The 72,089-nt window shown below is 30.3% G+C and overlaps 3 protein-coding genes across 6 annotated transcripts in view; 2 read left to right on the top strand and 1 right to left on the bottom strand.

Moving 5' to 3' along the window:
* The window catches only part of Opa1 (Opa1 mitochondrial dynamin like GTPase), a 12,276-nt gene extending 8,111 nt beyond the window's left edge, over positions 1-4,165 (top strand). For both annotated transcript variants that reach the window (XM_088187973.1, XM_088187972.1), the window contains 10 exons: positions 279-440; positions 588-775; positions 848-911; positions 970-1,101; positions 1,161-1,349; positions 1,748-1,975; positions 2,045-2,126; positions 2,679-2,772; positions 2,835-2,945; positions 3,018-4,165. In XM_088187973.1, coding sequence (XP_088044099.1) covers positions 279-440; positions 588-775; positions 848-911; positions 970-1,101; positions 1,161-1,349; positions 1,748-1,975; positions 2,045-2,126; positions 2,679-2,772; positions 2,835-2,945; positions 3,018-3,082 — 1,315 coding nt within the window. In that variant the 3' untranslated portion in view covers positions 3,083-4,165. The remainder of the gene's footprint in view (positions 1-278; positions 441-587; positions 776-847; positions 912-969; positions 1,102-1,160; positions 1,350-1,747; positions 1,976-2,044; positions 2,127-2,678; positions 2,773-2,834; positions 2,946-3,017) is intronic.
* Positions 4,166-13,880: 9,715 nt separating this feature from the next.
* On the top strand, positions 13,881-32,681 carry sgl (UDP-glucose 6-dehydrogenase sgl). Of its 3 annotated transcripts, XM_088187737.1 has the most exons (9): positions 13,881-14,043; positions 20,313-20,474; positions 20,823-20,960; positions 21,024-21,174; positions 21,382-21,741; positions 29,494-29,633; positions 29,708-29,866; positions 30,423-30,554; positions 30,619-32,681. In XM_088187737.1, the coding sequence occupies exons 1-9, from the start codon at positions 13,963-13,965 to the stop codon at positions 30,784-30,786; spliced, it is 1,491 nt and encodes a 496-aa protein (XP_088043863.1). In that variant the 5' UTR covers positions 13,881-13,962; the 3' UTR covers positions 30,787-32,681. The 3 variants fall into 3 exon arrangements, 2 of the variants coding, with proteins under 2 accessions (XP_088043863.1, XP_088043864.1); XR_015809969.1 differs by lacking the exons at positions 29,494-29,633; positions 29,708-29,866; positions 30,423-30,554; positions 30,619-32,681 and adding an exon at positions 23,869-25,189 and having other exon boundaries at positions 13,935-14,043; positions 21,382-23,787; XM_088187738.1 differs by lacking the exons at positions 29,494-29,633; positions 29,708-29,866; positions 30,423-30,554; positions 30,619-32,681 and adding an exon at positions 24,263-25,189 and having other exon boundaries at positions 13,935-14,043.
* Positions 32,682-33,595: 914 nt separating this feature from the next.
* Positions 33,596-41,439, bottom strand: TrpA1 (Transient receptor potential cation channel A1). The gene is made up of 19 exons (XM_088187736.1): positions 41,275-41,439; positions 41,024-41,183; positions 40,867-40,957; positions 40,102-40,297; positions 39,710-40,006; positions 39,403-39,642; positions 38,576-38,683; positions 38,343-38,494; positions 37,838-38,117; positions 36,494-36,660; positions 36,266-36,410; positions 36,094-36,201; positions 35,220-35,502; positions 34,949-35,154; positions 34,691-34,879; positions 34,355-34,627; positions 34,130-34,289; positions 33,941-34,062; positions 33,596-33,877 (listed from the first exon to the last, which is right to left on the bottom strand). Exons 1-19 carry the CDS (start codon positions 41,359-41,361, stop codon positions 33,785-33,787), a joined length of 3,357 nt encoding a protein of 1,118 aa, XP_088043862.1. The 5' UTR covers positions 41,362-41,439; the 3' UTR covers positions 33,596-33,784.
* Between the last annotated feature and the right edge of the window lie 30,650 nt (positions 41,440-72,089).

Raw genomic sequence — 72,089 nt, 5'->3', positions numbered from 1 at the left:
ATATACATGATAAATTATTCAAGTAAACTATTTTTTTTCAATATGTTAAGCGAAGAACATATTAGAAAAAGAAAAGAAAACTTACAAATTAACTTAAAAGAATTCAATTAAAAAGTTGTTATACAAAAGGTCAACTCTCGATTTGTGTTATTTATATATTAGACTGTAAATTTGCTAGCGATTAATGTTTTTTTTTTTGCTGTATTTTCACTGCTTGCGGTGGTGTTCAAGTATTTCAAAACAGATTTATAAACAAATGTGTTTTTTTTTCATTTTAGAGATGGACACATTATGTCAAGTCAGCTGACGACAAGGAACTTGTCTCTGGCCGTAGCTGACTGCTTTTGGAAGATGGTTTTATCTTCTGTCGAACAGCAAGCAGATGCCTTCAAAGCTATGCGGTTCAATTTAGAAACAGAATGGAAGAACAATTATCCTAGGTATGATATAATATAGACATGAGGCCTGCTTAAATGACATAAATGTATTTTTATTATTATTTTACCTACCGGTAAATTTAATTTATGAAAGAGAAGTATCAGATTTAAAAAGTTACTTATTAATCTTAACAAATTAACCACTTTCAGAACAAGAGAGCTTGACAGGGACGAGCTGTTCGAAAAAGCTCGCACGGACATCTTGGACGAAAGCATCAATCTATCTCTTGTACCGCCCCAAGAATGGGAGAAGAAACTCTTGGACAAACTGTGGGCGGAGAGCAAAGCGCACGTCTTTGAAAAGATTTACCTTCCAGCTGCCATGACTCCGAACAGCAGTAATTATTCGTTCAAGTTCTATTCTATCACCATTATGCGATAGTTTTTCTTAAAGAATAATATAATTTCAGACACGTTCAATACTTCCGTTGACATTGAATTGAAAGAATGGGCCGAAGAAGGACTACCGATCATGTATGACTCTATTTTATATATCAGTTAAACGAATATTGTATTTGCTTTATATTTATAGGTCAATTGAATGCGGCTGGAAGACACTTCAATCGGAATTGGAAGAATTTTTGAAAAAGGCGCAAAGCTCGCCTAATCACGATAAGCTATTTGACAAGCTTAAGATAGCGGTGGTAGACGAAGCAATGAGAAAGTATGTTTGCTTGAGTTGCTTTATGGTTCGATGGCGTTATCGTGGTGTTTGTGTTTCAGGCATAAATGGGAAGAGAAGGCATCCGAGATGGTGCGAGTCCTTCAGTTAAATGCTCTTCAAGACAGAGCGTTGAGCAACAAGTCGCATTGGGACGAGGCAGTCAAATTCTTGGAAACTTCCATAATCGAATCTTTGAAAACCACTGAGGGGATGTTGCACGAAATGACGGGACCGTCTTTCAAAGAAAGGTATTATTTATTTTTCATAAACATCGGAAATACTAGGAACTAAATTACATTATTTATTATATAAAGCAAGAGAAATACCTGATAATTTAAAGATTACTACTACTATATCTATACATAAAATAAATAATAGTGAAAAGGTTGCAGACATGAGACCAATTAACATACCTTGTGTAGAAAAGGTGATGGAAGAAATAGTAATCAAACGATTAAAGGATTTCATTATTTCTCAAAACATTCAATGTGAACAACAATCGGGATTCAGAAAATAAATTATAGCTTATTCTTTTTTATATCATATTTTGATTAAAATTTTTTTGTTGTAAAAACAATTAGCTAAATAAATTAATAATAAATGTATAAACTACTTGAGTCTTAGTACCGTATATTTTTCATTTTAGATGGTTCTATTGGAAGTATTCGACCGATGAAAACGATCGCCGTAAAGCAGTTCAATATCAATTAGAAGACATCCTCAGGAATGACATGTCGAGATACGACAGTCAGCATAGACATCCACCGAACCTATCTTATGAAGAAGTGGCGGCTGTTCGTAAAACGCTACAGAACAAATCTGTCGACGTGGATCCAGATTACATTCGTGAAACGTGGCAGCAAGTTTATAAGAGGTTATTATTACTAATACATTGTTAATCATTATATTATTGATTTTGTTACATCTACGATTTTGCTTATAGACATTTCTTAAATCAAGCGTTATCGAGAGCGTACGATTGCAGAAAGGGATACTACTTGCACGTTCAACAAAACTCTGAACACGTGAGTATCATAAAATATGTGTTGATAACTAATACAAATGGACTGTCGTATTGTCAACATTAAACTTTTAGAAATTTTAAAAGGCCAGTTTGTTTTAATTATGTATATCAATATACAGATGTAGATTGGGTGATAGTGTCTAGGTTAATTAAAAATTGTAGCAGACCAACAAGTCTTTGAAGAGCTGATGTTGCTGCCTCTCGGATACGTTCACTCTTAAACGTTCTCATCGAGAAGCTTGGGCGAATGAAAAAAATGCTTATATATACCAATTAGATCATATAATTAAACTACGCCTCCAATGAAGCATGAGCATTTTCCCATAAACATCTATTGTGGTGGCTTTACGGTCACCGCAGTAGATAATGTATAAGTAGAACTATTTTTCGAGCGAAATATTGTTTTGAGAAGTACAATACATTATTTAGTGGTGACAAACAGTTATAGAAATTTTTGGTTTTCATTGTTTATATATGTTTTTAATATGTAACCCTATATCTAGAAGCATTATTATTGATATACTTGAGTTATTATTATAATATACATTTACAGATGGACTGCAACGATGTAATTCTCTTCTGGAGGATCAGGCAGATGATGATGGTTACTGCGAACGCTTTGAGGCAACAAATTATCAATAGAGAAGGTAAATACATATGAATGCATACAAAGATATCGTTTAATTAAATAAATATTTTATATCCTCAGCTCGGAGATTAGATAAAGAATTGAAGCAAGTATTAGATGAATATTCTCAGGACAGCGATCATAAGAGACAACTGCTGACTGGCCGTAGAGTAACATTAGCTGAAGATCTCAGTGAGTAACAAAGAAATGTGTGATTTATAAGAAATGATCTATATCTACTATATATATATTGATTTATTTCAGAACGTGTACGAAGGATACAAGAAAAATTAGAAGAATTCATATTAGCGATCAACAAAGAGAAGTAATTCCGATCGGATATTGAACGGATTTGATGCATTTTTAGGTTACTTTATATTTTTCATTCGAAATTTGCACACTAGCATTAAAAAGGATGTTTATATTAAAAACTAATACTATATTTTGATGGTTCTTTAATATTTCTTCAGAACTAAATTTGTATATATCCTTTGGTTTGGTATTTAAATTAATGTTGAACTGTTAAAAATCATAGCAAAGTTGTATTACAGTTTGAATTAGCATTACAGTTTATATGTTAGGATTTCTTAGTTGAACTTTAACAATTTTTTACTCATATAAAAACTTTTCTGATTTATTAATCGATATTTACGAGTTATTGGAGATTATGGCAAATTTATGGTGATGAAATTTTAGTATAGTGTCCGTTTGTCGCTTGAAAACATGTTAAAAATAATCGGTGCTGTGATCTTGTATCTATTAATGAATATGTTCTACGTCATAATTTTTAAACGAAATGTTCAGTACTTTAGTTGCTAAACTTAATCTTTAAATAATTTATTTATGTGAGATGCCTTGTTAAAGCATGATTATTTTTTGTTTGCTTGTATTTTTAAGTAATGTCTGTTATATATGTGTTAGCTTAAGAATTATGCTCATTTAATGTATTATATATAATTTTTTGCTAAATTGAAACCTTGTCAGAAACAATTTATTACTTAAAAGAAAATTCGATACCCAATTAAGTAATCATAGATCACTGTAAGTTTTGAATACATGTTTGATTGAACCAAGTGTAATAAATCAACGTCCATTGTAATTCTAACTCTCACTTACATTGAGAAAGAGTCAATCAAACTTTATCAATAATGATGGAATAGATAAATCTTCATCATACTTGCTTCTATTAATATTTTTTTATACTGAAATATTTTTCAATGACATCTTCTATGTTTTTTTTTTATAATACAATTTTCTCTACATGTATCTAAACAAAAAAGTTTCAGTATATTGTAAATAATACGTTGCGTTTAACCTATTTTTTTTATTATACAAATATTGTAACATATTTAATGTTATGTTGATATTATATTAAGTAGTCTTTAATTAATAAAATATTGATTTTATTAAAATGTGTCATTATTATTTAAACAAACCTTTTTCAAGTCATATATTTCTGTCAGAGCATGGACTAGAATATTTACAGATAATATTAAAATTTATAATTTAAATAAAATACATCTTAGACTTAAGCTATTAAAAAATCTTTGGCTCGTGTTATAAATTATCGGCCATTTTTTGATGAATATGACTGCTGATAAAGATATCGTAAAATAAACATATAAGTTAACGACAAAATGCAATAGAAATACATTTGCTAATATAACACAATTTAAGTATTATTTTATTACACTATAAAAATATAAGATTAAAGGGAATATTATAAAAAAAAAGTATTTAACACTTTTCTTCAGGTTTCAGTGTATTCAATTTTTACTATATTAAACTTTATGTTGTAACTACCTAAATGCCTCATAAATTGGAAATATTTTCAAAACATTCAAATTCAGAGTTCCTACTTTGCGGAGAACTATTATAAAGAATGAATGTTTATCGTTGGTAAAATACATCAAGATTGGACTTTGAAGCATTTTAAGAAAGCGTCTAGCGGAACCCACTTTGAAGTTTATAGAAACAGGTCAAATTATGTTTGGTGCAATGAACTGAACATGTTTTTGGAGTGCTCTATTTGATGTACAGTAATAAGTATAGGTTAGTTTTTGCATTGCTGGTGTTTTAATTATTTAATATTTATAGTTCCATTTTTATACTACTATATAAAATAATCAAATTTTAAGACTCAGGTTCATGGCATTCCCAATGCATACTGGCGATTTTCTTAATAGCATCTACAGATGTTAATAATAAAGGGTTAATAAGACATGATCTATCACAATTGCAAGTTCAGCAAAGTTGAATAAATTAGAATGACCAGACCAATTGAAAATTTGTAAAGAAAATATTATACAATTAAGTGGCATTAGTGTGAAAAGTTTTTAAAATGCCTTGTGCCATTTTTGAACTGTTTGTCTTTACTAATTTGCACAACCCTGAAGAGCATGAGTCGAATATTAAAACAGTTGTGAAGTGAGTAATTTATGTACTGGCTCCACAGCTCTGATTGGAATTATATTAACAATACAGTTACTCCGTTATGTTCAAATGCAAGTCAGATGCTTTTAGATTTAAACCGTCTTGACTCATGGCTAGGTTAGGTTAGATTTTATTCAACATTAATATGAACAATTCGTCATCCTATTATTGTTGCACATTTAAAACAATAAATGTATGTCAACTTATTATTAGTTATGCTTCAAATGTATTATTTACACTTTTATAAAAAATGAACTCAAACTTCTTTAGTAAAATAACATAAAAAAAATATAATAATATTTCTCGCAGAGCGGTAATTTATTTATTACAAATCAAATGCAAATGCTCCCCCCCCCCCTAATCACTCATGAAGAGAACGAAAAGACGCATCTGAAAACAAGATAATTAAACACTGCAATAACAGCTTCATTTGCGATAGATGCCAATGAAACAAAAAAAATCATCTTAGCAAATTTAAAAATATAAAAAACAGAACAAAGCAAAATATCAAACTAAGAGGGGAAGGTGTCGACAATCCATTAATGCTCAGCGATTTTCAGCTTTAGAGTGTTATAGGGTAGTGGTCGCTAACCAGTGGTTACCACAGATTTTAATACACTAATTTATTTTGTGCTCATTAAAATATTTCATGATATTATTATGGAACTTTTTTAAATTTTCGCCTTATTAAACAGCATGTTTATTGAAGGCATAGAGCAATATCCGGTGTTAGCGATGTAATTATTAGCTCAAGTTATTCTTTCAGCTGCAAACTTATTCAAGTTTCCAAGATCTTTTGTCCCAAGATGCTTATATATGTCACAGTGACCACCTGTAAGTGTAAGACTTTTATTTGAATTAGCGCAGAGACCATAAGAACAAAACCTCTTACGCATTAAGAGCGCTATGAATCCATTTATCATTTATAGTGCAGACCGTGCGTGACAATAGACGGAGTATTATATAAGCATTAGAGCATATATTCGAGACTTTCTGCAAGAGTTATTAAAATATATTAAATAAGAACATGTTGGGATCTAAAACAATTAGTTGCGAAATTGCTAGATCTCTCACTTTTTCAATATTTAACGGCTGTTCCAAACCTGTTCAGTTACTATATTTGCAATCTGTTTAAATTCCAATGAAGTCTAATCTAATAATAAGTGGTTGTAGCAGCAAAAAGTAAATGAGCAATACACTTCCCGCAGGCTGGAAATCAATATATATAAAATCGGATACACGGTTTTCAAATTATCAACTATCTCTTTGAGACTTGCTTCCGACAATACACAAATAACTTATATTTATGCTCCCCAATTTTAAACACACGAGGGTTTGTACGAACTTAAACCAAGTAGCCGCTTCCCTCTTCACGTCAACCCTGGTCCTGCTCGAATCAATAGTTCAGTTAGCTTTGCAGGTGAGGTGAATGTTAAGAGGACTGCATATTCGCTAATATCATTATACAACTATATGTAAACGTGACTATTTTTTTGCACAAATATCAATTAAAAAAACAAGTAATTTTAGAGAAAAAATATTAGTGACATATTAGATTGAAATCGTTTGAGTTTAGTGTTCCGTGTCAATTAACGAGTTTGCCGGATGTTATCGGCGATAGCTACGAGGAGTTGGAATATTTTTTTTGGTATCTCTTTTAGGCACAGCCGGCCCTAGCTAATTTGCCACCCAATGCCTCCCACACATTACATTTAAAACATGAGCTGATGTACTACAAATAGGATACACCAATACTAATTTACTATCAATTATCTTTCGCAAATAATTAAAAAAATTATAGTAATTCAAATTAATTTCAAGCATTTTAAAATTTATAGTTAATAAAATAGTAATTGTTTACTGTATTATACTTATTTTATAAATTTACTTATTTAAGATCTAAACACAATGTAGTTCAACGATGAAAAACAGCGGCGAAAACAACTGCATGGTAACCACAGAACAAAGAATATAATAGTAGCTAACAAAAGTGTGCATGGAAGAAAATATATGATTACCATGAGTCGCTTTACTATAACTGGATAACCATGCATTAAAAATATTGAATTAAATTTCAAATATCATGTATAGCATAAGTAACTGTATGTATAAATACATTTACAAACAAACGTCCAATATCACAATGCATTTAGTGAGCATAAGAATGTGTTTATTGATTCAAACATCATAAAAGTCTCTCTCATGTTCCTTTGCAGCAGTAAATCAAATCGCGCATTCGTTGACACTCGAACATTAAAGTTTTTGTTTTTTTTTTCACTTTTCTTCGATTGTTTGAAAGAGATAATGTGTCAATGGATGACCTTCTTTCTGCTTTATATTCACGACTCAAAGAAACTGGCGATAAATTTCAAACAGTCGTTTCTCCTTTCGACTTATGAAAAGGTCATTTTAAACAGACACCGCTAGCACAAGGTTGTTGCGACTGAGGCTTGATAAACTCTGTGACGTTGCCATTAGCCTAAAATCTTCATTTTCCGAATACCTTTCTATATACTATTTTGAAAAAAAATATGCTTCTTAAAAATAAAAAATAAATCGCAGTTTTTTCGCACGATACGTATATTTGTTTTTTTAGCGTTTAGCTTTTCAATTCACCGCATTACTTAAACAACAAGTCATTGGCGAGTTCCGAAACGAATTTTGCAAAATTGACGGCATTAAATTCAATAGCGGCAGTCCATAACGTAACAGGAAAAAATGAGTCACGTATTATATTAAAAATAAAAATAAATTTCACTCTTGGTCTCAGTACATCATTTATAGTCACTATATAATATTTTATCCTTGTTATTTTGTTGTTGCTAGTACTTAACTCTCAGTTTTGAGCCTAACTAATTGTGTTTTATCCATTATTTATTCACAGTTGTATCATTAGTTTAGTAGTATGATTTTTTAAAATAAGTTAGGCTGTTCTATCATATCGCTCATTTGCGTTTTATAGATACGTTTTTTTTTACTTTAATACACAGTGAATCAAAACGTAAATTATGCATAGAAATGTCAGAGGAATATTAAAGATGAAGTTAAGATTTAAATCTTAATTTAGTATTTTATTATGTTACTGTCTCTTTTATCTTTTCGTAAGATATTAGTTTATATAATATTTATTCATATGACCCGTCAATTAAAATTACTTTGTGCTTGAAAGTTTGCCAATCCCAGCATTGTACTGTAAACTTGTAATCGGTTCATTTTGATATTTTTGTAACAACTAAAAAAATCGTTGTTTCGGAATTAAGTAGATAAGAAAATGTTGTTTTCTTATAGACTTGCGTATAATTTTAAACAATTGATAGGAATTGAATTCTTCGAAGTGACAGCATAACATTTCGAGGAAAGGCGCTGCAACAACACGTGTTGATATTTCGAAATTTAACCACAAGATATCATAATGAGATTCTAATCAATGATTACCTTTTCAATATTATTTAAGAAATTACGTAAGTAATTTGGCGAGGATGAGGCTCTTAACATTTTCGTTGCCAAAACCCGATACACTTGCTTTTCCTACTGTGGGAAGAATTACCAAATTTGTCACCATGCCCATAAAAAATAATCACAAATTTTTTTATGGGCATTACAAGAGAAAATAACATTTTTATGAACATATTTTATACAACGTACTACATCGATATTTAGATAATGATTCTGATAATGTAGGTCTAAACGCACAGCACGCATATTTGAGAAAATCCGTTCCTGCAATTTTAATTTCGATAATGAGTCACATGGTTATTGTTATAACAATATTGCCACGACAAAAAAGCAGGGACGTTATCGAATGAAGTATATCTAAACCGCATTTTGTCCAATAGGAGAGCACAAAAAAACAATTATCACTTCACAGAAGTCAAAAATCCACGTCAAAAGCAATAAAATCGTGTCAGCGCCGTTGCAGTGGGAACGCTCGTTACCGAGCGTTCCCACTGCAACGGCGCCGACACGATTTTATTGCTTTTGACGTAGATTTTTGACTTCTGAGAAGTGATAATTGTTTTTTTGTGCTCTCCTATTGAAAAAATTCGGTTTGAATATACTTTGACCAATACTCTCATATCAAAAGTCCATAGTATTTTCAGTAAGAATAGCTATCATATTTTTAAAACATTGTATAATATCGAAATGCAGACAAACTATAAATGCGACGCATGTCTGTACTTGGTTTTTCCCTGAGAGTTGAGTTGTCACAGTTTGTATTTTATATTTGACCTAATAAAAGTTTTTTTAGCTATTCTTAATACTTTGACTACCATATTTCTACAATGTTGTTATATTATCCATTTTTCATTTAAGACTTTTTAATAATATATTTAATAATCATTAAACATTTGTCTATCAAATAAAAAATAGTATTCAAGCAAAAACCGTATACTCAGAAAGCGATAAGGTTATTTAACTTTTGCTGTTTTTAAATAGTATTTTATTGCTATTAAAAATAAGTAATACACAGTTATATAACCGAAGCATGAAAACTGATAAGTTTACCGATGAAAGACAAGATAAGATAAGAAAAGTAATAGCGGAACTCCAATTCGAATAGATTTGAGACTGTTTTTTCTAGATTTTCTTTTAGGAATAACTACATATTATTATTTTGCTGCATCAAATCCAGTTGTCAAATTAATAATAATACATTTTATAAAAACATTACATTTATATAATTCAGCTTGTGCTGCTGTTGACTTTTCGTTATTTCTTTGCATCTTCCTTAGCTTAAATACCTAAATTTACTGCTACTAATTTAAATTCGTTGAATATTTTATCTCATTTCTAATATTTGTTAAACGTTCAATAAGCAATAAAATCGACAATAATTTGCAAATAAATCTAGAAAGTGGGTGCTTTTGAAGGCAATGTTCCGTTCCTTTTATTTCTTGTATGTATAAAAAGTTCTGAAGGAACTTATACATGAAATACATCAGATCAGACTCATTATTTGAGGTCGGTTTTTATTTTTTTTCAGGGCTGTGGTGTCGTTGGAAATTTTTACCGACTTCAACTCCCAATTTAAAAATTTCGATAAGATAATCTTAAAATATTAAATTTTTTTTTAATTACTTTATTTATTTATTTTCATGTAAATAACAACAAAGAAGAAAGAACAAAAAATAATTCTATTATATTTCATAGGATTAGTGCCACGCCATTATATGTGGTCGGTCGCTCTTGTTGGGTATTTGATTAAATGCATAATAACTTTTCTTTACTTCATATTACCGACCTAAAATGCATGGCGCACGCCGAATAATTTAAAAAATATTGAAAACCATACTAAGAAGTAAATTGTTTGTCGAGAATGACATAGGTTGGCATTAACAAATTTCAAGGCTTGTTAATAAACTAAAATGTCAACCATTGCATAATATATATTTAAATATAAATTAAAACTGATATGTTTAAGTATAAGTTCAATAAAAAAAAGGTTAGATTGTTAATTATATTATATCGAAAAATCTATTTTCTATATGTTTTCTTTACCCTACCCTGTTTCCTTACCCTGTTTTGGGGTCGCGACCCGAAATAAGTTGGGAACCAGTGTAATAGAAAATATCATATGTACTAAAAAAAATATTTTTATCACCTACAATGTTTATCAACTATGATTAGCGTAAAAACTATGTTTCGATTGGACCTTATTAAAACTAACGCAAAATATATACAGACTTTTAAATTTTAAAACTAAACCATAATGTTAATTAAGCTAAGCTATTATTTGCACTTTTAAAACTAGTTTAGGGTATCATTTGTAATTTAAAAACTATTTATTATTAATTATTTTGATACCTCTGTTAACAAAGAAATATACGAACGCAAATGAGCCTTCAGGCAACTTTCAAGGCAATTATGAATTTTAATCGTATGAAATATAATCGCATACGTCATGAAGATAGGCTGTGGTGGCTACCGACAATATATAAACAATGTTGTGGTAAAAAATCACCGAATGCTCAAAGATGATAAATAAATGTTAACTATATTCATTGAAGTTCATATATTTATATACATTTAGAGGGTGAAAAATAGAAAATTAAAAAATAAATAAGTAGTAAATGGTAATAAATAACTATTTAATGGATGCAAAATACTTAAATACATAAATTATAATAATAGCAATTCGTGATCGTGATCAATTGTCGCGTTTCAACAACTTTGATAAGAATCCGCTTGATAAAATGTAATAGAAACTGTAGAATGTAAGTTAAATGGAAAACGTTTATTCGATTCTTAATATGCAAAGTTAAAATTCAGAAATATTGGTTAACACGTTAATGTATGGTTCAAGCCAGACAATGTGTTTATATATAAGTTTGTATTTTAGCATAAAATAAATACAAATCTAAGTAAATGATCTTAATTGATAATATTCGTCACATGAAAGACACATTTATAGAATTCTGTTAGATATAATTCTGAAATATTTGATTTTTAAACATCTAAATTTATTCTGCACTGAATATTTCACATATCCTAGCAAATTTTTGCCATAATGGGAAATACACACAGCAGCTTGATATGACTTGTGACTCAATCAATACCAGTTGTTATCGAAGTGATTACGTACAAGTTTCATATACGAGCACTTTTTCAATTGTAATTTTAGGTTCAATTCGTTATGGAGTCCCAGATATCTGCAGGCCTGCCGAGAGAATAAATCGTTTGAGATGTACATATGTACTGATGTATTTCAGGCAGTGGCGTAGCTATGGGGTGCGGGCCGCCCCGGGCGGCACTTGCTTGGGGGCGGCATATTCGCGATGTAATCGTTCTTAACCATGAATAAACTAAAATTTATGTAAATCTACGAATAGCAAGAGCTTAACAATAATCAATTTATTATTATTAAGAAATGCTGATTTTATGACCCTACAAAAAATGTGTGTGGGAGGCGGCAATTTTAGGGATTATCCCGGGCGGCACATACTCTAGCTACGCCACTGATTTCAGATACAAGTTCAGATCTTTTTATACATACAAGAAGTAAAAGCAGCGGAACATTGCCTTCAAAATCATACACTTTCTAGGTAGTATTTTAACAATAAACATTATTATTCAAAGGAACAGATTGTAGTTTCTTAACGCGGCTACCTGTGTGCTAAAATTTGTTTGCAAATTATTGTTGACTTGATTTATTTTTGAACGCTTAAAAAATATTAGATTTGAGAGGAAATAATCAAAGAATGTATTATAAATTAGTAGCAGTAAATTTAGGTAGAGTACGCTCGGGATAAGGATTCCGGTTTGTTATTGTGTGCGTGAACTGTGTGGCTCAAAACAATTTCGCTCAGAATATTTAATTTTTTTATTTTAAAAGAAAATATATGTTTATTTAACATACATACATTTGAGCTAAGTTGGAAATTTCAACGGACAATTAAAAATATATTATATAATCGAAGAAACCAGACATTGATGTCATTAATTAAATATTTGCAAAATTCAAAATCTTTCACTAGTCAAAAAAATAATGAAGTCTTTAGCTATTCTTCAAAAGCAAAAAGATATAAAATGGGGAAAGAAATTATTCGCAGATTGTTTAATGGCTCGACGACTCTATTAAATCATTAGAGTCCATTGAATAAATTAAAAAAATTATCATTGGCGCAATGATAAGAATAATATATATTTTAAGCCTTACAGAGAATAGTGTAAAAAACCAACTACGAACTGATTAATGGAAAAATAATTAAAATATTTTAATCTACGGGTAAGAGAACGAATAACTTACAGTGTATGTTTGAAGCCTTGATATCAATTAACCCAGATATGCCCAAGAAATTTCATTTATAAATAAAAAACAGTAGCACGAGTTTAGTGACCTACCCATGGGACAGTGGGCATATCTGGGTTAAACCAATATCAACACAAAATTATTTAAAATAAATCACTAGAGAAGATCGAACTTCTGTACCACACTGCACTTTAATGACGAATACCAGCGTTGACGAATCAGCGACTGTCCTTAAAAGAGAAAGCGAGACAACGAAGTACACGCTACATCGCTTCTTCCTCTCATATACATGTACACGCACACAATAACAAACCGGCATCCTTATCCCGAGCGTACTCTATTCCTTTTGAAAATTCAGAACGACCACCTAAAGTTATTTCTAAAAGAAAATCCAGAAAAAATAGTTTCTAAATTAATAAATATTCATACACTATTTTTTTATATTATTTTATTATTTCCTCAATAATATACGTAGCATATGTATTCTAGAAATAAGTATGGACATGATAAACTGAATATAACACACGTGCAATTAAAGGCTGAAAGCACAACAATAAATAAACAAATTGATACAAAATATTTTGATGTATTCTTTAGCGCATTATGAATGTTTCAATAATTTGTACGAAATGAACGTGTATTGAAATTAAATAACTTTCCTTGAAATAATTACCTTTCCTTAAGCCGTGTGAGTGTAATTGCCTTGTGGGTGATCGATTTGTGAGCAATATTCGTGTGAGAAGTTGCCTTGTCACCTCACCAATGTTCATGTGTCCAGTTGCCATGTGATCAATTGTTTGTTCACCATATGCATGTAAAAAAAAGTAAATTATCATATGTATATAAATATATATGTATGTGACAATGTATGTTTGTTTATATTTACTCTCGGAATTGTCGATTACGATTTTGACCGGGATTGGATTCCGTGGTTCCTATGAGTAGCATTCAAAATTCCGCGCTGCGTGCCTCGTGGAGGTGCGCAGCACGCATGCGCGATGTCCCCTCTGCGCCCCTCCAAGCCCCATGTGCGTGTACAACCGGCAGTCTGCTATTAGGTTTGGCATAGGTGCTTGTGGCGGCAATCACCTGTGGTTATCAGAAGATGTAAGTACGATCGAATCGCGGAATACACTCGCTTATGTATTAAACTACTATTCTTTATCGAAGCCCCTAAATCCGCTATAATTAATGGAACGCCATACAATTCTTAATTAATAACTCGTGTTGTATGTGTATATAGTCATAGATATGTAAATTTAAATATGTTTTCATATACCCACGAATTTTTAATTTAATTTTGAATGTTATTAAATATAACTCTATTCTGTGTACTATTTCATTTATTATTGTTCTTTTTAATTGAGCATGCACTGATTAAATTTGAGGGAGCTTCGCATCGGAGCTTTTACAAATCAAGTCGTAATCAATACACGTTTAATTTCATATATTTTATATTTTACTTTCAATGCGTATTGTATCATGTATAAATTCTGTAGTACATTAACCTTATAACTGAGCGTCGAATCGTGAATTATTTTTCTCGAAACGCGGATGGCTTTTAGTACCTGCTGCTAGAATTACAACGATGTAAAAAAAAGGATCAATACATGCCCAATTTTTACAATTACTGTAGAATTAGTTTATTTTGGATAAGTCAGAATTTTTATACAATCACATATGGGCGATAACGCCCATTTTACATTATTTGTCTCATTTTGTGTCTATTTCTGTAACAAAAATTTTCAAGTCAATTTTTAGTATAATTACACACTACTAGACGTATATATATATATGTGGGTAATTTAATTTTATTATTTTAAACCATCGCTATGTCACTGCCCTTGGGCGGTTATGGTATAGGTTAGCTTTTCGTTCAATGATGTTGAATATATATATTAACCCTTTTAGCAATGAGTTAATGTATACACATTTGTTATTTAATATACAACTAGAAGTAATATAATTTTATGTATTTTCCCATACTTATTTTGTTGTTATTTATTTAATTTATTTTATTTTTAAATTATAGTAAATTATTTAAAAAAAACTGCTTCTGTATGTATTTAGTATGTTTTAATAATTTATTGTGGAATATTTTAATATTAATTCAGAGGCTCTAAATATTTTTTGTTATATTTATTTATTTCGTAGCCTCTAAATAATGGTATTATTTTCTATTAGTCATTTACATTCAATCAAAATAAAAAACATCATATCGATGGTTTAAATTGTAAATTCTCAAAAAATATCGAATTAAACACCACAAACATTAAACTATAAGCTTGAGATATTGTTTTAATTCCTATTTTCAAGTTGACTATTTACTCTTTGGTTTAATTATTTGTTCAGTTACATATGTAAATATCTGGGGAACGTCAAAACAGGAAAAGATCGACCACAGTACATATGTATATGGCGATATTAATCAAATACGCTAGCTTAATCATTGCATTTGATTTGCAAGAACTCTGATTCCACTCTTCCAACATTTAATTGTCAGTAAGGTTTGACTTTTGTATATTTATTAACTAGTATGATACTCAACGAATTATTTTACTACTTTTCCATTAGTATGCTTTAGTAATCTATTTTAACACTTATCGTTAATTTATTTTACATATTCTTTGTATATTTTTCATTTTTAATATTTGCAGTCGATTTGGTCAAGACAGTTGATAATTCATATTACTTTTACATATGCATTTAATTGTGTTATGTTATGATGTTAGTAATGCATATATTTGGTTAGACGATTAGCTATATTAGATAAATAAATTGATAAAAAAATATAGATATAGATATCAATTAAATGTCCTTTTGCAGCAGACGTTCCTTTCAATGACTTTTTCGTACATTTCGGAGGGTATCTTAGTTATAACTTGGCAGATATAGGCAACCTATGACAAGCGGGTCACTAAGTGACCCATTTCAGTTCTGCAAATATCATTTTTTTAACGTACTACGATGTCACGACTAGGCCACATATATGGTTGTTAGGACCAAAAATATTCACTGACCCGAATAGTCTTTTTAATAGTCACATTTTAATTATTTTAACCCGCAGCCAAAAAAGGTTGCCGAGACCTGTGTTAGATTTTAAGTGCTCAAATGTTTGTCGGCGTATCACCACAAAAAATTCAACGGCGTTAAATCGCATGATCTTGGCAGCCAAAAAGGGAAATAATGGACTTGGGAACTTTTCACGTCCGACGTTGCACCCGATATGTGGCAAGTTGTCACATGTCTTCCACAGCAATATCTTCGATTTCGTGCCAAAAATAATCGGTTATCGTGCGTCTATACGTGTGTTACAGTTCGACCTTCATCGTTTTCAAAATAGTAAAGCTCAATGACGTCGCCTGACCACAATGCGCGTTTTGGGCATGTAATGTCTCTCGTGAATCATTTGATTTTTTGCCCCATATGCGGCAAATTTGCTTATTAACATACCCAGAGAGGTGGAAATATGCCTCATCAGAGAATCAGAATCAACTTCCTGCTGCTCTAACACCCAATCTGCGTAAATTATTTGCTGTCCATGGTCTCTGGGCTTCAGTTCTTGCGTTGTCTGAATTTTATATGGGTGTAGGTGCAAGCCCAATAGCAGCGAACTCGTCAATTCCGGGTCTTCAGCCACACTTTCACTTAGAGTACGCTTGCGATAATGATTCCTTTTTGTGAATGTATTATATACAGATATATGAGAGGAAGAAGCGCTATAGGCGCGTATGGCTATTGACTTAAGATCTTCTTTGTCTCGCTTTCTCTTTAAGGACATTCGTTGATTCGTCATCGTTGTTATTCATTTTTGAAGTGCAGTGTGACACAGAATGTTCTTGATCTTCTCTTCTAGGATTTATTTTAAAAAGAAAGATAACAATTATTATGAAAATTAAATTTATTGTATTATTGTGTTTCGCTTAGGTTAATTAATTATGGTTCATTTAATATTTTTAGAATATTGTCTAAACTCGGAAAAAGAAAACCGCTTTCCGCTCAATCCAAGGAAGTAAATTATAATGTTTACCAATTTATATAAATGAGCTTGATTTTGAAAATGCGGCAAGTCCATTTTGTTAAAAAAAATAGTTTGAGCCGAGCTTATGTGAGGCCGTTACATCAGAGCCTTGAGTCCATAACTGCACCCGAGAGTAGCGACCGATGCGCCCTTATTGCCGATCTGCGCAGGAGTCGCGACGCCCGCGCATGCGCATCTCAATATTCACCCCTCAGATTGCAACACTATCTATATGCTAAGGACCCGGGAGGAGGAATCGGCTGGACGAACGATTTGTTTTAAATGAGTACGCTTTTGTATTGTGGCTCTGACCGTCACTCTCTCTCTCTCCGAGATGAAGATCAAGTGTCTTATCTTTATTCAATTCCCATATTTATATACATTGCACACGTGACGCATTTCCTTATGACACATTCCATAAGGTAACATGTACACCATCGATTTGTCCCTTCGATCGACCTTGTGACATACCATGTGACGCAACATCTCTCTGTGACAAAGAGAACAAGTATAGTACTGTTTCCAGTTTCAAGTGTCCCATCGATTTATCGTTTCGTTCAAACGAACGATACTGAATCGATCCCTTGTTTGCTCTAATTGCTTTAACATAAACAAACGTTCGTATATCACGATTTTAGGGCGATGAACTAATAACGTTGCAGCATTGCAATTGCGTCGCAATCTTATTGAATTATATAATTATAGGAATAAATAGATTTAAAATCAGAGTATATAACTTATAAATAACAGTAAATTTTCTACTAGTAATTTATTTTGGTCAATGATATTAATTTTAAAAGTGAGGCAAGTCCACTCGAAATAAAATAATTTTATTAAAAATTGAAAAGCGTGCTATATGAGTTAGTTTCCATAGTTATGAGAAAACAAAATTTTTGGAGTCTTACAGACTAATGGTTTTACACAGACGTGTGCTAAGATAAGAATTAAATTAGACCGAGAAATTACAGTGTAATTTTAAATATTATTTTGATACCAAAGAAGCAAAAGATTTTTTTAGACACATATCTAAAGGAAGAGTGGACCATGCTTTCAATGCAACAAAATTTTAGAGATGATTTTCGTAGTAGAATAAAAGGTTCCTCCTGGAAAAGCAATGAGGAAGAAGTAAAACGCGTGAAGGAACACATTGAGAGTTTTCCTCAATCAGAGAGTCATTATACAAGGTCTCACAATCCAAATAGAAAGTATTTAAACTTTGAATTGAATATAATAAAAATGTACAATTTATACGTTGATAAATGTAAAGAAAATAACACAAGTTATGTTAAGGATAAAATTTATGGAAATATTTTTAATATAATTTAATTTTCACTTTCATCATCCACGTTAAGACACGTGCCAAAAGTGCGATTCGCTCAATATGCAAATTAAAACCTCACGCAATATGTAAGAAAAGCAAATCTGATGTAATAACATGAACTTCGTTTCTTTTTATTTTTTCTCAAAAAACCCAGGAAACTATTTTGCTTTTACATTTGATTTGCAAAAAGCATTACCATACTTTAAACTGTAATTTTCTGTTTCATACTATAATCGAAACATGCATGTTTTAAATCAAGTTTTTCCACAAGATCACAAGAAGTACTACAAACATGTCGCAAACAAAAATAATTAAATATTCTGAGCGAGATTGTTTTGAGCCACAATGTACACGCATACAACTACAAACCGGAATCCTCATCGCGAGTGTATTCTACAGCAGAAATATTCTAAGCTGAACTGGGGTCACGATGATGCACATGCCTTACTCTATCTCTAACGCGTCCAGTTTCTTAAAAAATGCACTACGCTACCATTTGTTCGCTCAGTAGGACGATGAAATTAACTATAATCTTCCCGTAAATTTCGATACACAGTTCATACAGGATTGTTATTTCTGTAGAACAATTGAACAATTTTAACGCATGTAAATGGGTTGTTGCAAACTAACATTTGACACTTTGAGCACGCGTGATTATTGACAGCTGTCTGATTTACAATGCTGCTAACATAGAAAACTCGAATTGAATCAACCTGTATTACTTTTATCATCATCAGTAAGGTAAGATTTTTGTTGATTTATCAACTAGCATGATGTCAGTAATGTAGATATTTGGTTAAATATTTTTATGCCAGCATAATAAATTATTGCATTCTTAAATCGGCAAGCTAACTCTAACGTGATTTAAAATCAGAGCATTTCTCATACTATGTTTATCATTTTGAATATTTAACAGTCGATTCAGTTAGAAAATTATTTTTACATAAATAGTTTATTGTTGTTTAAGCTAATTTACCATTGGTATGTTTTTATCAAGCACCCAAGCTTTTTTATGTAGTATTGTTTTTTTATGTATGTGCATTAATCACGTATGAAAATGATTCACCAATACAAAAAAACTATTCAACCCAAAAAAACCAATAAACTAATGACTAATTTTATTGCCAAATTGAAATCTTAATAATCTAAGCTATTTTAAGGCTATTGAAATTATATCGCTAATTTAATAATTCTTAGCCATTATTAAAATGTTCTGTAATTTATAATATAATAATGCATCCGCATATACATATACATATAAATAGTATATATGTATGAATGGAACATCCACCGAATTTAAGTTGCTAGAATACTTTTGTTATTTAGAATATACATACACTTCTTTGTTCTAACATCATGTGAGTATTTTTATAAATGTTTAGATTATTTTCATCCACTTACATGTGTTAAAATATATGAACATCAATTTAGATATGTATTGAAACACATGTCGTGTATTCCTAGCTTTCAATTTGAAGAGACTGAGTCACTTCTATTCACATTTATTTTCCTTATTTTGAGGTTAATATTTTTTTAACTGTACATTAATCTTACATCGTATGCCATTTTCCGTCCAAAGTATTTTTATTTTTGTGAAATCGAGGTCAGGCTAAATCATGCATTTGGTAACCGGTGATTGTAATGCAAACGTACTATTGATGTGTTCAGAGAAGCACCGAGGAAGGGGGTCATACAAAGAGAAGTTTTGATAGGTTCAGTTATAAAACGAAAGTGTTAAGTTTCCCAACAGAAAGTTTTGAAACTTTGTCCGTATACGTTATCGCTTTTACTATCTGTTGACGCTAATTGCATATTGCATTAGGTAGTGAGTGGTGATCGTGAACTGTTTTATCATATTATTACCTGCAATATTATCTATGAACAATCGTACAAGATAGTTTTATTCTACATAAATAATAATTCTAATAAGTCAATTTTATAGGATTAAAGTTTTGATCCAAAATCCATTAGTGATGCTATTAAATGCTCAGTAATTCTTCAATTTACTTATAAATATCTGTTTTACTTCTTCAGAAAATGGTCATAACAAAAATATGTTGCCTCGGTGCTGGTTATGTTGGTGGACCAACTTGCAGTGTTATAGCCCTAAAATGTCCAGAGATTCAAGTCACAGTCGTGGATAAAAGCGTAGAACGAATCAATCAATGGAACTCAAATAAACTGCCAATATATGAGGTTTGTACTTAAGATAAATAAACTCAACGATACTTTTACAATCACAACGAATATATCTAAACACATTTTTTCACACTTTGATTAACACTAAAAGCAACGTTTTCTAAAATGATATCATTATGAGCAGTATAAAACATTCCACGCATACATTAATATTGTATCTGTAGAAAATTAACTCAAGAGTACATTATAGTAGTACAAATTGATTTTTAATCATTATTTATAGATATATATGTATGTATAATATAAATTACAATTTAACACACAGAATTTTCTACTTTTCTAAATAATATAAGAAATTCTTCAATTTAATTTTATTTTTTGAATTGATCTAAATATTTATTTTAGCCTGGTTTGGACGACGTAGTGAAAAAATGTCGGGGACGGAACTTATTTTTTTCAAACGACATAGAGAAAAGCATAATTGAAGCCGAGTTGATTTTTATATCGGTCAACACACCAACAAAGATGTTTGGCAATGGCAAAGTTAGTTGAAAAAATATCTAAAATCCTGCACTATACGTTCTTAATCATATCTACCATTTTTAGGGAAGAGCTGCTGATTTAAAATATGTTGAAAACGCAGCCAGGATGATAGCCGAAGTAGCCACTGGAAATAAGATAGTAGTAGAGAAAAGCACTGTACCAGTTAGGGCAGCTGGAAGTATAATGAAGATATTGAAAGCTAACGTTTCCCCTGGTAATTCAATATATTTAAAATTTATATGGCATTTAAATTTAATTTTTTACGTTTGAAAAAAATTGTTAACGTCCACGTCATTTTACACGCGTGCATAACTAGTGTTTTATTCAATGTTAGTTTGATTAATTGTAAGATTAAAAACTTATGTCATCAATGCCTATGTAGTATTTCGATGTTTAAATGTAACATATTTAATTATTTCAGGTGTAAACTATCAAATATTATCGAATCCCGAGTTTTTATCGGAAGGCACCGCCATAGAAGATCTATTGGGTGCCGATCGAGTATTGATAGGCGGAGAGGAGACGCCTGAGGGCCAGAATGCGATTCGTGAACTCTGCTGGGTGTATGAGCATTGGATACCGCGCGAAAGGATCATTACTACGAATACTTGGAGTTCGGAACTCTCCAAGCTGGCCGCCAACGCTTTCTTAGCTCAAAGAATCTCTAGTATCAATTCATTGTCAGCCGTGTGCGAAGCTACTGGTGCCGATATATCTGAGGTAGCTCGCGCCATCGGAAAGGACTCGAGGATCGGCTCCAAGTTTTTAGAAGCATCTGTCGGTAAGTTACCTTTATGCATAACCAAACCGTGCACAGGATATATATAAAACTTGGTGTATTGTGTTATCACTCATGTAAAGTGATAAGCGTGTTGTTTTAACCTTTTACGACACAATGTTTTCATGTCCGAAGATTATATTAATTAACATTTAACTATTGTTTATGCAGTAATGAATATTTAATAGACAAGGTATGAATATTTGAGTCGTGGTAATTTTATTATAGTTCTAAATAAATCCAATATGTAACGTAGCTATTTGGTATTTTTTGTCACAAAGATAAGACAATATTAATTGAATTTTATGAAATTGGACAATATATTTTTATGAGTCGCAAATGAAAACCTTAAATAAACCCGAATGGAAAGGATACAAAAAACAGTCATAGTTGTACATGTTCATGTTTTGATTTAATTGCACATTCTTGAGGAGACCTATGTTTGTCGTATTTGTAACATTGGTACTTAAAATTACCCCTTATTTATCCATAAGTTAAGGTGACCAGATTTTAAAAATATCAAACGACACTAAAAATAAAAAGGGAGCTAAAACATTTTTTCTTGTTCAATGGCCATTTTGGATTTTTTTGTCCGAGGAAGATAAAGGACAGATTGCCACTGTTTTTTTGGAATGGTTTCAATGGTTTTATCATATATGAGTTAATCACATATTAACTAGCTGTCGGTACCTCACTATCGTGAGGTACCGATCCTCAACATTTTTGGGTTTTAAATTTTATTTTTGATTCGTTCTGATTTTTAAAAATAAGATTTAGTATTTTATTGTTGATATTAAATATTTAATTAATGAATTATAAATGAAATAAAAGGCATTTTTACATATTTTTTTCTGCATATTTGATTGATAATCGATGGTTAGGTTAGTCCTGTTAATAATTTAAGGCTCGCATTTTTCGGGTCAGGATTTTTATATGGTTAAGATCAGAATTTATATTAAAATGTCAGAATACATCGGCCAGAATTTATATTAAATGGTTAGAATTTAGATTGAACTGGTCAGAATTTATATTAAATTGTGCGAATTATTTTGATGGATAGTTAAAATATTTTTTTTTAAGTGGGCGGTAGTGTTATCGTATACTGTTGTTATTGCTGATTGATGACCCACTGCTACATTTGATAATCAAGTGATGGAAAATATTTGGAAAATGATGCAGATAGGAATTTTAATGTCCTTTGCACTTCTGGCAAAATTTTAAATTTATTTGAGGATGCGTCTACACGTGGAAAACAATTAAGCTGTAAGCTTTTAACTTTTCTGTTCCACAGGTTTAATTTGTCAGCGAAAGATTTTAATTTTCCTGTAATTATAATGATATTTTCGTTCGCTTCTTGCAGACTTAAATTTAATATGTTATAGTCTCAAAAAGATCATTAAGAAATGTTACTGTCAACCACCAATTGTCCTAGTGAAGAAAATCATAATATATATTTTCAGGATCAAAGAAAGAAATTATTTCTGCTTGCAAAGAGATGAACTGTGGTTATACTTTTCCTTTTGAGAGCAAACACTTAAAATCAGAATTATATTTTCACACAGTGATGCAAAAAGTCTGCAGAGGGAATTTGATTTTATGTAATTCATCACATTGATAACGTTGCCCATTGTCTTCAGGAACTGACCAGGCAAGGATTTTGACACCAAATCTTCGCAGTGAATCATGCAGTGTACAATCTTTACTTGTGAATATTTTTATAATACACAAAGCCTTTTTGACGGCCCTGCATAGAGGAGCGCCATCAGTGCAAATGCTAACGCAAGTTTGCCACTGAATCTCTCTCATTTCGACGTTTTTGTTTACAAGGTGAAATACATCTGTTGTTCTTTCCTTCAATTCACAACAAAAGAAAAATTGATTTCTGATTTTGCCACCAATGATGATTTGCAGAAAAGCATAAACTGAGCTTTGTTGCTAATGTCAGTACTTTCATCGATTTGCAAGGACCATAAATTTTCGAGTTCATTGCATTAGCAAAATGTTCTCTGAGCTGATCATCAATATCTCGCGAAATATCTTGAATTTTATGTGTAATCGTATGGACTGACAAGGAATGTGCTTAATTTGATGAACGGCCTCGGCACTAATCATTGATTCAACAGTGATCAGCAATGCCGGTAAAATAATGATTTTTAAAGTTATTTTGCATCTTCTCAAAATATTCTTTTGGTTTGTCCTTATGTTGTGGATGATTTTTTATTAAATGGGGTTGAAATTTACTGGGAACCATCGCTTCGTTAGAGAGTGTTGATAAGCAAATCATACAAAAAGGAACCGAGTTGTCCTTTGCAAATAATATAAATACTTTCGTTTTGATGAGATGGAATTTTTGTTCTGCTCTTCATCTTGTTTACTCTGTCTTTCTTTCTCAATTTCTTGAGGTTTCAATAAGAATTTGTCAATCTAAACCCTTTTAAAATGTATTATTTTTTTATTGAAAACTGGTTTAACTTTATTAATGCAGAAGATGATATAATATTTCTGTATTTATTTATTATATTAGCAAAATGGACCGTGGTCTACTGTCTGGGTGAGATGGCATCCCCTTAGCATGGTTGACCGGGGGCGTGTGAGAAAATGCTCGTCAGGCCGTCCGGGTGCAAGGTGCTTCCGGGCGATGCGGGCGGATTCGGACAGCGTCCACCCTTGGATAGCAACGCCTGAGGCGGCGGCGACAGCCGTCGCGTCCAACAGAGAGCGAGTTGAGCGAGAAACGTTGATCAACACGTCTGTGTGTGCGTTTTAGCCCCGCGTGCGCCGAAGGGAGTATAGCGTTGAGTCGCTTGAACTCGAACACTACTAAACAACTAAACACTGGCAGTTCGTGTGAAAACGAATCAAAACCTTTATCTCACAAAATGGCTTCGACGCATGACGCGTAGGTATACAGAAGTCTCCGGACACCACGTTATTAAAACAAGGTTGAACTCCTTAATTCTAACATCGTATCGGCACAGTATTCACTAACTAAGTAACTAACTCACACTCAATACGTTGCGTATATACCAGCGTAACTGTATCCCTGTGTTGTATCGACCATTATGTATGAACATGACAAATATTTATTTGATTATGTAGGTGTTGAATTTATTTAAAATTAAATTAATAGACGCTATTACTTACGCGGCACACAGTTTGGCAGACACATAAATTAATCATGAATTTAAGTTTTTGTGATGTTAACTTTTTTAAAGTGACGCTAAATAGTCACACTATAAGTGACTTTATCATAAAAACATGTTTGTGATTTGTTATTTAAAAATATTAATAATTGAAAAACCTTTATTGATTTTTTTTTGGAAATCAGTTATAGATGTTATTTAAGCAAGGGTTTTTTATAAGCAGCGTAATAAAGGTGTTTTAAAATTAACGCAAAACTTGAATTTGCCGTCATTTGTGCAGTAAATGTTGGCAGCACTGAAAAAAAAAATTTTGACAGCTGAGATTTTAGGGTTAGTAAAAATGGAGCGTTACACGATACAACGGCCTGTTTTCATTATTGAACAATATCTCAAAAATAATGCAAGTTTGGCGGCCGCAATTCGAAAATTTAATACAAAATATGGTCAGAATAGTGTTTTAAGCTCGTCAACTGCGAAGAGATTCAGAGAGATTGGATCAGTTGGAGAAAAACAAGCCGTTCAAATGTCAACATCGAAGCAGTGCGTGAGTGTTCAATTGCAAATTTCAAGAAGCTCTTTACAGTGTATACTCACAAAAGATCTGAGTCTCCATGCTTACAAAATTCAATTAACACAACAACTGAAGCCTAATGACCATGCACAAGAAGAGAGCTCGTTCATTTTGGGACACCCTATATATTTTAATAATTTTTTAGAATAAATTAACTTAAAAAGTATTTGCTGTGTGGCCAAACACACAATAAATAAAACGGTAAAAAAATATTAATTTAAAATCCCTAATACAGTAGACTATTTTTTTGAAGTTGAAAAGTATTTTGATTTAATCTAATTTTATTTTAAAGTTCAATGATTTTATAAACATTTATATTAGTGTTTTACAATTTTAATAAATAAAATAGATTCTGTAGTTATATATAGCGTTAATTCAAATTTTATTAATTAAAAAATTATTATGTTTACGCTTGTGCAAACTAACATTATAAGTTACTTTTTTATATTTTTATTTAGGATTTTTTTTTAAAAACTTTTATGCTTTTTAAATAGCTAAAAATATACATTTCCTATTAGTAATATTGCAATTTAGTTATTTAATTTTCGCAAAATCTAATTTCAGGTAAATCAGATGCTACAATCATTACTTTGAAAAACTTATGTCTAATTAATTTTTTATCATTAGTGTTTTGTGTATATATTTCTATATAACCTAAACTACAATATGATCATAAACATCAGAGTTTATTTATTTATTAAAATTATGACCATTGTGACCCGACAGGTTAACCTCATACGTCACGATTGCCAAAAGTATAAAATATATTCCATTTTAAAAATATATACATATATACGTATGCATACATACAAATTCATATACGGACACACATACACATATACGTAAAAACATGAAAGCAAGATAAAAGAATAGACACAAATCATCTCAACAGGTGTGCATTGTCCCACACGAATTGAACCAAAACCCCATATGTGCACGAGAAAATGTCAATATCTCTATGCACAGTATTGAGCAGACGAATGGCCTTTGCCAGAGAAGAGTTGGCAAGTGCTCCAGTTCTAGACTTTAAAGGCAAGAACAGGGGACGCCACCGAGTATTATAACCGCCTTCCGGAGCCCACATTTGAAGCTGCTCGTGCACCGAAGGGTTGTCTACGATGCCTTTGAGCAATTTCCAAAAGTGTTTAATTATATTAACACTTCTGCGAGTTGACAAAGAAACGCATCCCAGCGCTCTCAGAATAAAAAACACTGGGAAACAAGAACGGATAATATCCGTATTCCTTTAAGTATAAATATCGAAGGAATTTCTATTCTACTAAAATTATATGGCTTAAACTTTTCCATACATTTACATACTTAACATTATTTATTTACATGCGATTTATAAATTGTATTTTTCAGTGAAATTATATTTTCACTAGTGAAGTCCAAATACATTTTCACCGGTATATATATTTCTACTAGCGAAAATATAATTTAACTGATAGGCGCTAGTGAAGTTATATGCTGTTCTAAAATGTCTCAAAAACTCAATTTGACAGTTGCAAAACGTAAATTTTCTGTTCAAACCCAAACCTAACTTGACCCAATGAAAGTTCTAAGACTAGTTACAATTTTAGAACTTTAATTAGGTGAAGTCTCCATTCAAGATCAACATGAGATGATTCAGAATCATCAACTTGGACTAATATTTTCATATTTTCTGTCATCGTTTCTGTTATTGCTTAGGACATTTTTTAGAAACGAAATTTTCTTTCATTTTTGCACTTAAACTTTTACACTTAATAATAAAATGAAACTAATGACGTCATATTTACGTCAAAATAAAGAAATAATATGTTCCGCATATTGTCAAACGCTACACACGTGTATTCAGTAACAATTGCTTTTGAAACAGTAAAAATAACGTAAAAAACAGTGCCGAAACGCCGTTCCACCGCGTTACATGACAAAAAAAAAGCTCTGTATGTAGAATATAATTAATAACTATTGTATAAGTTCTTACTATTTTTAATTATTTTTCAGAAGCAATGATAACTTTGATGTATTTCAAATGAAAAAACTCACTTTTTGGTCTTGGAGTCTGACGATGGATCTGAAAATTTGAAGATTTCATTATGAAGATTGTATTATGATTGTTTATATAGTTTAATCAATGCATATTTCATTTTAATAGTTGAAACGTACCTAGTTAATCTGCAATCTGAATATTTATATTTAGTCAAATCCAACAATGCACATAAAATTTTTTTATAAACAACTCACGTTGCTACCGACAATCTTGTTTTATATTTAAATGCTGATAGAGCCTCCAATTAAAAACAAAAGAATTCAATATCTTGGGGCTCCAAAATCAATCTATCCAATTCAATTTTTATTGTTATTAATTATAATTATATTTCCTTTGTTTACGTGAATTATTATAAACCGTTTATACAGAGCGATACGATTTACAAAGTAACAAATTTAACGTAGAGCAATTCAATTTTAAAACGAGCTCGTCCAGGAGCGGAAGTGACAACTATTTTAGAACAATTATATATAAGATTAATTAATTTATAGTCCAGTCTGTCTCTAACTAGAAAAATGAATTTGAATGTAGTAAAGATGATGACTATTACATGTATATTTTTGATCAGCGACGATTTATTTATCGATTGTCTAAAATGTCGAGCAGTTTTTAATAGAGAAAGTGTCATAAAAATGAACTCATAACCAATAAAAACCCATATTAGTTATTTATTAATAAGATTTTTTCCGTTGTACGTTCGATACCAAATGATTTATATTTGGTTCATATGTCATCACTTTTATGCACGCCAAACTGGATTCATCGGTCAATCTGTTTCGTGAACTACATTTCAGAAAATATTGGCTCACTAGCATATGTAGAAGATAAAATTGATAATATTGCCATTGCTAGTTTTTTTAAACAGCAAAAGAATTCTGGAATGGTGCTCCAAGTTCTCATTATTTCTTATTCTGCGTTCTTTTTATTTATATTTAATAATCGAATTTTCAATAAAATAAATTTTGATGTCTCTTTACATCTTCTGTATTGTTTGAGTATTGAAGGAAACTCGTTCTTTGTTGGTTGAATAACTATAGAAAATTCTTGAGTTAATTTAATTTTATCTGGTTTTATTTAGAAAATATTTTAATTTATTGGATACTAACTAAGCTGGCGGAGGGATGATGTCAGTGGAAGATCCTCAAAGGCCTTGTAGGTGAGGCAGCGACAGTGTAGTGGAGGTTGATCCCTCTGCTGCAGTCGTGTCTGGTGGACTCCCTCTCTGGGGACGGCTGTCCATGATCGTATGGTCCTCGTCTACGGGCTGTATCTCAACATATCTCCTTTCGGGCCACAAAAAAAATTGTCAAATAAACGGCAATATACACATTAAAGAGTCATTATAATTCACACCTACTTTTATATATATATTTATTAAAACCTGTATTTTTTCAAACATAATTATTGACAAATACGCTGAAAATAGTTTCTGAAAAACTTTTTGGTGTATAAAGGGTTAAGGTTTTCATTTGACTTCATTTGTCGTATGCGAATCGGTAGGTTCCTTGTATATATTTTAAATTACATATACGATACGTATTGAATTATTATAAAGCTGAGTCTTGGACTCGGTTAAGATACTAATCATAAAAATTTAAATATGTTAGAAAAGATGCTCAATGTTGTGTTTTAAAAATTTTCATTGTTGTTATTGTCCTGTTCTAATTATTTTTTGTTGTTGTGCATGACTTTTTGTTATTGTTATAATTTTAATGTTTTACAATAATTTGATTTTTATCGAGAATAGTGCATTGAAGACTGCTAACAAACTTCAATTGTATGGATTTTCTTTATGAAGTGATTAAAATACGATTTTCTCAATATACCTGCACTATATAAAAAAAATAAATAATAATGTTTTTGTTGTATATGCTTTTATGTTCCTCATTTCATCTGTGTTGTCCTTTAATTGATGTTATCATCATAGCACACAATGATTTTTTTTGGAACGAAAGAGTAATATAAAAAAAAATTTATTCTAGGTTTAAAAACTAATTTTTTGACAGGTTTTGGCGGCAGTTGTTTCCAAAAAGATATTCTAAACTTGGTTTACATCTGCGAATGCTTAAATCTTCCCGAAGTAGCAAATTATTGGCAACAAGTCATCGATTTGAACGATTATCAAAAAGCAAGATTTACGAAAGAAGTACCATTTTCGTTTTATATTCAATTGATTTTAGAATATTGTTGGTTTTTAAGTGATTATTCGTGTAATTTCAGATAATTCAATCTCTGTTCAACACTGTGTCGGGAAAAGTTGTGGCTATACTTGGCTTTGCTTTCAAGAAGAATACAGGAGATACTCGCGAGTCTCCTGCTATATACGTCGCCAAAACTCTCTTGGAAGAAGGTGCTCATTTGCAAATCTACGATCCTAAGGTTTGTGTAAAATATTCGTCCTTACTAAATAAGTGTGTTTCAACCAAAACCATTTTTAATGTTGTGCATTTTAACTCTACAAGACACCAAGCAGAGTACAGCTTTAATGTTTTGTATCAGTAATTCAGCTGCAACTGTAAATATGGCACATATAACCGTTATCGCTTCCTTCTGGAATGGATTCCGAAGATTTGAATGACTCATCAAAATATATATTGATGAGTTATCCCTTATCTCGCTACGCCGTTAAACACATTGAGGGTTAGTTTATGCTGTGGTAATTCACTTCAAACATCAAGTAGATGAGCCTTTGTCCATTGTCTTCTCAATGAGTAATTAAAATTAAATTAATTGGCTACAACTGGTATCATTTGCTGAGTGGCATAGTAAACCATTGTTTTAGATCTAAATAATGAAAACGTCTGCTTGAATCTCTATTTTATAAAGTAAAGGTTTAAAAACTTATTTAATACTAATATTTTGCCTTTTGTGACCTTACCTATGTTTGCAAATATCTGAAGAGTTGCGCTAATTTCCCATCGTGTTGTGTTTTTAGGTGGATACTGAACATATTATCGCCGAGTTAGGGAAGTCTGATAAGTACAAGTATGAAATCCACTCATCGGCGAAGGACGCAGCTAAAAAAGCGCATGCCATTGTAATATGTACAGAATGGGACGAGTTTAAGGTAATTTAATCCACTATATATTATTAATTATAAAGATATAATTAATTATTTATTGATTTTCCAGGAGATGGACTATCAAGTGTTGTATAATGTGATGATGAAACCGGCTTATATATTCGACGGTCGCAAAATTCTAAATTATGAGTATTTGAACAACATCGGTTTTCACGTCAAGACTATTGGCAGGAGTTTGACAACTGGCGATTACATGACAACTTGGGAACGCTGTTAAAGATCGTCTCAATCAATGGAGTCAAATCAAATGTGACAATATTTTTTTATATACTACACGCTAATTTAATTTTAAATTCTTGATCATTTGGTGAATAAATAGTAATTTGAGAATGTAGTTACAAAAGTAAACGTGTATATCTCATTATACGGAAACAAATTAAAATCATTCTTCGTATTGAATACTTTTTAGACTGACAATTGCTGAATAAATTATTAAATTTGTTGCATTTTTGACCAATGAACCTAAAATTCTAGGTTTTAGTTTGTGCTACATTATAAGAGATATTCTGAATTATATTTGTAGTAACATTCACTAATCACTTATGTTTACATATATGTATGTATATAATTAATATCATATATTTTCCATGATTTTTTTTCAACTCATCATCAACGTTCTTAGCAATCTGATTTCTGTCTTCAGTTTTAAGTTGCTAATTTATCTTATAAATTATTCAATTTATATGTATATATTAGATATTATATTTTATCAACTCATAATCAACATTCTAATCAATCTGACTTTTGTCTTCAGTTTTAAGTTGCTAATTTACTTTATAAATTATCTAATTTTTATATATAAATTCGAATAAATATTTTTACCAGTTTTATTCATGTAATTTAATATCTAAAACTAATGTAATTTTAATAAAATAACTGTTTTCAGTGAAAAGTGTTCTTAGGTTAAAAAAACTTGGGACTAAAAATTAATACTTTATTAATGCTTTTTAATTGATTAATATTTAATTTTCATTTAAAAGCTATGTTATACTTTATTTAAAAGTGATTTTTGCCAACCAAATATTGCTGCTAATAAATTTGAGCAATTCAAAAATTAGTCTGTTTTTCAGTGTTAAATATATCTACAATGTGTATTTTATTGATAATTTTTAATTAGTTTTATATTCTAATACTTTTTACTATGAACCACCATTTTTATATACATATTAATTTAACCAGTATTTCATTTCAGTATTTTATTATTCTGATAATATTTATACTTTTTATTATGGTGCTTTTCGTCTTAACGATTGTTTGAAATGGTTGAGGAATATTCTTCGATATACATTTTTTATATTTATGTATTTTTTTTAATGGTTATGGCATATCATGATATTGCTTTATTATGATAGATGGGAAAGCGATCAGTGTTTATTTTTATTATGCTATGTTACTTTAATAAATTTTTGGTGGGTAGAAAAATATAGTACAAGTGAAACAATTTTATTTTATTATGATTTACATATATGATTTTTTTTCTAATCCATCAAAAATAAAAATGAATCTTAAAAAAAATATTATAAATTAGATATATTAGATTATGTAGTATTGTCACAAATGTTATCTTGTTTATCAATTATTACTCTTAGGAATATAAATCGCAGGCGATGTTATATAATGTCGTTTTTATTATTGGTTAATGCGCGTTGATTATATTACATAGCGATTTTCAGCAAAATAACATGTTTTTGCGAGCGAGCATATGTTTTTAAGCATTTTTTTTGTAGCAAGCTTAAGCATGGTGATTATTTTGAACGACATTAAATAATTTAGCCTCAAATACTTTTAAAAAATGTCACAATATTTTAAAAATTAGTTATACTTTTTAAAAATTAAGACGAAAATATGTATATTTTGCATAACCTATCTCATAATTTATTAATTTATTTTGGTATTACATTTTATCATAAAATCAAAAATGAATTATACTATCTAATGATCTCGATAAATGATGAGGGGGTATTGGTATTTTTTATTAATTTGCAATTTTATTGAAATTTTTACTATCAATAAAAAAATTAATCAACTACAATATATCTAAACATTTTTGTATATGTGACTTTAACAAAAAAAATGTATTTTTAGATAAAAAATATAAATCGTGTGAACATATCCATTCTCTTTTATTTTGAATCTTCTATTGCACTGTCAAAAGGTGTCAAAAAAATAAATCCGGTAACACCGTGCTAAACAACGGTCCCATTCAAGAAAAGATTGATTTTTATTAAAATGTTTTATTGTCTGTGTTACCGATTACTCATAAGACAGTAAACACAAAAAAAACATGTTATCATAAAGGACAAGTCCAAGTAAGTGCTTCAAAAGATGAAAAGTATTATTTAAAAATATAATTTTTAAATTAATAAATTAATAAGAATTTTAATTGGAGTATTAACCCTTTGCACTCCAAAGACATTTTCAAAAGTTCTTTAGTTTTTACCAGTGAATTTGAAGGGGGTAAAATCAGATTTTAATATATATGCACATATATAAAAGGAGGTTTAAATTACGATAACTCTTCAATGTATATATTAAACATTTATTTGACAAATTAATGTTTATATATATCTAATTGTATTCGTATAATAATCATCATCTTCACTACATTCGAATTAATTTTTGATAATTTAAAACATCCTTCTGAACTATAAATTTAAAAAAAACACTGATTTTAATATATAATAAAGTAATAAATAATAAAAGCATTGAAATGTAAGTACAGCTCAAATAAGAATATACACAAGATGATCACAGTGATATGTCACAAAACAGACTTTTGTATCAAGCACCCGTTGCATCTACCGAGCGATCCTATGCAGACCATTTTTTATTAAATCCAGATGCTGAATGAATATGTATTTGGTCGTAGAATAAAAAAAATTGTCTCTTTTTAAATCATTACCTGATGTTTCTGAAACAGCTTGAAAAAACGTCGAGCCCACCTCGACTTTGGAGTTGCTGGTAGAACAATCAATGTCGAGTCCACCTCGACATGGATTCCATAGGGTTAAAGTAAAGTCATATGATGCATTAAATAATAACATATATTAGGAATCATACAAATTATTTTTAAACTCCACTCATTACAGATAAAAATTATTAAATTAATAAGAAACGGAGAAAAATATTTACTTCTTAATAAAAATACATTAATAGTTTTTTAATCTTGTTAAATGCCAGATCTTTTAATTAGTAAAAGTACAGGACTATATATTTCAATTTATTTTTTTCTGTGTTAATACTAGTGTGTTTGACGGGAGACAGAATCCATCATCTACGTCGTCAGCTTCAGTTTTTATCTCCATTTTCTAAAATTACGGTGAAAATATTTGAAATATGCATTCATTATAAATATAATATATTAAAATCACCTGCACTATTAAACGTAATAATTTATGTTGCTGATCCATGAGGCAAGCCATGTCTTTCAATCTTTTCTTTTGCTTCTCCATTTCGAATGTCAAATGATCTTCGCTGTTGTCCATTATAGTATCTACTAGAAAATACATTATGAGAGATGGTTCAAAAAAGTGTATACTATTAAACAGAACAGATTGTACCTTCTTCAGTAAAAGGGTTGAAGAACCACTTCTTGAGGATCAAATCAAAGAATCCAACTTTGCACTTCTTCTCGTTGGGAAACTCATACAGCTCGTTTTTGTCCACTTTGTCCATTATGAACTGAGGCAGTTTGCGTTCGAGTTCGGTGTGCAGCAACACCTGTGTTTGTGAAATGATATTTTATATATTTAATAGGCATATTAAGACAAAATAATGAAACTCACCTGCATAGCCAATCTTTTCAGTTGAGCGTTCCTCCTCACACTTTCAATATCACCAACTGCGAGACCGATGAGTAAGTTCATCAGAAGGATTGGCATCAAGACCATGAACAGTCCCAGTATGAAGAAAGCGGGCAACGGGAACGGTAACCAGCGGTGGCCTTCAGCCATATAATAAGGATGCACATAAGTACCTATAAAGTCAATTTCTCCCAACATCATAGCAAAGGTTCTCATTAAAGACATGGGAATTGAAGAAAATGACAGATGATGGCCCTGGAAATTATGATAAAATTGTATATGATATAATTTATGATTGCACTAGTAATAGAAACTTACTCTTGAGAGCAATATGTAAAAAGCAAGTCCAAAAGCTATTATCAGTATCGAAAACACTAGAAGTACTTTTATGAGCGTTTGAAGAATCTCTAAGAACATTACTACGTATATGCCTACGTGGTCAAAATGCTGTAGAAGAAGTAGAAGTTGAAACCAACTCAAAAACGCCGTAATCGAAGCAGCCGAATACTAAACGCAGAATAAGAATATTACATGTTTTATATAGCTGTCATTTAAAAATGTAAAAACTATACTTACTTGCGTATTATTAAAATGTCCAACTCCCATAGGCGATATCATTATCATCGAGCAAATACAGAGCAGCCACGTGACAAAGTTTCCAGGATCGGTGAAGTATTGATACTTTTGCTGATGTAAGTTGTACGCTTCTTTGATAATGTTTAAAACATTATAAATAATAATTCCTATGGCGCTCACGTACATTGCTACAGTCATTTCCAATTCTAGTAAGGTGACTTTTATTGTGAGTTTTCATTTTAAAATTAAACAAAAATGACATAATACTTGCCTGTAGTTTGATCCATCATTTTACCGTAAAGCGGAGGTACGGTAATTTTGATCGCGTCTGTCGGTTTGTAACTGATCAAAGTGGTTTTTGTGGTATTGGCAATAGCCACTTCGGCGTTGTTCATCAGAGAAGCCGTAAATATGGTGACAAAGGTGAGGAAGACACAGTAAAAGAGGAGAGTTGCCAAATGAAAATATTTTCCATAAGAATTCCATTTCATCTGCAGATATTTCTGGCTGAGAGGATGTGCCAGAAGTTCGACTCTACCATGTGCTACCATAGCCTATAAATTCATTTAATTTTAGTCATATTTATTCATATTAGTTGTATATGTGAGTTTAAGTTTAAGTATATCTTCGATCTGGAAGAATTCTAGTACCCAACCGTATACAGAGCTATGATTAGAGCGAGTATCACTTCAATGCATTATTTCAATATCACACACACATACATAGATATTCAATGGCATTCTTACTACCACTCTCACCCGGCACACTTTCTGGCTACCGGGGACCATTTGTCCAGCAGTGCCTTGGCAAACCTATGGCCGTGCAGCATGAAACCAATTTCAGAACACCAGTTGCAGTGAGAACGCTCGTTGCCGAGCGTTCGCACTGCAACTGACTTCAACTTGACGTGGATTTTTGACTTCTGAGAAGTGATAATTGTTTTTTGCGCTCTCCTATTGACCAAAATTCGATTTAAATATACTTTAACCAATGCGCTCATATCAGAAGTATGTAGTAATATAAGTAAAGATAGCTATCATATTTTTAAAACATAGTATAATATCGAAGTGCAGACAAACCATGGAGCAATATGTGAGATGCGACGTCTGCGATATTATTAAAATATGATATATTGATTTACTTACGTTGACTACACTCAGAGGTTGTGGTCTAAATTTAGGATCGTTCATTTTCTCCCTCAAAACTGCTATTTGCTCCGGTGACTTTTGGTAGTACTTAAACTCGTATTTTATCTGTAAGTCAATTCGATTATGAAGCTTGTTTCTTAACAATGAAAATGTGTACACGTATGCTTACGTAAAAAGACTTTGAGTCTTTTTTGCAGTTTGCTTTTGTTATACACTTCCCTTGTACTGCTTCAAAAACTTTAGGCATGAAGGCGATCAGTGCCAGTGTGACGCAAGGATGTTTACTGGATCTCAGGCACATTACTTCAGTGGCTCTTATAGTATCATTAAAAAAATGTATGTTAATTAAAATATTTTGAACATACACTGTATATAATATAATCCCATATAATCATACCTCTCGTGTATGACCATCGCTAAGGCAGAATCAGGAAACTTATAATAAATAGCGTAATCAATGGCGCTCATGTCGAGGGAGTTGTATGTCAGTTTGCAGTTCATAGAGAGCAGCATGGTTACAGATTTTGGCTTATTTTCCATTGTTGCCAAATGCAAAGCTGTATTCTGAAAAAAACGTTATAATAAAAACTAAAAATATTGGAAATTTTACATTAAAAGCTATTTAATATTATTTTTATTAGAAGCATGACATTGAAACTTGTGTACCATATAAAATAAATGTTTTTATTAACGCTATAAAGACGAATGTTATGACATATAAAAATTTAATATTAAATTCTGTCACTTAGCAACTTTATAAACAATGTCATGATTATCCTTAATTGTTCTTCGCTGTGTGTTTGTGTCTGTCGTGTAATTAGCTAAGATTGTGGTAATCAACTTCTTTGGAGGTGAAAACCGGCATATGTAAGTACACGTATGTTAGTAAAAATAATATATATGTTATATAATATTAAAAAATAGATTATTATTGTCACACAATAAAAATGTCTGACAGTAGGCTTAATGACGCTCGAATTTAAAATAAAAGGAGCTTATGAATTAAAAATATAAGTCAATAATATAATATTCAGAGGAAATAATTTAACGAAGGAGAAAAAAATATTATTAATAACCCTTTGTGCTCGTAAGTCGACAATGTGTCGACATCGTATTCCAAGCGTTGCACTCAAACAAAACTTTGAATGCATTTATTGGCTTTGTGTTTAAGCAAATTTTGCCAATTTAAATTTATTAATGGTTAAAAAGTTCTGTTAAACACATTTCAGTAATATTGAAGTTTATTGCAAAATTTTTCATCGGAACAGGGTCATTTCGTGTGGTGTTAAGACCGCATAACGCGATATTGATAGTTTACGTTGTCAATTATTGCTCTTAAACTGTTTTTTTCCTTCAAAGGGCATCTATATTTTTATGATATGGGATGAAACGGGAGCATATGGTCTAATTGTGCATAAATATTATTTTGTATTGTGTGTCTGTTATTAAATAAATAGAAAATTTGTAAGACGGAAAAAAGAGCGAGATGCTGTTATGCATGCAGAGCTCGCTATTTCGCTCGCACTATTAAAATGAGCGATTGACAACTATCGATCTGGGTATCGACATTTTCAGCGGCAATTAAAATAATAATATTAGTCTCTACACATTTGATGTATTTTTAAGCTAGTAAATTACTAAATTATGTAAAACAGAATTGGTTGGCATTCAAAATATAAAGATACTATATGTCAATCATAAAATAAAATGCTTTACTTTCTGAATTTTTCTATTAACTTACTTGATCTTTATCCGGCTGATCCAGTAGATGTGAATGCACTGAATGTAACAGTTGGACTGTTTTTGTGTAGCCATTCATAGCTGCCAAGTGTAAAGGGTTACGCCCATTATGGTCACGATGTAAAAGTGCTCCTTTATCAAGCAAAAGTTGAACGACTTTTGTGTGTCCCTGTTGTGAAGCAATGTGAAGAGGCGTCAGACCCTCGCCGTTGCTCTCATTGATGATGAAAGCTCCTTTTTCAGAATTTAAAAGCTGTCTCACTGTATGATACCTTCCATATCTAAAACCACAATCAATTAATTAATAGTAATTCTGCTGCTTGCTTCCACCGTACACTAAGCAATCGAGAATCACATCACCCGTAATAGAAGAAGTTAGTAAGAATATGTTAATCTGTTTGACTTAATCAAGTCAGAAAATTTTACCATACTTAAAAGTGGTAACATAACGTTTGTACAATTAATTATAATAGTGATTTTTTTATTCACTACTATGTTCTAGTTACCTTGCTGCAAAATGTAAAGGACTTTCATTTTTGTTGTTCTTTACATTGATACAAGCACCCAGTTGAATGAGATTTTCCAAAGATCTCACGTGTCCTTCTTTGCTGGCATAATGCAATGGAGAGCATCCGATGCTGTCTTTTTCATTCAACAGCTGAAAAATAAATAAATTATTGAATTTGATTACATTGAAAAATGACTCAATGTGATAGTTTCTTACAAATTTCTGTAATACCTCATATATGTTAGAGAAATCCTCGAGCCTCCCGCCGTTGATTACGACCAAATGAAGAACGTTTTTGTTGTTGATGTCTTTCAAATTTATGTTGGCTTTGAGTCGAATCTGTGAAAGTATTAAGCACATGCTTTAGCTAAAAGAATAATTAGGTAGATAGGTTTTGTCTCAGGATCATTTTTTAGATTTTTTCACAAACACTTGTAGATTCATATAATTTATAATGCAAGAGAACCGAACACTTGAAACCTTACTTTTAAAAATTTAACCCGCGTGTTTTATTTATCGGAAACAACATTTTTTATAACATTGACTTGAACGTAAGACAAAAGTAGACTGAAAAAGTGATTAAAAACAGCGAAATAGGTATACATATTTAGAAAGCGACATTTGCTTGATGGGCATTGTCCAAGGTCGTATACTGCAATGGGAATCTTCTGAATCCGGTGATTTATTATATCCGTGACCGTTTCACAACGAATAAATATTTTTAGAGAATCCTTGCGTGTTATTTGTGATTTTTTCTGGTCGTAACGAGGGCTATTGTGTGGTCCCAATCCTTTACGCCATCGTCTTGTTTCCTTGTTTATGGATGACTATTTTGGTCACAGTAAATTAGCATGAGTTTTAAGAATAAGACTCACAAAGCGATAAATACAAACACTGGTAGTTTCCTATAATTTATAATGCAAGAAAACCGAACACTTTCAAATATTTTTTATACTTAGAAAAGTTCACTATAAAAAATTTAATTTAAAATTTTTAGAGTCTAAAAATCCATATTTAAAATATGAAAGAAAAGATTCCGTATAATTATTTGTCAATACCAAAGTCTTTACTGTCCTCCAGCCTCCTCTAGTGGCAGCTAGCAATAATGGCGATCTGAGTTCTTTATCTAAAGGATCTATGATAGATCCTTCCTCAACAAGATACTCCACTATTTCTGGATGATCAAACATGGCAGCACAATGTAATGGAGTCATCTTCTGTATATCGCAAGACATAAGGCATGCCTTTTTCTCTATCGGTTGAAGGGTGAACATCAGCTTTATTATATCTAAAGCACCCTAAAATGAATTAATAAATTATTTGATTGTTGCGATTTTTTAATATGTTCTTTACACATATGCTTACTTGAGCACAAGCTAAATGTACAGGAGTTGAAAGATCGTGTTGTTGAGTCGATATTTTAGCTCCCGACTTCAAGCACAGCTCAACTGCTCTTATATCTCCACCATGGACTGCAGAATGCAGCGGAACATTGCCTTCAGAATCATAAAACGATATCATCTCTTCTCTGGTGCATCCTTCAGCTTCACCCCACTGGAGAAAAACTTCCATCGTTTTAGATGATGCGTTTTTGGCAGCTTCGTGTATTGGATAATAGCCGTTGTTACATGGCATCTTGGGACTTGCACCAAATTCTGTAATCTAAACATAGTGAATTAGATAATGATTTATGCCGAATTTCACAATTCTATTCAAATAGTTCTATTGTATTTTAATTTTTTTAATTTATTGTTTACTAGAATTGTGGCACACTCTTCATGATCGTATATAGCGGCTATGTGAAGAGCAGATCTTCCGTGCTCTCCACCTTGTTGAATGTCTATAACACTCCTGTAGCGACTCATGGCACGTAGAGTATCTACTCTGTTCAATTCTGTAGCCAAGTGTATCGGAGCTTGCTTCTTATTGTTCAATATGCTGGTGTTCACTGGTCTAAAATTAACATTATTAATTAAAATAAAATGTATAATATGTTCCTATTGAAATATGACACGTATTATACAATAAATAACATTGTGTATAGCTGAGACAATATTCTTCTCAACAAAAAAATGCTTTTTCGACTTTGTGAATTGAATGTTTGTTGTGTATACTATGACCGAAATTTGTAGAATTCGTTCGTTGAACGAAACAAAATGTTAAAAAAGCAAACCGTTTAATATAGTTTAACGCATATAGTTTACTTACTTAAAAAACTTCTGTTTTTTAAGTAAGTAAGTTTTTTTTAAATATAAATTTCAATAATCAGATCATTATTATAAAAGCCATTGATCTTTGGAACTTTTAAAAATTAAGATTAATACAAACAAGTGATCCATTTATTGATAAATTTGTCGATATCGTTACATACTAATAGGATTATTTATTGTTAAAACATTTTAGATAAGTATTTACATAAATTAATTAAATTATGTGAACTTTTTAAATATAAAATATAAAACCTGATTTCTTGGTTACATTTATGTAAAAAAAAACCAATCAAGAAGTGAGATCAGACTTACATTTCTAATAGAAACATTATAGACTCAATGGACATGTTTTCAACTGCCAAGTGTAACGGAGTATTTCCAGCATTGTCTTGAATATTGAGATCTAAAATATATGTTTTTTTTGTAGTATTATATAATTGTAGATATTTAGAATATGTTGAGTATTCACCTCCTTGACATTGGTTGTGTATATAATCAAGGATGATTACGTTGTTTTTTAAAGCAGCTTGATGAGTTGCTGTTTTGCCAGTGTTATCGCTGAATAAAAGTTTCAATGGTTCATGACTGTATATTTTTTTGAATTCATCAATATTTCCACTCTCAGCCGCCTGAAAAATTATTGAAAATATATTTTAATGTAACGAGTGATTTTATCCTAAAGGTATAAATACTGCTATTTTTCTAGCATGCTATACAAACCCTTAAAATTCTGAAGGGGCTGTCAGTCATCAAGCAAACATCGGCATAATTTTTAGAATCGAACAAGTCTTTCCTGTTTGGCAACATCGTTTGTAGTTCGCCGCTTTCAACACCCCCGACTTTTGTTAACTTATTGATCGAAGCATATGAATTTCGTAAAACTCTCCAAAGCTGAAATAATACATATATTATCCTTTTACTTGCGGCACATGTATGTGGACACACATACAATAATCTGAAAATTAGATTGGTTTATCTCGACGCAAAGCAAACACAATTGGTTCGCATGAGTGCTAATAGATAAAAGTGTTTACTCACAGTAACATAGTTAAAAAGGTGACGTGTTCCCTATTTATTGACCATGCTTTTTGATTACGAAATAATTACCCGTTTTATCGATAACGATTGCGGCAACTTACTAAAAACTAGAGGTCATATTCAATTGATCACAGTATTGCATCAATAATAACAGTCTATTTATTTATTTATTAAAATTATAACCATCGTGACCTGACAGGCAAACCCAATGCGTCACGATAGTCAAAAGTACTAATACATCATAATACATACAAATATAAACAAGACAAAACAACAGACACAAATCACCTCAACAGGTGTGCATTGTCCCGTACGAACTGAACCAAAACTCCATATGTGCAAGAGAAAATGTCAATATTACTATGGACAGAATTGAGCAGATAAATAGCCTTGGCCAGAGAAGAGTTGGCAAGTGCTCCAGTTCTACACTTAACAGGCAAGAATAGTGGACGCGACCGAGAACTATAACCACCTTCAGGAGCCCACATTTGAAGCTGCTCGAGCACTGAAGGATTGTCTACGATGCCCTTGAGCAATTTCCAGAAGTGTTTAATTACATAAACACTTCTGCGAGTCGACAAAGAAACGTATCCCAGGGCTCCCAAAATAAAAGCACTGGGAAACAAGAACTGATAATACCCGTATTCCTTCAAGTATAAATATCGAAGAAATTTACGTTGTACTTTTTCCTGCTTCAATTCATTACATTGATTCATTACGCCTGGGATCCAAATGATGGAGCTAGTTTCTAGTATGCTGCGGACTAGCGTATCATAAAGAGTGCGCAATACTAAAGTATTCCTGAAGTAACGCGCATTTCTCAAGATGAAACCGAGCAATGTGCTGGCTAAATTTCCAACGTTCTTCGAAAGTCACTCCTAAATCCTTAGTTGAAGAAAACCTTTCCAGAAAATATCCGCCTAGATGGTATGAATATTTTGCCGGCGTTAATGCCCTTGAAAATGAAATTGTGTGACATTTCTTTACACTGAAAGGCAATTGGTTATAGCAAGCCCATTTCCATATAGAGTTGAGATCCTCCTGTAGGTCGAGGGAATCAGAAATCGAATGCATTTTCTTGTAAATTTTCAAGTCATCTGCATATAATAAAAAATCTGAATGCTCTATTGCTGTTTCTATGTCATTAATTAACAATAAAAACAACAATGGACCCAAATTGGATCCTTGAGGTACTCCAGTAGGGGTTTTATATCGTTCTGAAAAGGAGTTATTATACTTGACGAATTGATATCTATTGGTCAAGTAATTTGAGAATAGATTTATGAGATCTTCAGAAAACCCGAAATTAGATAATTTTTTTACAAGTAAAGCATGGTTAACTTTATCAAATGCTTTTTCAAAACCTGTGTATACGACGTCCACTTGTACATCAGAGTCCAATGATTTTGAAACATAGTTAGACAAAACCATTAGATTAGTGACAGTGGATCGAGATTTACGGAAACCATGTTGTTGGTCGAGAAGCATAAACCTGCAATGATTAAAAATGTATTTATGCAAAACAATTTCAAATAATTTTGCAGGTGATGAGATCAAAGCTATTGGCCTGTAATTGTCAATCTGAGATTTGGGACCCTTTTTATGAATCGGAGTGACTTTTGAACATTTCCACAATTCTGGAAAACAAGAGGATCTCAAATCTCTATATTTAACAACCAAAAATATTGTCATAACTGAGAGACTGGAATTAAAGTTTATCGTTCAAATCAGTCTGTATAGTCAATTTAATAAAAATAATTATATTTTTTATTCATCATTATGATATTAATAAAAAAAATAAACGCTAATAGACCAACAACAATGGTTTCCTCCGCTTCGTTCCATGATCATTAACGTCTTGTATCGACAAAGGAAGCAAGTACTTTTGTTATCAGAGAAAATTCAGAGAATTTTATTTAATAAATCTTCCGTTGCAAGCTAACAGGCGTAAGCCTATTGCGTTACAACAGCCAAATCTGTACCAGTTGATTAAGTTAATCAGACATAATGTATTAACCACCAAAATGATAGTCTGTGAGTCGGTGACAGCTATATTATTAATTATAAATTATTATGTGCCATACAATAGATGTCACTGCAGCTGGGGCCGATTTTTTTTAAGATTAGCACATTTTTAAAAATGAAAATTTGTGTGCCACTGTCGGGGCTCGAACCCGCAACATCAGAGTTACTAGTCTGAGATGTTACGGACCACGCTATTCCGTCCTTAAATCTCAACAATATATCCATATCCTAGTGATTTTTTGTTAGGTGCAATGTAATACAATTTATTGCATTCTCAGAGTAGCGTCTACTCAGAGAAACACTTTTAAAATTTGCTCAAGGGTGGTGTTGACAATCCGTCGATACTTGGCGACTTTCAAAGCGATCAAGCTTCTCAATGAGCTTGTCAAGTACAAGAATATTTTCTATGAGGTGCTAGAAAAAAATTGTTGGTAGTGCTTATCTGATTTTTATTTATTTAAATTATTAATTGTATAATTGTTATCATCATGACGCATCGGAAAAAGCCACGATAGTCAGATTTGTAATAAAAAATAAAATAATAAATATGTCATTAAGTATATTTAATAAATTTAAAATTGATTTATAAATAAAATAGTGATATTTATATTTTGCATTTTAATAAAAGTTTTAAATTTTGATTTTGAAAACGTGGAAAAAAAATTTTTTTTCACGTTAATTTTTTATAGCAATATCCGTGAAATACCTTTATTTTTTTAATTAGTAGTAGAGAAATATATTTTTAATTTGAAACCATCCTCTTCCGTAACTCGAACCGGAGCGGATATTGACCTTACGTGGAAAAACAATTAAATTTTCTTTCGTTGCACCTACATAACGTAAACACATTAACGTGTCCACTATTTGCAGAGGCAAATTAATTTCGAATTAGCGATTTTACGGCCCTCGTAAATTTTATAGCTTTGCAACAACAATGTGTGATGGAATTAAAACTTTCAATTAGAAAACAGTAATCTACATTAGTATTTGTGTGTATTTTATAATTAATCTGCATTTTATTACAAGCTATATATTTAGCTAATTGAGTTAGCTTATTTTATTAGTATGCGTACTAGAAAATAATAACAATGTTGTGAGCTTTAGGGAGAAAATAGCTTAATAAATTATTGTATCTTTATTATGCAGTTTTTACTATCGCATCGCAATTATTCGTTCGTGAGATTAGGATAATCTGTCATGATTTAGAGTCAGAGAGTATATTTCGTCTCCAAAGTGAGTTTTCTCTGAATTTCAGACGTTGAGCTGAGCGAGTGGATGCGAAGAGAGAAGCGGCAGCTTCTGTGATCTTCGCTGGTCTAAATTTTGTGTGCCTTGAACTCCGAAGCGGATGTTCAAGTGTAGATGTCAGAGAAAATCTCCGAGAAGAAGTGCTCAGACGTTGTGTGTGAATGTAAGTGATGAAAAATATTTCTTAATTGTCCGCGTTCCAGTGACTATTTTGGTGACGGATAGAATGACCCATAAGACAGATTATAAACGGTTCTGCGCATTATTTATTTTTAACACTTTATATGCCAAACTACCTTGGCGTCATATACAACCGTAATGCCAGCCATTGTTATTAAAAAATACAAAGCCCAAGTTGCTTATGACAGCCTTGGCGACATTGAATTTTCGTTATTTTATGAATGCCATTTTTAAACGTTTCTCCATAGATGACTATATATACCTTAAGTATTGTAAAATCATTTTAAAGTATAAATATGAATTTTTGCGAGAGCTTCGTAGGAAGCTAGTGGCAATACGCTCACAACTCGATTGAGCTTCTTACGGCGTACGTGGCATACAAACGGTTAAGGTGACGGATATTTAATCATTTTTGATTTATGTGATTTAAGACCTTGGAATCAAGCCATTAAATAAACTGCGAATAATTTCTTTCCCCATTTTACATATTTATGTTTTTAAAGAATAACTAAGGAAGTCATTATTTTTGACTGGTGTAAGATTCCGGATTTTTGAAATATTTAATTAATGACGCTAATATCTGGTTTCTTCAATTATGTAATTTCTCTTTGATTGCCCGTTGAAATTTTAAGCTTAGCTCAGAATTTATATTTTCCGTGGCTTCTCAAGGCAATAATAGTCATCAAAAACAGCTGTTTATATTGTTACAAAAATAATATATAAAAACCTTTTTGGATTATCCAAAAAAAATAGCCCTAAAACGTTTTGTATTCTGCCTATTTCCATGCGTAATTTATTCTTGTTGAGCGGGTTCTTAGATCATCAAAGCAAAGATAAGGCCGCCGGCTGGTCATTCAAATGCTTTCGATCTTCCGATAAAGTATGCATATTTTCAAAGATCTAGCACAAACACCTTCGGAAAGGTTTTTTTTATTTGACTGTCTTCTACTTCTAGTGTCAAAAATTAAAAAAAAAAACATATTTTTGTTATTCCCAGATTCCTATGAGACCTCCAGAAGGTATGTCTAGTATGCATAAATCCATCTTTACTTATGCAGCGTTATAAAAATAGCAGTGGTTGTCAACATTTTAAAAATATTTCTACAAATTCAATTTTATATAATAAAAATTTTATTTTCAAAAAATTCTCGAAAAAAATTACTAAATAAAACTATCATCGAGTAGCTCTAAAATAATATTTTTTAACCTTTGCTGTGCTAACAATAAAAATATAGCATTAAATTTAGGCGTAATCTTTTTTTAATATATGTAAGATTATAATCTACATAAATTTAAAAAAAGTTATAAAAATATATTTTGCAGTTTTAAACATGATTAGCGTTTTTAGGACATTAGTGCAATTGACATGTCGAAAATAATTTATTTAAATTACTTTTATTTTTTATGTTTTTAATTTGTTGCGTGTACTAATTTAATTTGTTGCGTGTACGTGTAAGTAATTTAAGATTTTTTAGTAACATTATTTGAAAACTTTTATTATGTGCATTCTGTTCCTCGTACCAGTCCTACTGTGAAGTGTTTTGTTTCCATGCAGTGTTTCCATAGGGACTCTCTTGCCATATCTTGCTTCTGTGACTATGTGTCACATATTTTATAAATAGGCTCTGGCGAATCACAGATGAGGATGTTTGTAGGCCAATTGCATCGCTTTTTGGGCAGAAACATGTCAACTCAGGCGATTGGTAACCAAGGAGTTGAAGAACAATAGTAATATGCGCAGTAATAGTACTTTTTAGCGACTCATGGGTGATTAGCGTTTCGGAACGGATGTGCTACTGGTATATGTGGTCCGTACAATATTATAATTATTAACGCAATTGCTTGGTCACGAGATCTCTCTTCTATTGTGTGTGTGACACGTCTTTGTTCTATTATTTAAATGGTCGTTTGAGTGATCTATAAATTTTAAATAATTATGGAGGGGATTGAAACTATCACAGTATCAAGAACTGCGACAACTGATCCTCGCACTAGTCTATCGAAAAGGTGCGATTCTCATGCGCGACATGCGCAATCAGATATCGCACATTTACCCTCAATCTTGATTCATCCACTTTAACGATTGTATTTTTTTGTGAAACATTAAAACCACTTTTTAATTTATTAGAATTGTTTACCTAATAAATATAATATTAGTCTAATAACGTATTTTATTCAAGTTTTAATGATTAGGGCGATTTACTAGTGCTTATGTCAAATAAATTTGGCTTAATGATGAATTTTTAATGGCTACTATTCTGGAGATAAAAATTTATAAACCGATTGATTTGGTTAACAATATTGAGATACACCATGTTCTTTTTTAATATGAACTTGTATTTTATATTATAAGCTAGCAATTTAAAAAAATCAAAATCTACAAATAGTAAAAAGTAAAAAAATTAATAAACTTTGAATATACTTTATGCTTTTTTGGCAGCCCAGTGTTAGTAATTTCAGGTGGAGGAGCAGTCGGAGGCCATGGAGCAGTTTCCACATCCAAGTGATCCTTCAAGTCGTTTATGCACTTAATAGTAGACATTTCGAAGTGTAACTGTAACAAAAAATACTTACAACATTTACAAAATTATATACGCATTTTTATATAACAAATACACACATTCACAATGTCGCGTAATCTAGTACTTTCAAGTGTCGACAATATATATGCTAATTTTTCGCATGCTAAAATGAACGTAATTTATAGTAATCGCAACAAAGGATAGCAAAAAATACGTGTTATCGTAGTTTTTAATGTTGTTCAGACACGTTATGCTTTTTTATTTTTCTAAGAATAACATAACAATGGTAAATTTGAGCTTTCTTTTTTTTATATGTATTTTTTTGCTATTAAAAATATATTTTTATCTGACTTAAATTATAACATTGCTTAATTTTTGTTAAATTATGTCTCTGGGTTGATGTTTTTTGAGTCTTGATTTCTCTGAAAATATCTTTTGGGAGTCTCAGGGATGCATAAAATTGGTGATGCGATTCAATAAAAATTATTTTAATGCTCAAAAAAAATTATTACGTATCAGCTTGTCCCATTAGTCTTTGCGTTTTTTTTTCCTACATTGGCAAAAATTTTTTTTATATCTATCAACTATAATTTCTCTATTCTTTCAGTGTTTATTAACAGCATTTGTATTAATGATGTTATTTATTTTTTCCGTAGGGGTTGTTAGTGAGGATATTAGCACTGCAATCAAAGTAGGTTCAAAATTAATGATACAGAAATAAGCACAAAAGCTCAACGTATTGCCTACATTAGTTCACAGACGCTTAAAAAATTAGGAACGGTGTTAATTTGCAGAATATCTCATAAATTGTCTGAAATTAATGCTTCTAGAATAGAGTTTTTAAATTTGAGTCGAACGCGACGTAAAAGTCGGTGATTGGATAGCAATCAACCCCCAATTCTAACCCCGAAAACAGGAGTACACCCCAATGCACCTAAATAATTTTCAATCATCTGCATACAGAATAAAACGCGTATTAGTAATAGCAGTATTTATTAAATATACCATGAATAAATAATGTGAAGAACAGAGACCCTTAACCTTTTTAAGCGGTATGGCCGTACATGTACGACGGTCGAAATTTCACTATTTTAAGGTGCATATAACTGAAGAAATAATAAATAAAATACATTATATTCATATATTATTTTTTATGAATTAAATAGAGAGCTACTGAATTGATATAAAAAAATCCACAAAAACCGAAATATGCATAAAAAATACAAAACAGTATTAAACGCAGAAAAATACTGTTTTTTTCTTTAATTTACTATAAATGCAATATAATTATAAAAAAATACATAAAATTAACTGACTCCCAGGTGTATACTTAAAAAATTAACAAACGTGTTTAAATTAACTCAATACTCAAGGGGTTAAGTTTTTTTGACAATCGACCGCCATAGGTATTAATCTGTCTATGAGATTAACCGAGTTAAATCATCCGAGCAACCGAGCTCCGGCATTTTATTAATATTAATTAACACATGAAAAACCTTATCAATGGCCTTCTCATAATCTGTAGATTTGCTCACAATTTTGGTGAAATACAGAAAGTTAGTAATTTTGGAACCATGCTGTGTAAATCCAGCAAAACTTGTCTTTAGTGGAACATATTTTTAAGTAGTTAAATACATAGCATAAGTGTGAAAATAAAAAAAATAAAAATATCAAGAATTGCAATCCAGGTATAATTTAATATATAAATTGAGATATGTATGTATGTAGAAAAATAGATAAAATTTATTATGTAGCTTAAGATTTTTTTTTATTTAATTTTATGTTATAAACATGAAAATTTTAATAAATTAGGCAATGTTGATATAATGTTTATTAGATATTGTTGTTTTTGCATACATATAAATTTATTTTTTATTATTGCGAATCACATATGTTTTTATCACTGATTAAAAAGGCAAATCTTTATCAGTATTTAACACATACGCTTCTGCATTTAAAAAATTATGCAATAGCTATTGCAATGTTATATAATAATATTTCTGGCAAGAGAAAGGTAGTTTTTTTGCAATGCATATAAAAAATATTATACAATATATTCCTTGATTAAAATAATGATGTTAATGTTACAAAAAAATATGTTTAAATCGCTTTGCATATTTGATTTGTTTCACATTTAAAAGAAAGCAAATGTATTATATTAAAATCACTCACCTTTTCAACACAATGCTAATTGAACTGTCGGCGAATGAATGACAATCTTGCAACAAGTACACCTATTTTATAGGGCACTTCCACAGTATAAAGTACATGTAATTTGAGCTTATTGATACTAAAAAGCTATCGCCAATAATCTCCCCGGGGAAATTAGATTAACTACACTGGACACGACATGCGATTTTTGTATGCTTGACTCTAAATACTTTAACAAGAACGCGAACTATGATGCCTTTCAATTACGACGACAATTTCGTACTTTGCTATAAGAGTCATTATGTCAGTTTTATGGTCACGCCAATTTGTCGATCCGTTTTATTATGTATGCAAGTCGAGCTTTCGCCGTAAGCTCTTTTGAAAATTCAATTAAAAAACAATTTTGCGTTTATGATGTATTGTTATGTGCGTGCTTTGCGTATATGATTTTCCGATGTTGTTGCGATAAAAGTCAGACGAAAACTGTCCAGTTGTGGGTATGGTTTAACGTGAAATAGTATGACTGTTATATTATATTTGTATGTATATATATACATATGAACGCAAACACAGCGTTAAGTTGCCTCTAATGAGTAAAGCTTATTGCGACAGGGCTTGGTAATATTTTTTATATAATATATGATAAAATAACAGGTCTGATAAAGTAACAGTAAACAGAAAAGCAAATGTGTTTTATTGTTTGATAATATTAAAATTCCCGCTAGGGTCTTCATGTCATGACAGAGTCGATTAATTTGTGTTGATTATGTAAGTACGAAGTTCATAAAAATTGCACATCCGCTGTTATTGGATTTTATTTTAACCTATCTTTACCCAATATATAAACAATTAAAAGTCACCCTATTACATAAAAAAATATAAAAGCTATGATTAAAAATTATATACCTATGTTGATTAATAACGATTGGACAGAAAATGGCTTTAATAATAGTAATAGAATGAATAAAATATTACTGAAAATTAAAATTCTAATATAATATAATAATTCAGTATTCAAAGGAACGCTAAAAACAAATATGTTTTTAATGTTTGAGAACTCTAGAGGGGACGTAGCCAATGAGACGCAAAGTGAAATATAGAGCTTTAAGTATAATGCAATTACGACGGACGATAAATGGCGAGATGTTTTTACCGAGTGGTGGTGGAGAAGCTGGCGCAGGGATGATGTCCGTGGATCATGATATACTAAATGCATTAATAATTTAAAACAATAATTAAAAATACAAAATTACTGCAATACATATCTTTATAATTTTAATATCGTTTAATTGGTCGTGGTATTTTTTTGGTATCTTTGTATAAAATAATAATCCATCTATATTTTTCTGACCAATAAAATAGTTTTTGTGTGTTAAAATATATTTCAAAATTTTTATGCATATATTATATATTATTAAATATAAAACGCGCATTTTATTATCTATTTCTAGTTATTTTACCATGACCACTATATTTATAAGCAATGAAATTAATTTTTTTTGCATAAATATAAACAAATATTTACATATTTATTTTTAAAATAAAAAATTTAAACATAATTTTCCGAGGACAATTAAACCGTATAACAGGTTTTACATTTTTAAGAAAACTTTTTTTGTCCAGTTTTTTGGAAGTCATATAAGAAACTTTTGTTGATATTGTCTGCAAACATCACTGTACCATTTTTGTTATAGTTTTTATTAAAAATAAAAAAAAACTAATCAATGTAATTATTTAATATAATGTTATTTACAGGTGCAATTGCTATACAATTAAATTTAAGTGTAGTATAAACTATTTCATTGAAAACGTGAAATTACTGTGTTTGAGTAGAGGAAAAATTGTCTTTTTAAAGGACCTGTGGTGTCACTTAATATCTACATTATTTAACGAGATTTTTTCACTTAGCTCAATTAGCACAAATGTTTTATAAGAATGCTATAAAATTTGTGTTTTTTTAAACAATTAGCTATATATACTATATAGTTAAATAAATTAATAAAATTAATATGTTTTACCGAGACACATTTTTTTTACATGACATCTAATTGAACTGTACATTATAAAAAAAAAACGAAATAATACTGTAATAAATTTAGTGAAACTTTAAGCTTCTTCTTCGCGATCACTATGAAAAAGACGATTCTCTGCAGTTAATAATTCAGTATTCAAAGGAACACATAAAACAAATATGTTTTTAATGTTTGAGAACTCTAGGGGGGACGTAGCCAATGAGACGCAAGGTGAAATATAGAGCTTTAAGTATAATGCAATTGCGACGGACGATAAATAGCGAGATGTTTTTACCGAGCGGTGGTGGAGAAGCTGGCGCATGGATGATGTCCGTGGATCATGATTTACTAGATGCATTAATCATTTAAAATATTAATTAAAAATACAAAATTACTGCAATATATATCTTTATAATTTTAATATCGTTTAATTGGTCGTGGTATTTTTTGATATCTTTGTATAAAATAATAATCCATCTATATTTTTCTGGCCAATAAATTAGTTTTTGTGTATTAAAATATATTTCAAAATTTTCACAATATATTAAATATTTTCAATGTATACATATTTTATATATTATTAAATATAAAACGCGCATTTTATTAGTTATTTCTAGTTATTTTACCGTGAACACTATATTTATAAGCAATGAAATTAATTTTTCTTTGCATAAATATTTTTAAAATTTAAAATGAAAACATAATTTTCCGAGGACAATTAAAACCGTATAACAGGCTTTAAATTTTTAAGAAAACTTTTTTTGTCCGGTTTTTTGGAAGTCATATAAGAAACTTTTTGTTGATATTGTCTGCAAACATCACTGTACCATTTTGGTAATAGTTTTTATTAAAAATAAAAAAAACTTAACAATGTAATTATTTAATATAATGTTATTTACAGGTGCAATTGATATACAATTAAATTTAAGTGTAGTATAAACTATTTCATTGAAAACGTGAATTTATTGTGTTTGAGTAGAGGAAAAATTGTCTTTTTAAAGGACCTGTGGTGTCACTTAATATCTATATTATTTAACGAGATTTTTTCACTTAGCTCAATTAGCACAAATGTTTTATAATAATGCTATAAAATTTTTGTTTTTTTTAAACAATTAACTATATAAGTTAAATAAATTAATAAAATAAATATGTTTTTCCGAGACACATTTTTTTTACTGCAACAATTAAATCAATGAATGAATAACTTCTTCATATATTGTTTCAATAATTGGTTAGAAGTGCGATTATTGAAATTAAATTAAATTAAAATTAAAAATTAAATTAAATGTCACGATGGTCAAAAACAGTATAAAGTGTTATAAAAATACAAAAAAAAAAAATGAAAGTAAGATTAAAATAATACATAAAAAAATACAACATTGTAAGAAAGAAACAATCATTGAATATTACAATTAAATGATACGATCTGGACCAGCTCCTCGTAGCTGACATTAAATATATGAATGTGCAATGCTAGTGTATTAAGGAGCCGAATGGCGACAGCCGCAGGTGAGTCGACTTGTCTTTAACGAGAAATTAAGAGAGGACGCGATCGTTATTTTTGAAGACGTTCTGGAACTAGAATGCCGAAACTAAAATTCCTAAAAAATAGTTGATTGTTAACGGCAAAAAAAAAAATTAAAAAGGAATATTTTTTTATTCAGAGATTACAAAATATAGATCCGCAATATATTACAAACTCTCTAAGAACGCTCAAATAACCCGAGAATATCAGAGTTAAATCATCTGAACAACCGAGGTCCAATATTTTATTACTAATCGAAGGCCTTCTCAAAATCCATGTATCAAATGACGTCTACTTAAATGTCCTGATCTTTTCTACAATTCTTCTATATATAAAATATTAATAAATAAATATAAAAGACATAGTAAATATTTTTAAGAAATACATTTTATGGTTCTGATTATTTTAAAAGAGGTGTTAATATGGTTTAAAATAAGTGCTTTTATGACTTAACTTTTGCTCCACTCAAGCAAAAAATTATTTTTATGATAAAATACGACTTGTTACAAGCAAACTAAAATTATTTTTAATGCATATATTTAATAGTAAATAAAAAATAATAAAGATACGAATTTTAATACCTGTTAGAAAAAGATACGTGACTTAAAAGGTCACGTTCAAGTCATTATTAATAAAACTTTATTTGTAAAATTATTAGTATCCGCCATTTTTCATTTACTTTTACTTCGATACTTTTCGTTAAAATTTGTAATAAATCAATATCAAGTGCTTAAAATAATGTTTAATAATTAGTATTGTTTTTTAACGACTTCAACACATTAAGCTACTTTTATATTAAATTAAACATAATTCTTGCAAATAATACTCGAGTAACAGTTTTGTAAATACGTGATTCATTTCCTATGTAATACACTGCAGACAACATATGGCAACTATAATAGATAACGTGTAAATGGATAATTACAAACGACTTTAGATACTAGATGAGCGTATTATAATTTCATAATCGGTTCGTTGAAGATTACCGAATATTAATTCGATTTGCATGTATATTTTTATACAGTCATTGCGAAATAATGTAGCATATAAAACTATTCAAAATATGTTAATATGCACATCATAATTTCAATAATGAAGCTTTCTATCCATTAGACAATTTGCTTTCAAAGAAAACTAAATTATGGATGTGAAACTTTTGACGTGTATGTATTTTTAAAATATCATTTATTAAATACTTACTATTGTTTTTTTTTTATCTGTGTACATAAATGAATTATAACTCAACAATATTGATTATTTAGTTCTATATACAAACTATGCTGTGTAATAAATTATCCAACGTTGTGTCACAAAACCTATTATTATGGCATATCAAAAAAATGTATAATAATTACCAAGTGTATTTTGTTAGTTTTTGATATAATTTTTTGTCGATATTTCCAAATATATGTTTTTATTCAATTTAGTCTAACAGCCGGTGTTTCTGATAGTGGTATAAGTTAAAAATACAATCAAGTACACTGATCCCTTTCCAGAATAAAAATTCTCAACTGAATATATACATATATTAAAATTGTGTTATAAATATAATACGCAAATTATTTATTAAAATCAGATAATGAAACATAATTATAATAAAAAAATAGTAGTTAAAATACAGATATGTCTACTGCCTTTAATTTATAATTTTTTAGTACATTACAATAGCATGTTTAAGTAACAGTGATTTATTTTATTGAATATGGTAAAAGTCCAAAATTTAGGATAAAGTATCTGTCTTACTTTAATTTACATACATCATCAGTAGGAACTGACAAGATGAAAACTCAATTTTATTTTAGTATCAATATAAAATTTTTAAGCAAATTATTTAATAGTGTCTAGCATTTTTTTCTTATTTATAAATCGTACGTATGATGTATTGACTCTAACATCCAGAGCCATTTCATTAAATTGTATTTTCATTGTATTATTTCTTAAAAAATTATATTAATGATTGTTCTTTTCCAATAATAAGAAAAAATCCTGAATTAATCAGTAACATAATATTGAGAGAAGTTCATAAGTAAATCATTTTATTTGGTTATTGCTCAAAAGAGTTCTGAAATGTATTTTTTTGTAAGCGATATCGCCGTTCATGTACGGCGGTCGATATTTCAGTTTTGAGGTACTCCAGATAGTTATATATTTACATTAACAACTAAAGAAATAATTCATAAAAAACATTATATTGATATAATATATTTTTATAAATTTAAGAGTACGTATATGAACATAACAATTATTAATCAAATATTTTATTAAAGCCGAAAAATATGTAAAATAAATTAACTCAACATAATATTAGAAAAATGTTTAAATAAATTAATAAAACACACTAATACAAAAAAGTAGTGAAATTAATCAAAGCAATTAAACGTTAAAAAACACGGATTTTTTTCTATATAATTTACAATAAATGCAATGTAAATAATAATAAATACGTAAATTAACCCACTCCCATATGTATTCTAACAAATTAACTCACTACTCAAAGATTTAATATTTAATAGTACTAGGTAATTCTGAAATGAATGCCATTTTTTAAATTAAATTTGCGCATCCCCATATAGCGAAACTGATATAAAATAAAGTAACTTATCTGGAAGGTTTCATCTCATCCACTCTTTTCTCCAGACCTTGCTCTTTTAAACTATTTTTTATTTTTATTGATGTAATACTTCATATACTACTTGAAAAGTTTTAAATGTTGTAAATTATATTTTTAATCATTAAAATAAATATAATTATTTAAGAGTGGTTTTAGCCCATTTTGGTAATTATTGATATAAATAACATTACTCTTATAAATTTGTGGATTTAATTAGTATTATTATATTTAAATATAAATGAAGTATTTTATTTATGAAATATTTATATACATTACAAATAAATCATGTAATTATACATGAATTAAAAATAGTTTTTTTTATAAATATGTATATGAAATAAGCGATATATTTTTTATAAAAAAAAAAATTTTTCATAAGCATTTTTGACCACTGTCAAGATTATCGCGTCATACATGATATATAATCAATAATGACACATTACAAAAATTTTTTGATTAATAACGTACTTCTAGGAACTCAATTAAGTTCTAATTGTTATATTTAATTTGCTGAGTAGTGGATATTTGCTTTCGAGTAGCATTAAAATAAATACAATTAATGACACGAAACAAGCAAATAATACTCCTTTGTATATACTTAATTGTTTTCGTTACTTTGTTAATTATCCTTGACACGTGATATTTTCAATGTAGTAGTAATAATTAACATATTTTTAATTTAAAATTTGATATTCTAATATAATATATGACAGCAATTCATATAGAAAATAATTAAAACAACTTGTATCGTCTAAAAGTGTAGCACTCATATAATCATTTATTTTCTACAGAATTTCGCATGAATTTTATATATATATTTTTTTTAATGAGAAACGAGTAATACTTTATTTTGAAAAAATATTTTCTAAAATAGAAAACAGATTAATTAAATATCTAATTACTTTAAATCAAAACATTATCGGGTTCTCTATCAGAAAATTTGGTATATTTATATTTGTATTTCGTAAACGTAAAAATAAATAAGAAAATAGATTTTAGAATGATATTTACTTTTCACAACAACCAGATGATAGACACGAGAAGAAAAAACAGGACGGCCGGACCTCAATCGACTGTAATAAATACATGAAAGTTGATCGTTACCTAGCTACCAAATATTTTGAAAAACAATGGAATCAACAAAAAATGTCGTTGTTTATTTATTTTAATGTGCATTGCTTTGTTCTGTGTCTGTCAAAATTTGAATCGTAACAACAAAATTAAATTCAAGGATTTTCATTTGAAGAAGGCATGCAGAAATCAGTGCAATTTATCAATTCTGAAGACGCATCACTAGTTTCTACGACAGCTTGCCATGCTCGTGCTGTCTATCCATCAAATAAACTTTCGGATAAGCTGAAAAGTCAACAACCAATAAAAATAAAAAGTGAGGAGAAAGCCGTGAAATAAGGAAAGATACAGCATACATGTGCAGAACTTGTGAAATTCCTCTTCATATTGACGAGTGTTTTTAGAGGTAGCAAAAAATATTGAAATAGATACAAAAAGTGTAATTTAAAAAAATTAATATAAATAAGGAAAAAAGTGTGAATAATAAAAATAAATATAAATAGTGTGGTTTATAAGTGTAACGGTGAAAATAAATGTGTCTGTGACAGTTGTAAGCAGAAAAAGGACGCCGAAAAATTTAGTGAGTGCAAATTATATTATATTATAAATAGACATTTTTCATAAATCGTTTATATGAAATTTTTTTTTCAATTATTTATAATAAACTAATACGGCGATAATTTATCTGAATTGTAGCTTTTTCCCCTGGTTTCTTAATCTGTGAATAATTGCGGTTTTCCAAATGGTGAGAAAATATCAAAATAACAAACACCCGTAAAAATGTTTGTAAGTTAATGGATAATCTTTTTTGGAGGTTCTGTGCTATCTAATTTATCTACATATACCGTAATTTTGCAATAATATACAGAATTTCAGGTTGAAAATCTTTTTTTAATGGACGTACTATCAATTTTTGATTGGATTGATTTTATGTTTACCTAGCCAAACAGTTTTAATCCCGAAATCTTTTGAGTGTAGCATAAAAAAATATTTTTAGATGAAATAAATAAATATGATTCATGCATTTTATAAAAAAATTAACCTGCGACAACGCAATAAGATAAGACGACTCTTTTTACAAAAATTTGAAGCAAAATGTCACTTATTTTTATTTGATATTATGTAGAAATAGTATACTACCATATCTCATTATCATGAGTTCAAGACTCGTACACGAGTCTTCGGGCGTTAAGCTGTTAATGACAAATAATTAATTTTACTCTATATTTAATAATTTATGTTTTAAACATAATATTCATCCATTGACGTCAAAAATTTTCTGTTCTACACTATATAGTGGGTTGCCATATTAAAATGGACGCCTATGATTTTTTTTTGCTTTTACTATATTCATAAAAAAAATATATCTATGATTTTAGGCACAGTAATTATTACTTAATAATAAGAACATTTAATTAGGAACATTTTAACACTATATTTGTTATTCATCTGCATTTATTTTTTTATTTAATTGTATTTAAACATTATTACATAAAAAGTGAAAATTTTGTAATACCACCTTTTGCCGCAATTACAGCTTGTATATATTTTTACATTTTGACTTAGCTCAGGAGAGTGATGCCACACTTGGATGAGGGTTTCGATGAGCTGCTGCTTGTTTATAATCATCCCATGGCCCCCTCTTATTATGAGCTCTCACAAGCTTTCAATAGGGCTCATGTCAGGAGAATTCCCTGGCCATGGCAAAACCTGTATTTGTTTTCAACAAAAAATGCAGTGACACACCTGGTTTTATGACAGGATGCGGAATCGTGTATAGACATACTCATAGCCACCAGGGAACCATTCTCAGACTTTCAGTCCTGCCTCACTTGAGGCGCCCCATACTCTTGGAAGAGATGACTGAACATACCATGATAGAGTACGCTCGGGATAAGGATGCCGGTTTGTTATTGTGTGCGTGTACTTGTATATGAGAGAGAGAAGCGATGTAGCGTGTACTTCGTTGTCTCGCTTTCTCTTTTAAGGACAGTCGCTGATTCGTCAACGCTGGTATTCGTCATTAAAGTGCAGTGTGGCACAGAAGTTCAATCTTCTCTAGTGATTTATTTTAAATAATTTTGTGTTGATATTGGTTTAACCCAGATATGCCCACTGTCCCATGGGTAGGTCACTAAACTCGTGCTACTGTTTTTTATTTATAAATGAAATTTCTTGGGCATATCTGGGTTAATTGATATCAAGGCTTCAAATATATACTGTAACTTATTCATTCTCTTACCCGTGGATTAAAATATTTTAATTATTTTTCCATTAATCCGTACGTTGTTGGTTTTTTTACACTATTCTCTGTAAGGCTTAAAAAAGTTATTATTCTTATCGTTGCGCCAATGATAATTTTTTAATTTATTCAATGTACTCTAATGATTTAATAGAGTCGTCGAGCCATTAAACAATCTGCGAATAATTTCTTTCCCCATTTTATATCTTTTTGCTTTTGAAGAATAGCTAAAGAGTTCATTATTTTTTTGACAAGTGAAAGATTTTGAATTTTGCAAATATTTAATTAATGACATCAATGTCTGGTTTCTTCGATTAAATATTTTTAATTGTCCGTTGAAATTTCCAACTTAGCTCAAATGTATGTATGTTAAATAAACATATATTTTCTTTTAAAATAAAAAAATTAAATATTCTGAGCGAAATTGTTTTGAGCCACACAGGTCACGCACACAATAACAAACCGGAATCCTTATCCCGAGCGTACTCTACTGACATGATATTTGACCGTCTCCATGAGGCAGTCCGAAATGAATTTCTCCCATGAGCATCGCCGGACGATGGTGTTTGATTTGTGCACAAAAATTTTGAATATGGACATGTCAGAAAAGCACACTTAAAAAATACCATAATCACTAAATTAGAATTTTTAAAAGCTTAAGAACCACTAAAATTATATGCTAGTCGATTTCAGTCCTCAATAGTTATGTATTTGTGTGCTTTGTCCTATTCCTCATAGCTACCTTGAGGCGAGATTTTAGCTGGACAATCTCAGTCAATCTCCTCTGGACTGTTCTTTTAGACTTAGATGCCTTTTTCGTTGACCATCATTTTTTCGGTACTGCCATCTACTATTATTATTAAATTTCGTTGATAGAAACATATTCTTCATACTGTAAATTAATTAAAATTTAACATATATTTTTTTATTTTTGAGTTCATATGTAAATTCAATACGTGTGTATTGATGATACATAAACAAATTAGCTACAAATATCGACTGTCAATGAACGAATTTTCAGGCGTGGTCAAGGTGCGGCGCTTCGTGGAAAATGTCCAGGTGAAAATTTTCACAGAAGTTACGTGGCCTATGATGGCAATCAATTTCTAATTTGTCGCAATACCCACGTGTACAAATGTAAGTACATAGGAATGCCTCCAATTTCGGCAAATTGTTAAACCATGTTCATCGTTTGCCACCACTGATAGTTTTAAATGACATCACGCAAGCATAATTCACATAGTTTTATGTGTGTAAATTTAATACCTTAAATTAAATTAATATTTTACTTATCTTTTTAAGGCATGCCTTCTGCATTATAACATACGAAAGAATAGCGTTTCATAAAAAAACACGGCTGAATTATTTAGTTAAAAAAATATAGCTTTATTTGCTATGCAAAAAGCTTCATTTTGCAGATGTTTAATTGCAGTATGTCACGAAATAATTAATAAAATCATTTTTTTGATTTCTTGACTTAGACCACTTTCATAAGTATGGGCTCAAATAATGATGTAGTAACTATTTTTTTTGGGAAATATAATAAACCAGCAGCTCGTATTTACATTTATGCATATTTAGTGCTTCAAACAATGAGAAGCTTTTTAGCAATATTCCTTACATTTAGGTACTTTTAAAAATACTTTATAATCTGTTTAAAATACAAACTAAGCCAACTCATCTCTCAGGTGAAAATAAGCGTAAGAAAAAGTACAGAGAAGCGTCTCACCTCGCATATTGCTCCATAGTTTGTCCGCACTATGTTTAAAAAATATAATAGCTATCCTTACGACATTACTATGGACTTCTAATATATCATCAAAGTATATTCAAACCAAATTTTGATCAATAGGAGAGCGCAAAAATAATTATCACTTCTCAGAAGTCAAAAATTCACGTCAAAAGCAATAAAATCGTGTCGGCGCCGTCGCAGTGGGAACGCTCGGTAACGAGCGTTCCCACTGCGACGGCGACGGCACGATTTTATTGCTTTTGACGTGGATTTTTGACTTCTGAGAAGCGATAATTGTTTTTTGCGTTCTTCTATTGGGCAAAATTTGGTTTATATGTTCCTTATTAAATTTGTAATATTATTATAAAAGTCGTAATATAAATGACAGATTACTGAGCGTTCCCACTGCGACGGTGCCGAAACGATTTTATTGCTTTTGACGTGGATTTTTGACTTCTGAGAAGCGGTACTTGTTTTTCGCGCTCTTTTATAGAATAAAATTCGGTTTAGATATACTTTATTTGATTCTTAGTCGTAATATTGCTGTATAAAGTCTTAATATGAACGCTAAATATCCGAGCGTTTCCATTGCGACGGCACGATTTTATTGCTTTTGGCGTGGAATTTGTCATTTAATGAATAAATAAATATTATAAAAATACTACTTAATGGCCAACCTTTACCTTTCGCTAGAAAAAGCTGATGTACAAAAAACAACTTGATCCACAAAAAGGGTGATAAATCGTATATCGAAAACTTCAGACCTTCGGCCCCTATTAAGTTTTTAATATGATTATTCGCATATTATTTATAGTTCAACAACACGGTTTTGGTCCACGTCATTGCATGGTTACTAACTTCTTGTACCTTACAAAGACAGTGACAAAATCTCTCAATTTAAAATAATAGGTGCTAGTAATCCATACCAAATTTCAAAATATGCCATGAGTTATTTCATCAGAATTTTTAAGGTCAAAGAAAAACAAGACCGATCTTGTTTTTCTTTGACTTACTGATGTGAGTTATAACAATCACTGATGAGTATTTCGCTCAATCTGAAGTACCACAGAGATCTAATCTAGGTCCTCTGCTCTTTATCAATGACATACATGCGGAAATTGGGAACTAAAAATATTTTTTATATGCGAAATGCTTTAGATTATTTTAACAGTTTTTAAAAAAACATTTAAAAATAACATCATATTACATAAATTTTCTGCTCCTTAAAAAGCAAAAATAATGGCGCATAAAGAATTATGGATTTTAGAGTGGCACTAAGCACTCGGGTATATTGAGAGAGAAATCAACTACATGTGTTGCTCAAAAAGGTTTTTTTTAAATTTCATGAGATAGTTTAAGTGAATATTCAATTAAATATTCGAATATTTGTGTAGTTGAAAATCGGCGAATAATTATAATATTCGATTGAGAACCCTAGCTATTTTCAAAGCATATTAATTGCGTGCAACTTTTTTTAAAGCTGTAGCATCAACAGAAAATGAAGTTATCCTTTATATTTTTTGAAAATCAGACAACATTTAGACTGCATAAAAAACATTTAATACATGAAAAACTTTTTCTCAGATTTTTTTTGATACACACAAATAATTAATAAATAAATAATATACAATAAACCTAATTTTTGTAATTAAATTAATTGCACCACAGTGGGTTTAATAATAAATAATATTCGACCTCAAAGAGTTGAGTAAAAAAATGTGTAACTAGGTTTAATTTTGCACATACACCACAGCGTTTCGCATTATATCTCGCACTACTTAATTTTGTTTTAGTTCAAAGTAACAGGTATTAAAAATATATAGTACGTGCAATTTTAGCATTTGAGTTGTATCCAATGCAACGGGTTTAAAATAACTTGCAAATACCAGGAAACCATGAGCAGTGGCCAGATTTCATAATATTGTGCAAAATGCGACGAGTGCAATGTCTGCAATTTGCGCTGCCTTACTATTAGCCGTGCATGAATCCAGTATTAGGGAAACATGAAAAGGAAAGGTATTCAGAACTAAGCGAATGCATTCTGTGACGTCATATTGCCGACAATGCGTTGTGACGTCATCGGTTTGGGTTTCGTTCCGGTCAGTCTGGGCTGCACTCATAAATTAATCACTGCTTTGATTTTTACGAGTTATTATTATGTTTGAGCACGTGTGTTAGATAAATATAGGTCTACAACTGTCAATCATAAATATTTTTAATTCTTAGTCAAAGGTTGTATATATAGAAAGTTGACAACTGACCCAATATACATATTAGACAATCCCGAAATGTATATAAATTTTTGAAGTTGGTAAAAAATCACACTTAAATCTATATATTTATTTTATTGATTAAAAATATATTTTTTTCTAAAGAAACATTCTCTCACTTTTAAAATTAAATATAGTTTTAGAACTTTCATTAGTTTAGGTCCAAATTACAAACTAAGACAACTTAATTCTTATGGGAAAATAAATAGAAAAAGAAAAACAGACAGACATCGCATCTCGCATTTTGCTCTATGGTTTGTCTGCACTTTCATATTATACTATGTTTTAAAAATATGATAGCTATCCTTACTGATATGAGAGCATTGATTAAAGTATATTTAAATCGACTTTCGTCAATAAGAGGGCGCAAAAACAGAAACATATTTAATCGCCTCAAACCATTTAAAATTCTCTATTAATCTGTATATTTCATATATATTACTTGCCTCAATCTCTTCAGAATCCTATACATTAGGAAGAATCATTCAGAATTCCTTCAAATTGTGCTTGGATATGAATCTCAAGAGTCGCGTCGAAGCATATATTTGGAAGGCACCGCTTCAAACAACCGTGTTAGGCTCAAATTTATAAATACGAATCCGTTTAATGCGCGCTTTTCAGTCGCGCGGTAGCAGGATCGCATTCTGATTGAGCAGTTCGCATTAATCAGTCCGTGAACTTGACAATTAATTTATTATTTTAATTATTGGGACAGCTAATTGTAGCAAATTGTGCTTGGATATGAATCTCAAGAGTCGCGTCGAAGCGTATATTTAAATGGCATCGCTTCAAACAACCGTGTTATTAGTATGCGCTTTTTAAGTTGCCGCGCCGGTAGCAGGATCGCATACTAGTTGAGCCGGCCACATTAATCAGTCCGTGAACCTGTCAATTAATTTATTATTTAAATTATTGGATTTTTTACCAATTTCTAAAAAATTGTGCTTGGATATGAATATCAAGAGTCGCGTCGAAGCGTATATTTAAATAGCACCGCTTCAAACAACCGTGTTATCAGTATGCGCTTTTAAGTTGCCGCGCCGGTAGCAGGATCGCATACTAGTTGAGCCGGCCACATTAATCAGTCCGTGAACCTGTCAATTAATTTATTATTTAATTTTAAAATTTAAATTTATTAATTTTAAGCGTATATATAAATGGCACCTCTTCAAACAAGCATGTTATGTACACATTTATTGCAACGCACATTAACTGTAGTTCTGTTATTTATTTACCACATGACAGACCATTGATATAGTCGTTGACTAATACATGAAAGACCCAAGTTTGAACCCCATATGAACTCAAGTGTTTTTTAATTTTTATTGCGTCGGGGAAATCGGAATTACAGATTTATCATCACAACTAGGTTTTCCTCGAGTTTATAATTAATAAAATATATTTCAATAATTCACAGACTGATTTCTCACTTATGTGTTGATTTGTTTACTCCGTTATAACGCATTGGGCTAATGCATATAATATAAAAAAAAGAAGGTTTACAATAAATTAATAAATAAATATGAAAATCGAACGCAAATCTTACTGTTTCTTAATCGTTAATTTTTTTATTAATTCCTGCAAATTATGCTTGAATACGAATCTCAAGAGTCGACACGATTTTATTGCTTTTGACGTGAATTTTTAACTTCTGAGAAGGGATAATTGTTTTTTGCGCTTTCTTATTGGTCAATATTCATTTGATTCTCAGTAAGTCGTAATATTGCTATAAAAACTCTAAATATGAACGGCTCTTGATGTGATTTTAAACATGGACATAAATTTGGGGGGAAGTAGGGAGTCAAGAGGAACATTCGTTCCCCTTTGAATTTGGCTCGAAAATGCATGTCATTTATTGAAACACTAAACATACTAATGAAATGAAATATTAAAAAAACGACCATTGACTAGCCAACTTTTGCCACCCCACCCTCTTGGAATAAGCTAAAATAACCTGTATAATTTTCTAAATATTTGCAAATTTATACTAAAATAGAGTCAACAATTCGTGGATCAGACAAGTTTTTATAAAGAAAATGAAAACTTGTCAGTTCCTATTGATAGTTTTTTACAAATATCATTTGATTTTTATTATGTATTCTTTTTCTTGGTTCTCTGTATTGACTATCAAGTCAAGCTGTTAGATTTAAATTATATCTTCGGTAAATTGAAGCCAATGTACTTAAAAAAAAATTGATTTAAAATAAATTTTGTAAAAAATAAATATTTAATTTGAGACATCTGTCGGAATTTATCTAAAGTTATTGAAAACAATAAAATAAAATATAAATATTTTTAATTTTTCCAACAGATGTCGCTAGTAAGCAAATATGTGTGAAATAAAAGTTTGACGCGATTTACGGTAATCGGATAACTTTATTTCATCCACTTATTTTGTATTATATTTATAGATTTATACTATGAGTATATATTTCTACTTTCTGCATATAAATATAATGTACGTATAACTTGATCGATATATTTAAATCATTAATACATTTTTTCTTATTAATGATTGCTTGTATTTGGATGTAATGGGTTCATATAAATTTTAACACCATAAAGTGTTATGAAATCATTAAGTGGTTAAAACATAAAATATCGCTTTGAAATTTTGATTGAATTAAATTTTTCCTAAAAAATTCAGCTTAGATTTTATTCTCTTTAATATTTAAGAAAAAATTTACTAAATATATTAACAAATATTTATACCTGTATAAAATCTCATTTTATAATATATATTATTTTACTAACTAAGTCAGTCTGTGTTGTCAGTGTACCGCATAGCTAAAAGTTAGCCAATTAAATTAGTCTCCATAGTACAAACTAAAATATGATTTACAAATGGAAGCCTAACTACAGATTTTATACAAAGAAACACAACAGCATAAATTTATTAATTATATTGAGCTATCAATGACAAAATATAAGTGGGAAGCTAGCTAAAATTAAAATATAACGACACCCAATGCAAGAATATGATATATATCGTAAGTTAAAAACTATAGCTCAGTCCTTCTTTGATCACTTTTCTTTAATCGCAATAGATTATATTTTTAAATCAAAAGAACCATAATATTGTATAGGTATTATATGCTTATGTGAGCGTTTCTACAAATCCACAAAACATTCATGGAATGCACTTTTTTAAAAAAAAATTGACAATATCTGGTCAATACAATAAATGCGGCATCACGACGGTGTCGTTTTTATCCAAAAACAAACCAGTTAGTATTGGGCTACATCGCTATCATTTGTTTCAAAGAGAAAATAATATCTCGCGGTGTACCACAAGGGTCTAAATTAGGACCATTGTTTTTTATATTATGTATTAAATGAAAATGATAACCCCTTAAATGCCAGAAACTTTTTAGTGACTCAACTGTTATTTCTCTTCACGCGTCAGTATATATTTTTTTAAATTAAATATAAAATATTCGGTCTACTGATAAATGTATCTAGTACAATAATTGTAAATAATTTGTTAACTTATTTAAAAAAAATATTTGTTTTAAAAAATTATCAGTAAGTTACTCGCTAATATATTTATAACTAAGGTTACAAATTAAAAATGTTAACTCTCGCAATAAGTTATAAAATAGTTTATACATAAATGTATATTATTCATAATAGACACAGGGACTGATTTTTTTTGTGAATCTATCGCTGTAATTAAATAGGCGTAATCGTTTATATTAAAATACTTCTGACAAATAATCAATGTCTGGCAATTTGCTTTTATTATTTATAACATAATTTCAATTTACAAACAATTCCTGGAACGCGCAGCGGTATTTATATTAATAGCATAATATTTATGATATGAAAGATAAAGCAAATGTCTGATAAACTTGATACTCAATTAAATTAAACGTTTTAAATGATTTTTTTATATATGTTATGGGTTAAATATGATATTTTATAAATGCTATAAATGTAACATTGAATCTTTTGCATTTATATGTAATTGAAATGTTATTCACTATTTTAACAAGCATGATAATATAAATAGAAATAAATTCGAGTTCATGTTACATGTATTTATTATAAGCTGTATAATAGTTTTTAATTATTGACATATATGATTCTGATTTACAGACTGATTTCAGTCTGGTGTTTCACCACTTTCTTAGTAGTAGTTGCTTGTGTTTATCACGTATTGTGATATATACGAAAGATTTGCAGTAAAGGTAAAAATATAAAACTTATTAACGCCGTTTTTCTCGGATTCAATAAGAGAAAGAAGACCTGAAACAAATCATTGCTGTTTTTACACTAAATAGAGAAGATTGAGTCTTATTTCTCTCTGATTGTATGACGATGGATCTGGGAACCATATTTTTCCTTATATTTACAATATGGTCTTCAATCATCAGCCACACATTTATTTTCATCTAAAACTAAAAATCTGCCTATCGTTGTTTTGTTCAAATTCTGTACCCATATATAACAATTCACAGAATTGACGTCACTTCAACTTTTTTCAGTGGGAGGCAAAAGTTGGACATTCAGTGGTCATTTTTTATGATATTTCTATTTCATTATGATTCATAGTATTTTATTAAATGACATGCATTTTTTGACTAAAATCACGAGGGAACCCCTTCACGTCAGAAGCAATAAAATCGTGCCGTCGCAGTGTAATCTAGCGTACTTAAAAAGCAACATTACTATTCACAATAAGTATCAAATTTAGCACATCTAAACCAAATTTTGACCAATAGGAGAGCGCAAAAAACAATTATCGCTTCTCAGAAGGCAAAAATCCACGTCAAAAGCAATAAAATCGTGTCGGCGCCGTCGCAGTGGGAACGCTCGTTGCCGAGCGTTCCCACTGCGACGGCGCCACCACGATTTTATTGCTTTTGACGTGAATTTTTGCCTTCTGAGAAGTGATAATTGTTTTTTGCGCACTCCTATTGATCAAAATTCGGTTTGTATATACTTTAAACAATGCTCTCATATCAGTTAGGATAGCTATTATATTTATAAAACATAGTATAATATCGAAGTGCAGACAAACCATAGAGCAATATGTGAGATGCTGTTCCTTTTTTATGCTTATTTTCCCCTTAGAATTGAGTTGTCTTAGTATGTAATTTAGACTTGATCTAATGAAAGTTATTAAATTAAATTAATTTTAGAAGAGATTTGAACAGCAAAATGTTGGAAAGGCTCACCCTTTATTACCGTTAAACGCTTATCTCAAAAATAGGTGCGCGTCGCAAATTTTTGTTACTTAAGACAGATAGACTTTATTTCAATCAGATCTGCTCTTTAGGTATATCAAATTCGTTCATTGTATAGATATACAATAAATTCGATAAATTGTATATATATATTTTTCTGAATTAATTTAAGCGAAAATCACGCCCCTGATCAAAAAGTATGCATTTTTCTTTTGACGCCCCCACAACATTATGTTATGCATATTTTACATAATTTAAAAAATTTAATGCATATAAAATTAGTTAATGATTAATCTAAACTAAATAATATTTACAGATTAAATGATTTTATGCACTGATTTAAATAAAATAATATCGGTAAAAATCGATCAAAATTTACAAATATATTCGAATAGTTAAAAACTATTATACTAAATAAATGAGAACCCTAATTCAAGACCCTAATTAATTTTAGATTTATTTTGAGGGATAACCCGATAATTTTCGGTATAGAATCAGGGACGTCATATCAGCTTTTTTTAATATTTTTATTTTAATAAGATACATAGTATTTAATTAAATGACAATTCATAGAAAATTCTCACATACCCCTCAAATGACGCCCCTGCTAGTATTGTACACAATATTAGTTCAAGATTAAGGTGTTTAATATTATATAGGAAAAATATTTGTAATATAAATTTTGTTATAAGTTAAAACTACGACTGTTTTCTTAGATTTATTTTGAGAGATAATCTGATCATTTTTGGTTTAGAATCAATTTTTAATATTATTTTTATTTTAGATTCATAGTATTTAATTAAATTATACAATTTTCTAGTTGAATTCAAGGTGGTGCATATGCTCCTATCTGATCCTCAAATGTACATTTTTATGAATCAGAATCATGAAGTTTTGAAGCGAAAAAATTGATAAGTTATGGATGAAGACAGGAATGATTCCGGTCCTGTAGAGTAAAGTATCACCTTTTTTACATCTCAGCAATTGATCAATATTATGGGATTTTTAATATAAGCAGTAAATACATCTACCACAATTATATAATATAAATAAATTATTTTTGCATTAAATTTATTTAGATCAATTGCATGTGTGTGTTATCAATATATGTTAAGAGAAAATAATACAAATTAAAACGTGGAAAGAAATAGTAGTAAAGTACATAAAAATGGCAGCAAATTATTATCTTTTAATATTTGAACTTATCTGAAGCTTTGGTTTTGCACTTTATTTTGGACCTTATCTATATAATAAATCAAGTCCAAAACCAAAGCTTCAGATGAGTTTAAAATGTACTGTACTGTAATGCATATAATATTTTTTGTACCTTATCTACGCAAAAGACAAAAAGTTTTTGACATGAAGTTATGTAACATCATGTCAAAGTACAGTATTGTGTTGTATAGCAAGTTTGAGCCCTATAATATCGCCCTTCTTATTCATAATTTCATTGCTGATCTAACTCGCCATTTCCTAAAAGTTCTCATATGTTAAAAAAAAATAATCCTTCGCCATTAACCGCAATCAATCCTTAACAATTTAACACCCTTCGCTCTTCGCGCTCAGTCAGTTACACATCGCGATGGCTAGGGTTAAACATAATAAAAGATTGATCTACAAAAATCTCACGGGAAACGAAAGCTGCAAAGTTTTTTTCGCATTCGACAGTTGGAAAAGATAAAACAACAACGCTCGCACCGATGCGATATACGCATACATACATATGTACATAAGGATGGGGCAAGCTCATCTCTCTTCTTCCGCATCCTATTTTTTTCATCTTCTTTTCCTCTCTCGTTTTATACGCACACGTACTTGCGTGTACGTATACAAATACAAGGAACTTCCTAATTTGCTTGAGCTTCATGGCACAATGGCCAGAAGACATTGTCCCGTTACAAATAAATAACCCCTGCTCACTTGACTATTGTGCTATCGTTATAAAGCGGAAGATAACTTTCGTTCGCCCCTATGCGTCAAGGGGTTCGTTTTGCACTTAGCTTGGGGGTCTTCGATCGAAAGGGTAGACTCATATAATTAAACAAACAAACAGCGATTCATATGGAACATATATTTTTTTGCGGTCGCATATGTACTAGAATTAATAAATTTATTGTTCATGTTCTCTCAATTTTAATAAATAATACATAAATATAAATAAACATATTTAAAATATCGCTAAAACAATTACTATAACAGTGGTTCCCAACTTTTTTGTACCCTAAAGCACTTTCTAAAATATCGATTCACTTTTTTTTCAAAGCAAATTTATAGTAGGTAAAAAATAATATACAAAAAATAAGGTGCTTGTTTAGAATGATGGCGCCACGCTCAAAAAGCATTGGTTATGTACGCTCCGCTGCGCCACATTGCTGGTTTGATCATAATGGCTATGAAAGCGCCCAATAATGTTTTGCTACATAAATACATTTTAAAATTTAAATAGGTTAAGTGCGAGTGAGCGTTGGTTAGAACAGCGAACATCCCATGAATCTGCTATATATATTGACAACAAGATTTAAATATTTTTTATCAACGCTCGCTCGCACTTACCATGTTTAAATTTTAAAACGTATTTATGTAGCAAAACGTTGTTGCCCGCTTTCGTAGCCGTTAGGGCCAAACTATTGTCAATCTCAATTGTACTAAATACTTTTTGAGCGTGGCGCCGTCATTCTTAACAAGTATTAAAAATCATTTTAAAATATAAAAAATATTGTTTATATTATATAAATGTTAAACACGTAATGGTTGCCTCATACATACAAAATAAACGTAATATAAAAATTATAATATCAATTTAAAAGTCAGTGTGATTTTTGCCATTGCAGTTCATTGGCCAGTGCCTCATAGTTAGGAATTTGTTAGAAAACAATCATGGAGATCTAAATTTTGATTTTATTAAATTCATGTTTGAAAAAATGATTCACATGAAAATGATTTTATCTTATGTGCTGTTTTTTTTAAGAATGGAAACTTTTTTCTGTCCACTGTGTTCCAGAAGCATATTATTATTTTAATGGTCCAAAATTTCCAGCTCCAGTTATTCTGCATACATTTGAACAAGCTCTGCAATGTATGCAAATATTTCCATTGTATTTATTTGGCAAGAAAAGGATTGATAAAAAAAAGAGACCATTGTCTTGATGATAATAAACTGCTGAAATCTTTTCTTGAAATTTCTTGAAGATGATTAACAAATAATGACACATTGAATTCACAGATACCTGCCATTTCCTTCATATTTGTGAAATGCACGAAATACTTCATCTGCAGAAGTGATATCCAAAAATCCAGTTTTGATTTAAATGAGCTTACAGAGCACCTTATCTTAGCAACATATTAGACTTTTCCTCGCAACTCTAATAATTCAATTTTCACAATTATCCAATTCAGAAAACCCAAATGCAACAGCCAGCAAGAGTCAGTTACTATATCAAAATTTTAATTTTTGGCGCTCTATTTTTATACTCTCAAATCAGGAAATTAGATCTTTTATTTCGTGAAGTTCGAATGCATTCCAATAAAGTGTCATCAGAAGTCAGTGGCATATTGTGACTAATGCAATTGATAATATCTTATTCACTTTTAGTCTTATTCTTTTTCATTTCTGGTTGATTGAGATTGGAATTATAATCCGCGTCATTATTTGAGAACCTGGATCACATGGATCATATTCCAATCACTCCTCAATATTTTCTCTATCAAAATTTGCTCAC

This window comes from Plectrocnemia conspersa, unplaced genomic scaffold (assembly GCF_051122295.1).
Source record: "Plectrocnemia conspersa isolate PC_06_02 unplaced genomic scaffold, ASM5112229v1 ptg000006l, whole genome shotgun sequence".
Taxonomy (NCBI): Eukaryota; Metazoa; Arthropoda; class Insecta; order Trichoptera; family Polycentropodidae; genus Plectrocnemia; species Plectrocnemia conspersa.
Note: the sequence above shows the minus strand (reverse complement) of the source record. Positions and strands in the feature narration are given on the sequence as shown.

Coding starts and splice junctions, on each gene's coding strand:
- sgl (XM_088187737.1), top strand. CDS start 13,963: ATGTGCGTGTACAACCGGCAGTCTGCTATTAGGTTTGGCATAGGTGCT. Junction 14,044..20,312: donor ACCTGTGGTTATCAGAAGAT/GTAAGTACGATC, acceptor TTACTTCTTCAG/AAAATGGTCATAACAAAAAT. Junction 21,742..29,493: donor GTTTTTAGAAGCATCTGTCG/GTAAGTTACCTT, acceptor ATTTTTTGACAG/GTTTTGGCGGCAGTTGTTTC.
- TrpA1 (XM_088187736.1), bottom strand. CDS start 41,361: ATGTTGCCAAACAGGAAAGACTTGTTCGATTCTAAAAATTATGCCGAT. Junction 36,661..37,837: donor ATCAGCCGGATAAAGATCAA/GTAAGTTAATAG, acceptor CGTTTTTTTCAG/AATACAGCTTTGCATTTGGC. Junction 34,628..34,690: donor TTTACATATTGCTCTCAAGA/GTAAGTTTCTAT, acceptor CATAATTTCCAG/GGCCATCATCTGTCATTTTC.